We start from the raw sequence: 58,232 nt of genomic DNA on the forward strand, positions 1-58,232 counted from the left end.
TGAAGATTAAATGCATCTACTCAACGACCAATTAAGACACCCAATAACCATTGCAATCCCTCGAACAAGCTATAAATAAAACACCAATTGGAACAGGTGAAGATGTAATTGCCAGAACAGACAGCTTGGGTAGAGCCGAACACATCAGCACCACTGATGCTCTGCTGGCAGGATCACGCGCTAACACACACATTTATTTTCCTTTTACCTTTATTTAACTAGGGCTTTTTCTAAACCAGCTTCACCTGGAATGCTTTTCCAACAGTTTCGAAGGACTTCCCATATATGCTGAGCACATGTTGGATGCTTTTCCTTCGCTCTGCGGTCCAAAACCATCTCAATTGAGTTGAGGTCAGATCATCTGATGCAGCACTCCATCACTCTCCTTCTTGGTCAAATAGCCCTTGCAAAGCCTGGAGGTGTGTTGAATCATTATTTTTTTTACCTTTATTTAACTAGGCAAGTCAGTTAAGAACAAATTCTTATTTACAATGACGGCCTAGGAACAGTGGGTTAACTGCCTGTTCAGGTGCAGAACGACTGATTTGTACTTTGTCAGCTCGGGATTTTGAAATTGCAACCTTTCGGTTACTAGTCCAATGCTCTAACCACTAGGCTACCCTGCCGCCCCAACATTTTATCTTGAGGACAATAACTTTATAAAAAAGAAATCGCTTGAGTTATTCTAATAATTAACCTGGACATGTAGAAGTGAATCAGAGAAGACCCTCAGATCAGGAACCAGGATGGGCAACTCAGTCCCCTGGGGCCAGAATGTCAGCTGATTCTTTCAATGGCACACACCCACATTACACCTGGTATCCCATGTCTAAATCACACGGCGATTTGGAACAGGAACAAAAAACAACATACACTTCCGAGGACCACCAGAGTTGCCCATCTCTGCAACATACTATGAAAATGCACAACAAAATGCACAACAAACCAACTGGAATTGTGAAAACATTTTATTGATTTCCCCATCAGAACTGTCTAAGATCTGGGTCTCTCCTTCTTGCCTTTGTAGAGGGCCAGCAGGGAGACGTTAGCCACTTTGACCACCTTGAAACGTACACCAGGGATATCACCGACGGCGTGTCCCTTACGCCCGAATCCTGCCACAAGAACCTCGTCATTTTCCTGAAAGACCAAGGGAAACAAGCTGGATACACGACAAAATGCATGATTGAATATTATAAATATCATCCTACATCACATCATATATACACACACATATATAATTTTCTTTCTTAGATTATTCAGGGCTCTATGCTGATGTTATTTTTTTACAAGGAGCACGTGCGCTTAAATTGAGAAAAAAATGCACGTACAAAGTAATTTACAATAGGCTCATTAATCCCCCTCCTCTCCCCTGTAACTATTCCCCAGGTCGTTGCTGTAAATGAGAATGTGTTCTCAGTCAACTTACCGGGTGAAATAACGGATCAATTAAAAATTATTCAAAATATACAGGCTTCACATCAAATATTTAGGCTCATTTGATCTCACTGTAGACAGCCCTGTTATTTATGGGGAGTCTTGCATTTGTTAGTGGATATCAGGCACAGTTTATAGACACTAAACTGCATCCATCAGACCATTTACACAGTGGGTGTAAATAAAAATGTTAAAGTCATTGAATAATAAAAAATAAAAAAAAACACTACTTTGGAAAAATGCTTGGGTGCCAGGCTGACTAGTTAACTCTTACCTCGATGAAGTTCAAGCAACCATCATTGGGGACAAAGGCAGTGATCTTCTTGCCGTTCTTGATGAGCTGGACCCTGACACACTTCCTAATGGCGGAGTTGGGTTGCTTAGCTTCAACACCACTGTAAGACAGGGATAGAAACATTTGGAACTCGCATATTGGTTGACACGTCATTACACATTATTGATACTCAGAGAAGACATTGGGGCCTATATTAACGTGTCCCAGAGTAGCCGGTGCTGCTGAACTAAAATCTGTTTTGGCTTTCAGATTATGCTATAAATAAGATTAAATGGGGGGGGGGGGGGGGGGCTGAAACTAGATGTGCACTCCAAACAAGACAGTCTCTCAATACGGTCCCTGATTATTAGTGAGGATATTAGGGGTGTTGTGATGTACTTACACTTTCTCAAGTACAATTCCCTTGGCGTGGGAAGCGCCTCCGAAGGGGTTAGCCTTCAGGGCAGTGCCGAGATGGGCCTTTTTGTACTGTTTATCGTGCCATCTCTGCTCACGACGGTGGTTACGCAGCTTTCTGGCTGTACGCAGACCACGACACTTTCCTGAAGAGATACAAAGTAAATAGTTAAACATGCTAGCTTTTGACTTAATAATAATGTCCAACAAAACATTGTTTGACCAGTCAGCCAACTACCGGTTGCTACACAAGATATCCGGACATGAACACCGCATCAAATGCGGTTAACACTGGAGCAGCTGGCTAACAATTAAGTTCATTGGAAAATACTTTAGTTACATTTAACCAAATTGCTTATGTGCACATCCATTTCAACAACTTTGTAACCAAAACTCTGGTAACTGACTACATAAATGTTTGGTGACTGAAAAGGAAGCGCTGGCCAGCACTGACGGCATGTTATGGCCGTCTCCACGTTGCGGAGATCGCGCTAGTTGGCTGGTGGCAAATTTCAGAATATGTCTAGAAATACATCCTGTTCTGCCACGATAATAACGAAATGGGTAAGAATATATTCAAATTCCATGTCAATATAGAAAAGACACTGATATATTTTGTAACCATTCCGTTAAAAATATAAAATTATCGTACCCATGTCTGCAGATTACGAACCCAGGCTAGAAAGAAAGAAGACCAGAATCCTCCGCGGCAATGTCTCCTCGCAGGACCCCAGAGGTGAATACTAACATGCCTGTTTGGCAGAGTTTTCTCTCGGTAAATTCAGCGTATTTTAAATTTAGCTACATTTAAATAAACATTATTAAAAATACACGATTTAGGGAAATGGCCCATGTGCACTATTTGGATAGCTTTGTTATATGAAGTCTATATAATATTGAAATGTTTACGTGCCTGATTCAAAATGCGACAAATCATCAGTCAAAACGAGTCTGAAGAGACATTCTTCTTCTTCGATGGGATTTAACGGCGGTTGGCATCAAATGTTAATGGTGAATTACAGCCACCAGCTGGACCGGGTATTGAATAAGAAACAAACAAACACATTTCGGGAAAGGTGGAAAACAACATAATACAAAATAAAACATGTAAACAAAAAATAAATAAATATCACACTTCTTCAATCACATTCCACCCCAAAATACATCCCTACACAGGCTCAGGGGCCTGTGATGGGGCTACATTCACCAACAGTAAATCACAAAACCAAATAAACTTTCGGCGTTTATTCACAGTGATTCCAATTTTTGTAGACTTATTTTCCACTTGTGCTGTACAGTTTATGACCATTGCAATAAATAATACAACATCCACCTTTTTAGCATGTAGAATTTCACTATCCCTTGGTTGATGAGAAACCTTCCCTGGTTCTGGCTCCATTGCTTCTTCCCTGCCACTCGTTCCTTCTAATTTTCTCACTGCCTCCAGGTAGAAGACACACTGGACACTCCTTACCCTTACCACCTCATTCTCCTTCACCAGGGCACTTCAAGAATTCAGGCGCATGTTCACCTCCACAGTTGCAATATTTCCCTTCTTCTGGCGTTCAATATTCTTCCCTTCTGCACACAATTTACACATTACCAAATATTTTACATGTATGACACTGAAGGGGCTTATGCACAAAAGCTTTTACAGGGTATCTCATTAATCCTGACTTTATATGAGAAGGGAGAGACTCTTCATCAAAGAACAGTAGCATGGATGAAGTGAACTTATTTTCTCCGTCCACCATACAGGTCAGTCGACGTGCACCAACAACTCCATCGATGTCTTCAGTTATATTCTCTGTCTTTACTTCTTGCGCCACCCCAGAAATAACCAGCTTGATAGTTACCCTGCTACGAAAATCCATGCAGGAAACATTCCACTCCGATGTCTTTTTCAGTCTTAAAACACCCTTCTTCTGTTCCGCAGACACACAAAAAATGTAATAAGACCACTTTTTGTGACTCTCACCGACTCCTCACTTTCTTCCAACACATTCCACATTTTCCTGGAGACGTTAAATGGATTTCCCAAGTAGCATTGATCCAAAACGCTGACTCTGACCCAAAATAAGTCTAGTGGTTTCCTATTTTCCAACACAGCTTTACTTCTCTTGTTTCCCTTTATCTTCACCACTGTAACTCACTCATTCTCACTTTCTGTACTATTAGCTTCACTCGACTCACTAGCAGTTTCAAACAAATATATGTTTCCGCCATCTTCCATCCCACTCATTCCTCTAACCGGCCTTCCATCAAACTCATGAGCATCTCTCTTCCTGCCTGACAACTCAGCTCTGAAGAGACATTATATCTGCTTCAAGATGATATAATAGCCAGTAAATTATGCGAAAGAGTAGTGAGGTGAAATCCCTGCCTTTACTTGTCTAGCTAGGTACTACAACTACAACTTCCACCATTGGTGAAGAATTTGAGATTGTTTTATAAAGGCGAGGGTGTTTAGCAGTAGATGGCAGGGCAGTGGAAGGCAACTGAAAATGGTCCCAGTCTTCTCGGCTTCCCATCACTAGTAGACTCATTTGACTAGTCTTGCTTTATCACGTCTAATTTCATGTGACAAAGCAACTACAGAGACATAATTCAAGATGTCCTCTAATAATAATATACAGTGAGGTCCAAATGTATTTTGACAGTGACACATTTTTGTTGTTGTTTTGGCTCTGTGACCCAGCACTAGATTTGATACAAAGACTATGAGGTTAAAGTGCAGACTGTCAGCTTTAATTTGAGGGCATCTTCATCCATATCGGGTCATTAAACTATTTAGAAATTAAAGCACTTTTTGTACATAGTCCCTTCAATAAGGTAAGGTTTGGACACACCTACTAATTCAAGGGTTTTTCTTTCTTTTTACTATTTTTTACATTGTAGAATAATAGTGAAGACATCAAAACTATGAAACAACACATATTGTATCATATAGTAACCAAAGACGTGTTAAACAAATCCAAATATATTTGAGATTCTTCAAAGTAGTCATCCCTTTGCCTTGATGACAGCGTTGCACACTCTTGGCATTCGCTCAACCAGCTTCACCTGGAATGCTTTTCCAACAGTCTTGAAGGAGTTCCCACATATGCGGAGCACTTGCTGGCTGCTTTTCCTTAACTCTGCGGTCCAACTCATCCCAAACCATCTCAATTGGGTTGAGGTTGGGTGATTGTGGAGGCCAGGTCATCTGATGCAGCACTCCATAACTTTCCTTCTTGATCAAATAGCTCTTAGCCTGGAGGTGTGTTGGGTCATTGTCCTGTTGAAAGGCAAATGATAGTCCCACTAAGCGCAAGCCTGGTGGGATGGCGTATCGCTTCAGAATGCTTTGGTAGCCATGCTGGTTAAGTGTGCCTTGAATTCTAAAGAAACCATAGATGGTGTCACCAGCAATGCACCCCCACACCATCACACTTACTCTGTGTCTCACAAAGACAAGGCGGTTGGAAACAAAAATCTAAAATTTGGACTCATTAGACCAACGGACGCCAAAGCAAGTCTCTTCTTCTTATTGGTTGGTGTCCTTTAGTAGTGGTTTCTTTGCAGAAATTCTACTATGAAGGCCTGATTCACGCAGTCTCCTCTGAACAGTTGATATTGAGATGTGTCTGTTACTTGAACTCTGTGAAGCATTTATTTAGGCTGCAATTTCTGAGGCTCGTAACTCTAATGAACTTATCCTCTGCCGCAGAGGTAACTCTGGGTCTTCCTTTCCTGTGGCGGTCCTCATGAGAGCCAGTTTCATCATTGCGCTTGATGGTTTTTGCGACTACACTTGAAGAAACTTTCAAAGTTCTTGAAATTTTCTGGATTGACCGACCTTCATGTCTTAAAGTAATGATGGACTGTCGTTTCACTTTGCTTAGTTGAGCTGCTCTTGCCATAATATGGACTTGGTCTTTTACCAAATAGGGCTATCTTCTGTATACCACCCCTACCTTGTCACAACACAACCGATTGGCTCAAACGCATTAAGAAAGAAATAAATTCCACAAATTAACTTTTAACAAGGCACACCTGTTAATTGGTTGGCTTAGAGAATGCCAAGAATGTGCAAATTTGTCATCAAGGCAAAGGGATGACTACTTTGAAGGATCTCAAATCTCAAATATATTTTGATATGTTTAACACTTTTTTGGTTACTACATGATTCCATATTCAGTGGGGCAAAAAAAGTATTTAGTCAGCCACCAATTGTGCAAGTTCTCCCACTTAAAAAGATGAGAGAGGCCTGTAATTTTCATCATAGGTACACTTCAACTAAGACAATGTAGGATTTTTAATGAATTTATTTGCAAATTATGGTGGAAAATAAGTATTTGGTCAATAACAAAAGTTTATCTAAATACTTTGTTATATACCCTTTGTTGGCAATGACAGAGATCAAACGTTTTCTGTAAGTCTTCACAACGTTTTCACACACTGTTGCTGGTATTTTGGCCCATTCCTCCATGCAGATCTCCTCTAGAGCAGTGATGTTTTGGGGCTGTTGCTGGGCAACACGGACTTTCAACTCCTTCCAAAGATTTTCTATGGGGTTGAGATCTGGAGACTGGCTAGGCCACTCCAGGACCTTGAAATGCTTGTTACGAAGCCACTCCTTCGTTGCCCGGGCGGTGTGTTTGGGATCATTGTCATGCCAAAAGACCCAGCCATGTTTAATCTTCAATGCCCTTGCTGATGGAAGGAGGTTTTCACTCAAAATATCACGATACATGGCCCCATTCATTCTTTCCTTTACACGGATTAGTCGTCCTGGTCCCTTTGCAGAAAAACAGCCCCAAAGCATGATGTTTCCACCCCCATGCTTCACAGTAGGTATGGTGTTCTTTGGATAAACCTCAGCATTCTTTGTCCTCCAAACACGACGAGTTGAGTTTTTACCATTTTTTTTAATTTTGGTTTCATCTGACCATATGACATTCTCCCAATCTTCTTCTGGATCATCCAAATGCTCTCTAGCAAACTTCAGATGGGCCTGGACATGTACTGGCTTCAGCAGAGGGACACATCTGGCACTGCAGGTTTTGAGTCCCTGGCGACGTAGTGTGTTACTGATGGTAGGCTTTGTTACTTTGGTCCCAGCTCTCTGCAGGTCATTCACTAGGTCCCCCCGTGTGGTTCTGGGATTTTTGCTCACCGTTCTTGTGATCATTTTGACCCCACGGGGTGAGATCCTGCGTGGAGCCCCAGATCGAGGGAGATTATCAGTGGTCTTGTTTGTCTTCCATTTCCTAATAATTGCTGCCACAGTTGATTTCTTCAAACCAAACTGCTTACCTATTGCAGATTCAGTCTTCCCAGCCTGGTGCAGGTCTAAAATTGTGTTTCTGGTGTCCTTTGACAGCTCTTTGGTCTTGGCCATAGTGGAGTTTGGAGTGTGACTGTTTGAGGTTATGGACAGGTGTCTTTTATACTGATAACAAGTTCAAACAGGTGCCATTAATACAGGTAATGAGGACAGAGGAGCCTCTTAAAGAAGAAGTTACAGGTCTGTGAGAGCCAGAAATCTTGCTTTTTTTGTAGGTGACCAAATACTTATTTTCCACCATAATTTGCAAATAAATTCATTAAAAATCCTACAATGTGATTTTCAGGATTTTTTTTCTCATTTTGTCTGTCATAGTTGAAGTGTACCTATGATGAAAATTACAGGCCTCTCTCATCTTTTTAAGTGGGAGAACATGCATAATTGGTGGCTGACTAAATACTTTTTTGCCCCACTGTATGTTATTTCACAGTTTTGATGTCTTCACTATTATTCTACAATGTAGAAAAAGTAAAGATAAAGATAAACCCTTGAATGAGTAGGTGTGTCCAAACATTTGACTTGTACTGTACATTTGTATTAAAGTAATCAAAAGTAGTACTGGCAGCCTATTTGGTACCATATTTTTAGCATGCAATGACTACATCAAGTTTGTGACTCTACAAACTTGTTGGATGCATTTGCAGTTTGTTTAGGTTGTGTTTCAGATGATTTTGTGCCCAATGGAAATGAATGGTAAAAAATGTCATTCTGAGTCACTTTTATTGTAAATAAAAATATGATGTCTCTAAACAATTATACATTCATTTGGATGCTACCATGATCATGGGTCATCATTAATGAATCTTGACAAATGATAAGTGAGTTACAGAGGCACAAATAATTTGTCCAAATACATTTGGTTCCCTAAAATGGGGGAATACTATATACAAAAAGTGCTGTAATTTCTAAACGGTACCCGATATGGATGGAAATACCCTCAAATGTAAGGTGACAGTCTGCACTTTAACCTTTATAGTCATTGTATAATTTGAAATCAGAGACTCTACACACATCGACAACAGTCGCCCTCTAAACGTCGTTACCCATCGCCCCCACAAAAACCGCGGCCCTCGCAGAGCAGCCTAATTCCCCGCTTTATTGACTACGTTTCGATCGAAATGGATCTTCTTCGTCAGGTCAAACAGACTGTGCTCACACCCCAAAATATACACATTTCACCTTACATGACCGTTAAGCACATGATGCATGGTTGGTGTGGAAACAATTCAATTTACGTTTGCGCATAGTCAATCATAATTAATCACAGAGCTACATATGGTCATAAAGGATTACGTACATACAAATGGGTCCAAGTTCAAACCGAGGAAAACCTAGGTACAATATGCTACAATAAAAAAGTTTTAAAAAACAAACATAGGCTATCAATGGACTGATTCATATTGTAAATCATCTAAATAGTAATAAAATAGAGCCAAAACATCATAATATAATAGCAAATGCTCATGATATAATAGTTTTTATTTTAAATTAAGGGGTGGTAACACCAGTCTGTTGCCATAATAAAATTAGCGATAGGGGGTTGAAATACAGTGCCTGCTGCTGCAACTGGTGTGAAATGGTTGGCTAGTTAGCGGTGCGCGCCAGTGGCGTGTGCATCGGTGACGTCACACTCCGAAACCTCGTAGAAACTGTTTCATTTGCTCTGGTTGCTGAGGAGCGTCAACCGTGTGCGGGCCTGCCTGTTCTTTACAAGCATATTGTACAATCTCATCATTCATGGGTTTATGATGTACAGATAGAAGGGTGGACGAGTCTAGGAGACAGAACGGATTCCTCTATAGTCAGACAGCTATATTCCATTGATGAAAATGAGGATGTAATTCCAGTGGTTTAACATGCCTTATGTCATACTGCTTCATCAACCCATGATCGAATCGGACGCAGAGCTATTTTTCTTCTGAATTAGTTATTTGATTTATTTGACCCTTATTCTACCAGGTAAATTGACTGAGAACACGTTCTCATTTACAGCAACGACCTGGGGAGTTACAGAGTATAGGAGGGGGGGATGAATGAGCCAATTGGAAGCTGGGGATGATTAGGTGGCCATGATGATATGAGGTCTAGATAACTGGTTTATCCTTCAAATTAATTCCAATAGAGATAGCATCGTATCTAGGTCATTTAATCATGGGGGTGCCTTCCCTATCGAACAAAAATCCCTGACCTTGAACATATAAGTATCGGTTTATGAATCAGTTTTGTTGAGGACACCTCATGGGCTTTGTGGGCGTGTGTTCTGAGTGGGTGTGACCGTGACACATGATTACCCCTCCCTCTAGATGCCTATTGGCTGCTGCCCGTGTCCATCATTAGGTTCAGGCTTCGGCTCTTATCGAAGAACGTTATGAAGCAGTCGTCATCTGTGGCAGTCTCACCTGGCCGGCTCCATGGCAAAACAAGACTTATTTATGTATTTTAATTTATTTTCTGTCGTTTTTCTGCAGCTCTCTTTGTCCTTTGATCAAGTGTCTGCGGTTGTGGAAAAAAGGTAGGTGTGAAAGGAGCTATTTCAACTCTAGGCTGGAGTCAGGCAGGGCGATGGATGGATGCTGTGCAGACGGAGGGGGAGAACGAAGGTCTTTTATAGTGTGATGGAGACCGTTAGAAGGAGGAGAAAGATACAGTTTTAGAATGCGTTTGTGAATCTGTAAAAAGCATGATCTCGTATCATCTGTAACCATTGTGATAGTGATGTCCTTCTTGTACATTTACTGCACTGTTACTGTAGGTACGATACTGTAGTGTGCACATCTGCAATGCAAATGTATCTACTAGGGCTCTGTCAGTGAAATACAAGAGACAATCCATGGGTGTTGCACTGAAGGCATCAGTTTACCGGGCAAATCCACATATGCACTACAAATAAATAGGCAGGGATGAATGCTGCTACATCAGAGATGAGATGGAGTCAAATTATGTTCGCTGTATACTGCAGAGACAGCTTTCCTCTGAGAATTACACTATTTGAGTACATCTCCGTATGATGCTAGATGGAGGAATTCTCTTCTATTTTATTCTACGCTATTCACCTCAATATGTCTGGCACGGCTGCCACCCAAATAATAAAAATGTAATAACGATAATCACATAAAAAAACTTTAGTTATTTCTGTAACGCAGAAACGTTATTTTCTTTAGCTTTACAGTTGAATATATTGAATAGAATATGTTAACTATGACGAAAAGGGTACAGATTGGTATAGTAAATTAATGTATTTGGTTGTAGTATTCCATTGAACAGCAATTCATTGATTTTGGTTCTAGTGATTGACAATGGAATTATTGCAGTTCATTTTAAGAACATGGATATAATATCCCATGAATTGTATTTTGTATAACTTTAATGAATGCATTATTCTGGGGGAGCCGGATCCACCATATTTTGACTGAAATATGACATAGCAGATTGCCCGATAAATCCTGGTGCCTTGAATACCCCCCACCTTCTGAACCCTGCTGACTTCTTAATCATCCTGTTTTGGCATGTGGCATTTTGTCATAACCCTGATACTTGCCCCAGCTGCTGCTGCCTAGACTCCAGCAGCCTCCAGTCAACCTTTCTTGAATAGACAGCACAGGGGCTTTATATCTAAATATAAGATCAGATATTAAGCTAAAATGTTAGGCATTATTGTACACGTACTGTTTATACATTTCTTCATATCATATTTGATTGATATTTCAATTCAGATGCCTGTAAACATGCCCTGAATACAAAGCAGCAGCTTATAATGCTCCCTGTAGGGTAGTTATGTGATATTGTGATATTTAAGTAAGATACGTGAAGGGGTGTTGTATATGGCCAATATACCACGGCTAAGGTGTGTTCTTGTGCACGCCGAAATGCGGAGTGCCTGGATACAGCCTTTAGCCATGGTATATTGGCCACATACCACAAACCCTGCGATGCCTTATTGCTATTATAAACGGGTTACCAATGTAATTAGAGCAGTAAAAATACATGTTTTGTCATACCCATAGTATGCGGTCTGCTATACCATAGCTGTCAGCCAATCAGCATTCAGCGCTCAAACCACCCAGTTTATAATGTGATGAAAACATAGAATACAGTAAACAAAGTCACCTGATGATCCAAGGGGTAATGATCATTCCAAATGCAATAATCCTGAAACATAATCAATAAAAACACATTTTCAGGCTCATTTCACTTGTCAATGTGTCTTTTGTGCATTTAGGAACAAACTATACATGGACAATACTGCTAAACATGTTTGATCTTTAACTGAAAAGATCAACTCCCCCACACCCGACCTGTTTACCAAAGTAATTATTCTCCTCCCTGTCTCCCAACACCTTGGGCTCATCTATTAGGGAACATTTAACTTCATAAAAAACCCTAATGTAATTGGCAACATATTGCCTCAAGAGCATTGGTGGCAACATGTAGGGCAGTGCAGGCTTTAGTCTGAACACAGGAGGAAGTCTAAAAGCAGCCCCTCTTATCTTCAAACTTACCCTCACAGAATATATGACATGCCTGGCATTGTGAGGTGAGTGAGAGAGATGATCAGTGGATCATATTTATTATGTAATGGCTGGACCACAACATGCTATGTTGCAGCCAGTCAATGACAGCATCAGGGTAGACTACAGAGTGGATTTGTAAGCTGATGTGTAGGGTGGGGTGGGGACAGAGGTAGGAGAGGATTTTTCTATCCCCTGTAGATCATCACAATCGGTTCAGTTGTTTGAATGAAAGCTACATTTTTGCTTAGGTTAGTGGTTTTGATGAGGCCGTGTAGGTCTGTGTAGCAAATTCAGGTTGACGTTTGTGTTCAGATAAATGATTACTCAGTGTTTTGTCACTTTTTATTATGTAACAATGGCATCTGCTGGTGAACAAGAAGACAGAGCACTCACTCCTCCTCAACTCCCAAATGTATTGTTATATCACTGAACCAGGCCAACAGAGATACAGCCACAGATGGGTTTTCAATAACAAATGTCAGATAATTACACTTTTACACTGAGGTACACTGAATATGATCTATTCCTGTTATAGATAACATAGTATTACAGTAGTATATGCCTCTCTGCAATAGTGTTAAACAAATCGCCACACACAATGCAGTGCCTTACTGCAGGGTCTAGCCTTATGCCCTCATGCTTTATGAAGTGATGAACTAATCAGATAAGGAATTCTGATTCATGCAGAATATTTGTGTTCAATGTAATATAAATACTATTAAGCAGACGCTTTTATCTAAAGCGACTTACAGTCACTCTTGCATACATTTTACTTACTGGTGGTCCTGGGAATCAAACACACTATCCTGCGGTAGCAAGCGCCAGGCTCTGCATTGGATTATGACTGGGTAAACTATAGATGTGAACTACCCACTGGTCTAATAGACTAGTAATGGTCCAATGGAGAATTCTACTCGACACCCGAAGACGAAAGCTGTAGAAAATGTGCTTTGTACAATTACATTGCTGAAATCTGAATTGATATAAAAGTACAGAGACTTTTTTTTTTTAGACTACAGGCTAGTGCTAAAATTACACTGCTAATGTTTGTCAGTCGGGGTTAGAGTCAACTCCATTTCAATTCAGGAAGTTAACTGAAATCCCATTCAAATGAAGAACATTGGAATTTCAGTTTACTTCCTGAGGACTCCAACACTGCTGTCTGCCAGTCCAGGTTGCTTCCTCAGATCTGATGGGCAGACAGTCTACGCTAACCCCCCTTAGCCATAATAAGGATACCATGGTCTGGCTGCTAGCTCCCCTGATTCCCAGTAAGGGCACCACGGTCTGGGAAGACTTGTTGGTAAATTACCTTTTATTTTTAAAAGAAATTCTGAAAGAGATTGTTGTGGTTTTTTCCACTATCTGATCATGGCATGGGGTTGTTCAAACACAGACATTTATTTGTTTAAAATCTATCAGTTGATGGATTAATTTCAGAGGATCAAAAAAATAACGTTTTATTTGCAAAATGCTATATATCCGCCTCACTCACAGAGACATAAGTAGTACTGCTAGGTTTTAAATGTAACAACATAACTACATTCTAAATAAAGAACTGTACAAATTATACATTTGTGACATTAATATTAACATTGTGACATTAATATTAAATATTTCAATCTGTTATGTTCAATCTACCATTGTCTCTACATCTACAGTCCTAATAATACTATAAGGGATATTTACGTTGATGTTCACTGTCCAGTACCTTATAGACTACTTCTATATCATCTGAAATAATCATTTATTTTTGTATGTTTACAGTTTAGCGGGGCCCACATCCCAAGATATCAGGGTTCAAAACAGTGAGTTATTTTCCCTTATTGTCAATTGATTATGTAAATGTTTTGAATGATGTTTTTTTATAGTATGTGTATAAAAAATACACTATAATTCACTGGTAACACTTCACCTTATGTTGTTAATTTACCTGTGTAATAGTGACACTGGTGTAGTAGTGACACATTGTTAATATTCATTTGATAATTGCTTTATAAGTTCTAAATACACTGCTCAAAAAAATAAAGGGAACACTTAAACAACACAATGTAACTCCAAGTCAATCACACTCCTGTGAAATCAAACTGTCCACTTCGGAAGCAACACTGATTGACAATAAATTTCACATGCTGTTGTGCAAATGGAATAGACAACAGGTGGAAATTATAGGCAATTAGCAAGACACCCCCAATAAAGGAGTGGTTCTGTAGGTGGGGACCACAGACCACTTCTCAGTTCCTATGCTTACTGGCTGATGTTTTGGTCACTTTTGAATGCGGGCGGTGCTTTCACTCTAGTGGTAGCTCAGGTAATGCAGCTCATCCAGGATGACACATTAGAGCATTGGACTAGTAACCGAAAGGTTGCAAGTTCAAATCCCCGAGCTGACAAGGTACAAAATCTGTCGTTCTGCCCTTGAACAGGCAGTTAACCCACTGTTCCTAGGCCGTCATTGAAAATAAGAATTTGTTCTTAACTGACTTGCCTAGTAAAATAAAGGTTAAAAAAAATAAATAAATGCGAGCTGTGGCAAGAAGGTTTGCTGTATCTGTCAGCGTAGTGTCCAGAGCATGGAGGCGCTACTAGGAGACAGGCCAGTACATCAGGAGATGTGGAGGAGGCCGTAGGAGGGCAACAACCCAGCAGCAGGACCGCTACCTCCGCCTTTGTGCAAGGAGGAGCACTGCCAGAGCCCTGCAAAATTACCTCCAGCAGGCCACAAATGTGCATGTGTCTGGTCAGAAACAGACTCTATGAGGGTGGTATGAGGGCCCGACATCCACAGGTGGGGGTTGTGCTTACAGCCCAACACTGTGCAGGAAGTTTGGCATTTGCCAGAGAACACCAAGATTGGCAAATTCGCCACTGGCGCCCTGTGCTCTTCACAGATGAAAGCAGGTTCACACTGAGCACATGTGACAGACGTGACAGAGTCTGGAGACACCGTGGAGAACGTTCTGCTGCCTGCAACATCCTCCAGCATGACCGGTTTGGCGGTAGGTCAGTCATGGCGTGGGGTGGCATGTCTTTGGGGGGGGCCGCACAGCCCTCCATGTGCTCGCCAGAGGTAGCCTGACTGCCATTAGGTACCGAGATGAGATCCTCAGACCACTTGTGAGACCATATGCTGGTCCTGTTGGCCCTGGGTTCCTCCTAATGCAAGACAATGCTAGACCTCATGTGGCTGGAGTGTGTCAGCAGTTCCTGCAAGAGGAAGGCAATGATGCTATGGACTGGCCCGCCCGTTCCCCAGACCTGAATCCAATTGAGCACATCTGAGACATCATGTCTCGCTCCATCCACCAACGACACGTTGCACCACAGATTTTCCAGGAGTTGGCGGATGCTTTAGTCCAGGTCTGGGAGGAGATCCCTCAGGAGACCATCCGCCACCTCATCAGGAGCATGCCCAGGCGTTGTAGGGAGGTCATACAGGCACATGGAGGCCACACACACTACTGAGCCTCATTTGGACTTGTTTTAAGGACATTACATCAAAGTTGGATCAGCCTGTAGTGTGGTTTTCCACTTTAATTTTGAGTGTCACTCCAAATCCAGACCTCCATGGGTTGATACATTTGATTTCCATTGATACTTTTTGTGTGATTTTGTTGTCAGCACATTCAACTATGTAAAGAAAAAAGTATTTAATAAGAATATTTCATTCATATCTAGGATGTGTTATTTTAGTGTTCCCTTTTTATTTTTTTGAGCAGTGTATTTTATTTAAAAATATTTCTCTCTTTCTCCTTGTATACAGATGGGTTGGCTGCCCAGAGCCACAGTGCTGCTTCCGATGGGGAGAGTTCTTCGCTTATAGCAGAGGACCCTCTCAGGAGAGTCCTGCAGGTCCCAATTATTATCTTTCCTTCCTCCCGAAGTGTGTACTTGTTCACTTCACTTCACTTCACTGACTTGAAAGGAAATGACTAGTACAAAAAATATGGTGGAAACTCCCACTAGCCAATGCCTCCACCAGATTTGCAGAACATAGTGAATGAGTGCACACTTCAGAGAAGGGAGATGAAGACTACTGTGTGTGTGATCAGACACTAGAGACTGACGTTTCTAGGAATCCAATATGACATTGTTCATGAAAAAAGCTTTTATTCCCAGTCGTCTGAAACTAATCCCAGACAGAAGGCTTAGTCTCAGTGAGATAAACCATTGGATTCAATTTCAACAAAAAAATATAACTAGATTGGATTATTCCTAACAACAACACCTTTACACAAAGTCTTATTGGTCAATGAACGCCCACTGTAGCCCCCACAATGAGATGAAAAAGCTATCTTATCTCTTTCTACCTTTATTCTTTTCTCTGTCTTCCCCTCTGTCTCTTCTGCTCTCACTCTCCCTCTTTCACCCCTTCCTGTTTCATCCTCTCATTCCCACCATCAGCCTTATAAGTGGCAGCTGGACTCCCCACACAGAACCAAACGGAGGCTACTGCAGACATCCAGCATTCTTCCTTACTCTCCTCTGAGCGTGGTTTACAACAGCAAAACATGTATCCTGTTTAGGGCCAGGAAGCTTGCCATCAGGTTCAGGAACAGCACCTTAGTGGATCTCACAGAGAAGGCCTTCGGCCCCGATGCACCAGTGGACACCAAAGGCTCTATGTGCAGCAAAGACAAAGCTACGTATGTCTGCTTTGCGGCTGTAGATATTCCTCCTGCATTTCCCGATACATTACTCTTCCTCGCTATCCTCCATTTTTGAAGGATTAAGTAATGACAGAGAACTCTGGAAGAAGAATCATCACTAAATTATCAGAGGGAATTATTGTAATGTTTGTTTACGTGTCAATTAATCCCTTAAGGGATGGGTTGCCAACTGGCAATTTGACACAATTTTTTTTTAAATTAATTGATTAATTAATTCGACAGTACTATTGAACCTTATTTTTCCACCAGGCTTGTACTACGTTTCGGAGATGTGGAGGACTTGAGAGGACTTGCAATTAGGTTTGTCTCTTCATTCATTTTTATAGCCAGTGCTAGGCTATAAGGACCATTTTACAAATAATAGATAGGCCCATGGTTTTCCTGGTCAGGTCACATGTAGGTAAATAAAAACACTTGGTCTGAAGTATATTGTGCGGGGTCCATTTTGGTTGTGATATTTATTTATTGTACTGTACACTGACTGTAAGTCTCTCTTGATAAGAGCATCTGCTAAATTACTCAAATGTAATTGTGTAATCAATGTATGCACTGTTCCAACAGACTACAAATGTCCAACACATTCTATGAGTCGGCAGGGCAGAACTGGTTCACTCTGGACAGCGTACACATCCACTACAACTGGACCCATGAGGCAACGTTCAACGCCACCGATGTTTACGCTCCTAGTACCCACTCCTACCACTGTCAGCACGTCAGCAGTCTGCAGAAGTACGACACGCTGCTCGTACCCAGCTCCATCACAGACAACTCTGCAAACTGGCACATCACCTTCACAGACTTCCAGGTTGGCATGCATTGTTTTTACGGGGAGGCATCGTTTTATGGCAGGAGGGCGAGGCACGTTTTAATAGGGGAGCATGTTCTGAGGGTTCTGTTGGAACCCGGCAGCTACTCCTGATGAATTATAATGGATAACTGGATAACTTGTATTGTTTCTTAAAACCTTTTGGTAAAATAATAATGAAAGATCTGTAAACAGAACTGCATCTTGAGTGTGGCTTTATTCAACTGGTCATAACACAGGGCAGTTCCTAGTTATACCTCTAGATGGCACAATTTTTTTTATACCATAACAATACCTTGTTATTTATTGTATTGTTTTTTTTATTGTGTTTGTGTATGAACCCAGAAAGATTCATGTTTGGTTTTTTAAAGAAAAAATCCACCAGATTAAAAAAGTATATCATATCCTTTATATGCTGCGCTGAGACAACCATAAATTATCAGCATTGTCATCATACTGCAGGCCCGCCACAGACAACCCTCATTGACTCTTATTTTTAACCCATGTCCTCACTCGAGGCATAGACCCAATGGTTCTAGACAATCTTGTACCTATACCAATTCAAACCAATCCCATGGTATTTTCAAACAAGGGGTTACCTACTGATCATAGCATGCTTGTATTAGACTCCATCTGACCTGAAATCCGGCAGCTGCGGTCTAGGATTAGCTCATGTAAATTCCAGAACTTTGATTTCAAAGATTTATTTTATTTTAATTCTGGCTTCTCAATCCAATGTGGACATTCTGGTAATTTCTGAAATAATTCTGTGCAGGACTCTGATGTGTCTATCTGGTTATAATGATTACAGATGGGACAGAACAGGAAGAGGTGGGGGGGTTGCCATATTGACCATTCAAATGTTTTTGTAACTCTTGCTACATCTGTCCCTAAGCATTTTGATTGTGTTGTTCTTAATGTTGTCCTTGGTCCTAATAACCAGCTGTGCTTCCTCTGTCCCTAAGCATTTAGGTTATCTTGTTCTTAATGTGGGCCTTAGTCATAATGACCAGCTGAAACTAGTAGGAGTGTATCGCCCCTCTCGGCTTCATGTTCTCTTAACAATTTATCTGAATTGCTATCTAAGTATGGTAAATATGAACTATTCATTTTGGGAGATTCTAATATTGTCAGATACGCTAAAAGATATTTGCTCTGAGCTAAACCTGTCTCAGCAGATAACTGAGCCTACACAGCCCAATCCTAAAGCTGTCTCAGATGATAACTGAGCCTACACTGCCCAATCCTAAACATCCATCGAAATCTACCCTGATTGATCTTATTTTGACGAATACTCCAGATAAATATGTTGATAGTGGGGTTCTCTCACTGGATTTTAGTGACCGTTGGCCAGTTGTCTGTGTCAGAGATATGAGAATGCATAAATCTAAGCCTCGTGTCATCACTAAGAGGACATTTAAAAAAGCATTTTTTTTTTACATAATTGTTATTTTAGTGACTTTGATTGTATCTCAGCTATCCCTTAACCTGATTTAGCTTTAAGCTTTTTTGCAAATGTCTTCAATACTATTGTAGATAATCATGCCCCTTCAAAACTATGACAGTAAAGGTAGATCGAATGCCTGGTTCACTCCTGAATTATCCAAAGTCATTCACAAAACAAATGTTGCCTGGGTCAAGGCCAGGAACACAGGCTTAGGCCGAGATTGGCAATCTTTTAGTCAACTGAGGAATCAATGTGGAAGACTAATCAGAAAGGCTAAATCGGATTATTATGTAACCACTCTACGATTGTAAAGGGAATCTGGCAAAATTCTCGAACACTGTCATATCTCTAAAGGGTTGCACTTCCTACTCTCTGCCCCAGCAAATTAATTCTGGTCCCATTACGGACAAAAATGCCATCATTGATGCATTTAATTGCCATTTTATTTCAGCGGGCTATCTTTTTCAAAGAGCGTCTAACCCTACTATATCTAAGAGTGGGCTTAATGTTGATTCTGACATTTTGCAGATTAACTCAGAAAATGGTAGTCAAGTTATTGCATTTCGGCAATTCACAGAAAAATACATCCTTGATTCCATACTTCAAATCAAATCAAATGTTATTGGTCACAAACACATGGTTAGCAGATGTTATTGTGAGTGTAGCAAATTAATTATGCTTCTAGATCCGACAGTGCAGCAGTATCTGACTGGTAATATCTAAAATTCCACAACAAAACCAATACACACAATCAAGTAAAGGAATGTGATAAGAATATATAAGTATAAAATATATGGATGAGCAGTGACAGAGTGGCTAAGATGCAATAGATAGTAAAGAATAGATAGTGATGGATACAGTATACATTATACACATATGAGATGATTAATGCGAGATATATAAACATTCTTAAAATGGCATTATTAAAGTGGCCAATGATATCAAGTCTGTAGGTAGGCAGCCGCCTCTCTGTGCTAGTGGTGGCTGTTTAACAATCTGATGGCCTTAAGATAGAAGCTGTTTTTCAATCTCTCTGTCCCAGCTTTGATGCACCTGTACTGACCTCGCCTTCTGGATGGAAGTGCGGTGAACAGGCAGTGGCTCGGGTGGTTATTGTCCTTGATTATCTTTTTTGCCTTCCTGTGACATCGGGTGTTGTAGGTGTCCTGGAGGGCAGGTAGTTTGTCCCCGGTGATGCATTGTGATACAGCCCGACAGGATGCTCTCAATTGTGCACATGTAAAAGTTGGTGAGGGTTTTCAGGGACAAGCCACATTTTTCCAGCCTCCTGAGGTTGAAGAGGCACTGTTTCGCCTTCTTCACCACACTGTCTGTGTGTGTGGACCATTTCAGTTTGTCGGTGATGTGTACACTTAAAACTTTCCACCTTCTCCACTGCTGTCCCGTCGATGTGGATAGGAGGGTGCTCCCTTTACTGTTTCCTGAAGTCCACGATCATCTCTTTTGTTTTGCTGACAATGAGTGAGAGGTTATTTTCCTGACAAGCCTACCACTGTTGTGTCGTCTGCAAACTTGATGATGGAGTTGGAGGTGTGCATGGCCACACAGTCGTGGGTGAACAGGGAGTACAGGAGGGGGCTGAGAACACACCCTTGTGGGGCCCCAGTGTTGAGGATCAGTGGAGTGGAGAAGTTGTTTCCTACCTTCAGCACCTGGGGGCGACCCGTCAGGAAGTCCAGGACCCAGTTGCACGGGGCGGGGTCGAGACCCAGGGTCTCAAGCTTAATGATGAATTTGGAGGGTGTTGAATGTGTAGTCAATGAACAGCATTCATACATATGTATTCCTCTTGTCCAGATGGGATAGGGCAGTGTGCAGTGTGATGGCGACTGCATCATCTGTGGACCTATTGGGGCGGTAAGCAAATTGAAGTGGGTCTAGAGAGTGACAGGTACGGTGGAGGTGATATGATCCTTGACTAGTCTCTCAAAGCACTTCATAATGACAGAAGTGAGTGCTATGGGGCAATAGTCATTTAGTTCAGTTACCTTAGTTTTTTGGGAACAGGAACAATGGTGGCCATCTTGAAGCATGTGGGGACAGCATACTGGGATTGGGATTGATTGAACATGTCCGTAAACACACCAGCCAGCTGGTCTGCGCATGCTCTGAGGACGCGGCTAGGGATGCCGTCTGGGCCGGCAGCCTTGCGAGGGTTAACACGTTTAAATGTTTTACTCACGTCGGCCATGAGAAGGAGAGCCCACAGTCTTTGGTAGTGAACCTTGTCGGTGGCACTGTCCTCAAAGCGCGCAAAATAAGTTGTTTAATTTGTCTGGAAGCAAGACGCCGATGTCCGCGACGGGACTAGTTTTCTTTTTGTAGTCCGTGATTGTCTGTAGACTCTGCCACATACAGTGCCTTGCGAAAGTATTCGGCCCCCTTGAACTTTGCGACCTTTTGCCACATTTCAGGCTTCAAACATAAAGATATAAAACTGTATTTTTTTGTGAATAATCAACAAGTGGGACACAATCATGAAGTGGAACGACATTTATTGGATATTTCAAACTTTTTAACAAATCAAAAACTGAAAAATTGGGCGTGCAAAATTATTCAGCCCCTTTACTTTCAGTGCAGCAAACTCTCTCCAGAAGTTCAGAGAGGTCTCTGAATGATCCAATGTTGACCTAAATGACTAATGATGATAAATACAATCCACCTGTGTGTAATCACGTCTCCGTATAAATGCACCTGCACTGTGATAGTCTCAGAGGTCCGTTAAAAGCGCAGAGAGCATCATGGAGAACAAGGAACACACCAGGCAGGTCCGAGATACTGTTGTGAAGAAGTTTAAAGCCGGATTTGGATACAAAAATATTTCCCAAGCTTTAAACATCCCAAGGAGCACTGTGCAAGCGATAATATTGAAATGGAAGGAGTATCAGACCACTGCAAATCTACCAAGACCTGGCCGTCCCTCTAAACTTTCAGCTCATACAAGGAGAAGACTGATCAGAGATGCAGCCAAGAGGCCCATGATCACTCTGGATGAACTGCAGAGATCTACAGCTGAGGTGGGAGACTCTGTCCATAGGACAACAATCAGTCGTATATTGCACAAATCTGGCCTTTATGAAAGAGTGGCAAGAAGAAAGCCATTTCTTAAAGATATCCATAAAAAGTGTCTTTTAAAGTTTGCCACAAGCCACCTGGGAGACACACCAAACATGTGGAAGAAGGTGCTCTGGTCAGATGAAACCAAAATTGAACTTTTTGGCAACAATGCAAAACGTTATGTTTGGCGTAAAAGCAACACAGCTCATCACCCTGAACACACCATCCCCACTGTCAAACATGGTGGTGGCAGCATCATGGTTTGGGCCTGCTTTTCTTCAGCAGGGACAGGGAAGATGGTTAAAATTGATGGGAAAATGGATGGAGCCAAATACAGGACCATTCTGGAAGAAAACCTGATGGAGTCTGCAAAAGACCTGAGACTGGGACAGAGATTTGTCTTCCAACAAGACAATGATCCAAAACATAAAGCAAAATCTACAATGGAATGGTTCAAAAATAAACATATCCAGGTGTTAGAATGGCCAAGTCAAAGTCCAGACCTGGATCCAATCGAGAATCTGTGGAAAGAACTGAAAACTGCTGTTCACAAATGCTCTCCATCCAACCTCACTGAGCTCGAGCTGTTTTGCAAGGAGGAATGGGAAAAATGTTCAGTCTCTCGATGTGCAAAACTGATAGAGACATACCCCAAGCGACTTACAGCTGTAATCGCAGCAAAAGGTGGCGCTACAAAGTATTAACTTAAGGGGGCTGAATAATTTTGCACGTTAAATTTTTCAGTTTTTGATTTGTTAAAAAAGTTTGAAATATCCAATAAATGTCGTTCCACTTCATGATTGTGTCCCACTTGTTGTTGATTCTTCACAAAAAAATACAGTTTTATATCTTTATGTTTGAAGCCTGAAATGTGGCAAAAGGTCGCAAAGTTCAAGGGGGCCGAATACTTTCGCAAGGCACTGTGCATCTCATGTTTGAGCCATTGAATTGCGACTCCACATGGTCTCTATACTGACACTTTGATTGCGTTACAGAGGGAATAACTACACTGTAGTTCGGCCATATGTTCAGTCACCTTGTCATGATTAAATCCGGTGGTACGTGCTTTCAGTTTTGCACGAATGCTGCCATTAATCCACGGTTTCTGGTTAGGGAAGGCTTTATAAACTCGCTCACCGAGTCAGTGTATACGTCAATGTTATTATCTGAGGTTACCTGAAACATATCCCAGTCCACGTGATTGAAGCAATCTTGAAGCGTGGAATCCGATTGGTCAGACCAGCGTTGGATAAACCTAAGCATGGGCGCTTCCTGTTTTAGTTTCTGCCTTTAGGGGAGCAACAAGATGGAGTCACGGTCAGATTTGTCTAAAGGATTTCTTGCTATAGATAAAGAAATCCACAGGGGCTGACCAAATGGAACTGGATCTGCTCAAGTGAGCTGCCCCCCTCATTGCTGGCTCAGTAACCTATATCTTAAATCTAACATTATCAGGAAAAATTCCAAAAGTATGGAAAACAGTGCCGCCACTCCATAAGGGCAGAGATGATAGTGATCTTGATAATTATCATCCAATCTCCAGGCCTCCATGTCTGTCTAAGATTCTCAAATCTTTGGTAAAAAAGCAACTTCACTATTATTTATCTGAGCATGGTATTATGAATATAAATCAATCTGGGTTTAGGCCAGGGCATAGCACTGTCACCACATTAGTAGTTAATGATATTGTCAGTACTTTAGACGCTAAAATTAATTGTGTTGCCTTGTTTGTGGATCCTTCAGAAGCGTTTGATACTGTTGATCATGCTATTTTATTGAACAAGTTGTCCTCGATTGGTCTGGGCTCTGACTCCTGCTCATGGTTTCATGATTATCTTCGTGACAGAACTCAGGCCATCGTGATTGATGAGGTTAAGTCTGAATTTCTTAAGGTGTTCCACATGGGTCGATACTAGGCCCTGCTCTTTTCGCTATTTATATAAATGCTATTGATCAATCTGTTAAAATGTTTAAATGTAATCAATATGCAGGGGATAATATTATGTATGCAATTTCCCCTACTGCTGACCTGGCTGTGATAAGGCTATAGCCCGATTTTGCAGCTGTACAGGAAGCCCTTACTGATATAAAACTCATGCTTAAATACATGTTTTCAAATTCACGTAAGATTGGCTCATTGGATGGTTCTATAATCGAATGAGTCCCCTTGATCACAGGAGACTGCATTCTTTACCAAAAGGTTGGCTAAACCTTTTTGAAGTCACGTAGATCACATCATTACACTCGTTTCCAAAGCCCTGCTGCACAAGCTTCCGACTTACCTAACTTCACTGTTTAGATTCACACTTCCTTGCACCCCGTTTTAAAAAATCTCCAATATATTTTGGTTGGATGCTTTGATGATATGTTACATACAGCATGTTTTTTAAGGACCAAAAAGTTGTCTGCTTCTGATTTGCAATACTGATTTCGTTACAGCCCTACTTTGTTGCATCGTTTACTTTACTCAAACATCTCACCTTTATATTTCTCTTTGCTCGACAGATACAATCGTTTAATGTGCTGTCCAACAAGTTTGGCTCAGCCAGTGATTGCGCTACGTTCTTCACCCCAGCTATCCTCATGGGTCTGATCACCTCTCTAATCCTTCTCCTGGTCCTGGCCTACGCGCTGCACATGGTGGTGCACCTCAAACACATCGACACCTACGAAGAACACAAGACCACCGTCTACTTCCCCCGCAGCACAGAAACTGCAGAATGCACCGGCGCCACCAGCTCCGGCACTACCAGCTCCACTGCCACTGAGAAAAACAGCTTGTAGGACTCAGTTTCCCAGGATCCACCACTAGGAGTGTACTGTAAACTGTTTCTGTAGGTGTCAGATAGTGACTATGCAGGGCCTCTGACTGAATCCTCTGATGGCTGGCAGACCGACCGACCGACCGACTAAACTCAATAGATAAAGCAACCTCCCATACTGAAGGGACAGAAAGACATGGTGATAGTCTGAACCTGATATGGTTGTCCACTTTTGCGTCACTGGGCTCAGGCAGTGGTTGTTCAAGCCAGATGGATCTAATCATTTGTGGCTCAGCATCATCTGGTGGATTTGGATACAGCTTTGGAGGTGATCCGGAGACATTGACCAGTTATCGGGCATTGCCAAGCAAAAACTAATTATGTACTCTTGAATGAAATTCAAACTGATATAAGAACAAAAGTATTTAGCTCCTTGTCAGTACTATAAATGCTGGTATATATATATACACTGGATAAAGAAATTTCATTTTAATAACAAAACCATACCCTAAAGGGTACACACCGTAAAGGCAATGCAGTATATACTTATGTAATCAATCAATGTGTTACATTCTGGTGTTTCAGACCTATGTTTAAGAACATTGTTATTGCGAGCTTGTGAAAATAACTATGTACATTTCGGGCCATTATCCACAAAGCATCTGAGTAGAAAATTCTAAGAATAGAGACATTTGAATCCTCTTTAGTCATTAGTCCCACCTAGTTGACAGTAATTTAGGCGACCTCATGAGCTGTCCTAACCAGACAAGAGTTACCAGCGGGTGTCTTAATAATAGAAAAAGGTAGCGAGTCAGTCAGTGGTTCCTGCACCACATGGAATTGCTTTTGAGTTGTTAAAATCACAATTGTTTTTTCCCCATCATTTGCAGCAACGTCAATGAGCATCACAGTCTTTCCTTCACACTCAAAATGTTGTGATTACCAGCTGAGATAAATGTTTAAGAGTTGATTTTACTCCTGGCTATATGATCAATCCATAAAAGAATGTTTTGATATTTATATATGATCAACCCATAAATAATCTAGACCTACATGCAACAGTATCTCTTGCTTACTTGACAATGACTTCACAAGGCCAATGTCACGTTCATCATAACAAGGAGACCAAGGCGCAGCGTGATAAGAATACATTCTTCTTTAATGAAAGAAACACTGAACAAAGAACAGGGCATACTGGACCCTGAAGGCACACTGGAGGAAGAGTGCGAAGAGTAGGAACCGAACACACCGGGTTGTGAAGGTACACTGGAGACCTGGTGTGTATAGCCGGAATCAATTGTTCCGGAACTTTAACACGTTTCAGGATGAGTACAACATAGGTGGCATCGGACAGTTAACACGCTCAGGGCGAATGCCGTACATACTACGCCAAACCAACATGTCATGTGCCCCCCAAATGTTCTTGGGGTTTCTGTGGCCTACCTCCGACATTTTTGCTGTCCTCTCTTACTTCGCTGTTCCTCTTGCGCAGTTCCCACCTACCTCCATGGTAGGCGAGCCTCTCCTGCCAAAATCTCCTCCCACGTCCAGGATCCTTTACCATCCAGTATTTCGTCCCAGGTCCATTTTTCCACAAAGCTCTGTTCCTCCCTTTCATGCTGCTTGGTCCTGGTTTGGTGGGTTATTCTGTCACGTTCGTCATAACGTGGAGACCAAGGCGCAGCGTGATAAGAATACATTCTTCTTTAATGAAAGAGAAACACTGAACAAAGTATACAAAACGACTGTGAAGCTATAAGACACAAGTGCTGACAGGCAACTACACATAGACAATAACCCACAAAATACCCAAGGAATATGGCTACTTAAATATGGTCCCCAATCAGAGACAACGATAAACAGCTGCCTCTGATTGGGAACCAATCTTGGCAACCATAGACATATAAACACCTAGATATACAAAAACCCCTAGACATACAAAACCCCCTAGACAGTACAAAAACGACACATACCACCCTCATCACACCATGACCTAACCAAAATAACAAAGATAACTAAGGTCAGGGCGTGACAGCCTATTTCACATGATATGCCTAAATTCCACAAAGCACTAGGCTAAAAAATGAACTTTCATCTTTAATTATCTACATCATGTTATTTCAAGTTATACCTTTGGAGCACATTGTTAAAAAAGTATGCCTAAATTGGGCATGCCTGTAAATTGTCAATTGAATGCATCTTTATTTTATTTATTTATTTATTTTATTTAACCTTTATTTAACCAGGAAGGGCTCATTGAGATTTAAAATCTCTTTTTCAAGAGTGTCCTGGCCAAGATAGGCAGCACCAAGTCATTACAGAAATTACAGACAAACAACATGAAAAACTACAAGTAATCTAGTAAAAACCATAAAATTCACAAGAGTATAACAAAATCAAAAACAGCCAATTAAAAACATTGACAGGTCAGGGAATCAGTATCAAGATCATTCATCAGTGATTTAAAAATACCAACCGGGACAAGTTCTTCCAGTTTAATAAAAGTATTTTGTAAGGCGTTCCAAGACGATGGCGCAGAGTACATAAAAGCCCTTTTACCAAATTCAGTTCAGACATTTGGAACAGTTAGCAGGATAAAGTCCAGCGAACGAAGAGAGTACCCACCACATTTCTGAACAATAAAAATTCCCAAATAAATAGGTAGTAAACCCAAAATGGCTTTGTAAATAAAAGTATACCAGTGCCTGAGCCTACGAGTGACTAGAGAAGGCCAGCCAACCCTGGTATACAAGTGCAGTGGTGCATAAGGGTTTTGTAGTTTAAAATAAATCTCAAAGTGCCATAGTAAAGGGTGTCAATTGATCTCAAACACTGAGCGGAAGCATTCATATACAAAATATCCCCATAGTCTAGTAAAGGCATAAATATAGCTGATACTAGACTCCATCTGGCTACAAAAGAAAAACAAGCCTTGTTCCTAAAATAAAATCCCATTTTCAGCTTCAATTTTTTTGTAAGTTGTGGAATATGCAATTTAAAAGAGAGGACGTCATCAATTAAAATTCCAATATATTTATATGAGGTTACAACCTCAATCTCCTTGCCCTGACAGGTAGTAATAGGTAAAAGGTTCAGAGGTCTATTTCTTGCTTTAGAAAACACCATTAGTTTAGATTTGTCAGTATTGAGGATAAGCTTCAATTTACACAAGGTATGTTGAACAGTATAAAAAGCAGTTAGCAAGTTCTGGAAAGCTTTTGTAAGAGACGAGGCACAACAGTAAATAACAGTATCATCAGCATAAAAATGAAGTTGTGCATTTTGGACATTTTTGTCTAAATCATTTATATAAATAGTGAATAAGAGAGGACCAAGTACAGAGCCTTGGGGCACACCATTAAAGACAGACAATTTAACATGTGAATAATACAAGACAGTTCAGAAGAAAACCATGGATTATCCCGCCCTTTAACCCTGAACCTGCGGAATGGGGCATGTTTGTTTACTATTTGGAAAAAAACATAATGAAATAATTTCTAGGCAGTTTCCACATCAGGGATAAGCTCAATCTTACTCCAGTCAAAATAAAACAAATCATTAAAGAAAGCCTGCTCATTAAAACAAATTTAAAACAAATTTCTATTACGAATAAAACGTGGGTTTGTCTTAGGAACCTTAGTATTTCTAACAGCAACAACAGCACAATGGTCACTTAAATCATTACAAAAAACACCTACTATTTTAAAAATCAATAAATTTAATAATTTGGCAGAACCACATCAACAATTTATTGTTGTTTAGTGATATGCAGCATGCCCGTGGCTAGAAAATAAATTAGCATACAACAGTAGCTTACTCTGATGGATAGAATTGTGCAATTTGTCTTGGAACCTATCATTATGTACCTTTCATTGATCTGTAGGCTATATGTTTGGAAAATTAAATCCAAGTTGGCTCAACTGTGTTTATTGCGCTCTATGAAACTTAAAGATTAATGTGGAAGTTTAAGATAATTCAGATATTAATAAATGTTGTTTAATTCATGTAAAACAGGGATGGGTTGTAGAGATTTGAAGGACAATGAATGTAAGAAACTTTACTCAGCTAGCACATTTGGTTCCTTGGAAGTTGCTGGAGTGTATGATTTTGGTTTTCCATTGGTTCTGGGAACGTAGCCATAAGTTTCCTGACCGTTAAAATTGAATGTTTTTTAAACAAATGTAGCCTGTTCTGGGAACAGAATGCAGGGAGGTTCTGAGAAATATTTTGTTTGGTTCCCTAAAATTTTTCCTGGGAGGTTTTATTAACAATCTGAGAACAAGAATTATAGGTTATTCGAAGGCATTTTTCTATTGAACTTTTAATAACACTGCTAGCTTAGTTTGTGTTAACTGTTTTGAATTCAAAGCACAGATAGGACATATGTAAAATAGGCAAAAACGATCAATTGTTTTTATTGTGGCATTCGAAGGACAATCTTATACTTCCAGATTACTTCCACATTACTCTTCAAGTTTTGTAGATTGCAATTGACACATTTGAGCCAACTGCCATCCACCTCCTTCAAAGAGTGGGCTTGCCAAACTGCATTGCAGATGTGTTGGTAACTGTGAGTTAGCTGGTGAAAGCACCTGTCTTGTATACAGGAGACCCTGGGTATGAATCCCAGCAGTACCTGAGCTTATAACTGTTATCCCAATGACCTATATGTTACTTAGGGAACATCCTCCTGAATGCACAGGACGTACTTCGAACACCCGACAAGGTCAACATCCCCGTCATTGGCAAAAGAAAGAGATGCAGGTACAGAGGACACAGAGCGGGGTGCCTCATAAGGATCCGCAGAAGGCGAGTGGGAAAGCTGCCGTTACCGTCAATATCACTTGCCAACGTACAATCATTGGACAATAAATTAGACGAGGTACGATCACAAACATCCTACCAACGGGACATCAAAAACTGTAACATCTTATGTTTCACGGAATCGTGGCTGAACAATGACATGGATATTCAGCTAGCGGGATATACGCTGCTAGATAGAACAGCACACTCCGGTAAGGCAAGGGGGGGGGGGGGGGGGGGGGGCGATCTGTACATATTTGTAAACAACATCTGGTACACGAAATCTAAGTCTCTAGATTTTGCTCGCCTGAAGTTGAGTATCTTATGATGAACTGTAGACCACCCTATTTGCCAATAGAGTTTTCAGCTATACTTTTCGTGGCTGTTTATTTACCACCACAGACTAATGCTGGCACTAAGACCGCACTCAGTAAGCTGTATAAGGAAATAAGCAAACAGGAAACCGCTCACACAGAGGCGGCGCTCCTAGTGGCCGGGGACTTTAATGCAGGGAAACTTAAATCAGTTTCAACATGTTAAATGCGCAACCAGAGATTATTATTTTTTTGATCACCTGTACTCTACACACAGAGATGCGTACAAAGCTCTCTCTCGCCCTCCATTTGGTAAATCTGACCACAATTCTATCCTCCTGATTCCTGCTTACAAGCAAAAATGAAAGCAGGAAGCACCAGTGACTCGGCCTATAAAAAAGTGGTCAGATGAAACAGAGGCTAAACTACAGGACTGTTTTACTATCACAGACTGGAACATGTTCCGTGATTCTTCCGATGGCATCGAGGAGTACACCACATCAGTCACTGGCTTTATCAATAAGTGCATCGAGGGGGCCTCCCGGGTGGCTAAGGTGGTTAAGGGCGCTGTACTGCAGCGCCAGCTGTGCCACCAGAGACTCTGGGTTCGCGCTCAGTCTCTGTCGTAACCGGCTGTGACCGGGAGGTCCGTGGGGCGACGCACAATTGGTCTAGCGTCATCTGGGTTAGAGAGGGTTTGCCCGGTAGGGAAATCCTTGTCTCATCGTGCATCAGCGACTCCTATGGCGGGCCGGGCGCAGTGCGTGCTAACCAAGGTTGCCAGGTGCACGGTGTTTCCTCCGACACATTGGTGCGGCTGGCTTCAGGGTTGGATGGTTAAGAAGGTTGTGTATCGGAGGACGCATGACTTTCAACCTTCGTCTCTCCCGAGCCCGTACGGGAGTTGTAGAGATGATACAAGATAGTAGCTACTAAAACAATTGGATACCACGAAATTGGGGAGAAAAAGGGGCAAAATTCCAAAAAATAAGTGCATCGAGGACGTCGTCCCCACAGTACATACCCCAACCTGAAGCCATGGATTACAGGCAACATTTGCACTGAGCTAAAGGGTAGAGCTGCCGCTTTCAAGGTGTGGGTCTCTAACCCAGAAGCTTATAAGAAATCCTGCTATGCCTTCCGACGAACCATCAAACAGGCAAAGCACCAATACAGGGCTAAGATTGAATCGTACTACACCGGCTTCGACGCGCGTCTTATGTGGCGGGGCTTGCAAACTATTACAGACTACAAAGGGGAGCACAACCGTGAGCTTCCCAGTGACACGAGCCTACCAGACAAGCTAAATTTGCTTGCTTCAAGGCATGCATGAGAGCATCAGCTGTTCCGGACGATTGTGTGATCACGCTCTCCGTAGCCAACTTGAGTAAGACCTTTAAACAGGTCAACATTCACAAGGCCGCGGGGCCAGACAGATTACCAGGACGTTTGCTCCGGGCATGTGCTGACCAACTGGCAGATGTCTTCACTGATTTTTTAAACATGTACCTGTTTGAGTCTGTAATACCAACATGTTTCAACGAGTTCAAAGCAAGAAATCAGATCCTAGCAGGATTAGAGTCAAGTATTTTCTGGTGGTCCACTCTCAATAAGAATGTGGACTGGATCAATTATATTCAAATCAAATCAAATCAAATTTTATTTGTGGTTAGCAGATGTTAATGCGAGTGTAGCGAAATACTTGTGCTTCTAGTTCCGACAATGCAGTAATAACCAACAAGTAATCTAACTAACAATTCCAAAACTACTGTCTTATACACAGTGTAAGGGGATAAAGAATATGTACATAAGGATATATGAATGAGTGATGGTACAGAGCAGCATAGTCAAGATACAGTAGATGATATCAAGTACAGTATATACATATGAGATGAGTATGTAAACAAAGTGGCATAGTTAAAGTGGCTAGTGATACATGTATTACATAAGGATGCAGTCGATGATATAGAGTACAGTATATACGTATGCATATGAGATGAATAATGTAGGGTAAGTAAGGTAGCATTGTTTAAAGTGGCTAGTGATATATTTACATCATTTCCCATCAATTCCCATTATTAAAGTGGCTGGAGTTGAGTCAGTGTCATTGTCAGTGTGTTGGCAGCAGCCACTCAATGTTAGTGGTGGCTGTTTAACAGTCTGATGGCCTTGAGATAGAAGCTGTTTTTCAGTCTCTCGGTCCCAGCTTTGATGCACCTGTACTGACCTCGCCTTCTGGATGATAGCGGGGTGAACAGGCAGTGGCTCGGGTGGTTGATGTCCTTGATGATCTTTATGGCCTTCCTGTAACATCGGGTGGTGTAGGTGTCCTGGAGGGCAGGTAGTTTGCCCCCGGTGATGCGTTGTGCAGACCTCACTACCCTCTGGAGAGCCTTATGGTTGAGGGCGGAGCAGTTGCCGTACCAGGCGGTGATACAGCCCGCCAGGATGCTCTCGATTGTGCATCTGTAGAAGTTTGTGAGTGCTTTTGGTGACAAGCCGAATTTCTTCAGCCTCCTGAGGTTGAAGAGGCGCTGCTGCGCCTTCTTCACGATGCTGTCTGTGTGAGTGGACCAATTCAGTTTGTCTGTGATGTGTATGCCAAGGAACTTAAAACTTGCTACCCTCTCCACTACTGTTCCATCGATGTGGATAGGGGGGTGTTCCCTCTGCTGTTTCCTGAAGTCCACAATCATCTCCTTAGTTTTGTTGACGTTGAGTGTGAGGTTATTTTCCTGACACCACACTCCGAGGGCCCTCACCTCCTCCCTGTAGGCCGTATCGTCGTTGTTGGTAATCAAGCCTACCACTGTTGTGTCGTCCGCAAACTTGATGATTGAGTTGGAGGCGTGCGTGGCCACGCAGTCGTGGGTGAACAGGGAGTACAGGAGAGGGCTCAGAACGCACCCTTGTGGGGCCCCAGTGTTGAAGATCAGCGGGGAGGAGATGTTGTTGCCTACCCTCACCACCAGGGGGCGGCCCCTCAGGAAGTCCAGTACCCAGTTGCACAGGGCGGGGTCGAGACCCAGGGTCTCGAGCTTGATGACAAGCTTGTAGGGCACTATGGTGTTAAATGCCGAGCTGTAGTCGATGAACAGCATTCTCACATAGGTATTCCTCTTTTCAGATGGGTTAGGGCAGTGTGCAGTGTGGTTGAGATTGCATCGTCTGTGGACCTATTTGGGCGGTAAGCAAATTGGAGTGGGTCTAGGGTGTCAGGTAGGGTGGAGGTGATATGGTTTTAGGAACTGGAGAAAAGCCATTGAAAAATTCACAGCACATCAATCAACTCCCAAAACCCACCGCTAAATCACACTCAAGATGATTTGCTGGCAAAGCAGTGGATCACTAGGGCAGAATTATTTTAAAGTGTTGGATGGTGTGGAGGTTCAGTTTGGCGACCGTTTTGACCAGGACAGTCTAAATGTCCTGCAAAAGTTGAAAGAGCGCTTCTCACCGGGGACTTGGATGAGTCTCTAGAACAGTACCCTGAGCTGAACATAGATTCTCTTTCAGTGCAGTTGCCGCTCTTTTGCAACAAATACCCCTGTAGCAGCAGAGGTCCTCAGGAGGCTTCCAGTGGAGGTGCAGGGGTTGGTTGACCAAGTTGAGGTGCTGATCAGAATTTTGTTTGGGGTGCCTGTGTCTTCATGTGAGGCTGAGAGGAGTTTCAGTGCACTCCGCAGGTTAAAGACTTGGCTAGCATGGGCCAAGAGAGACTGAACGGCGTAGTTGTCTCAAATGTACATAAAGACAGGCTGGACAGTCTCGAGGGAAAATATCTGCTAACAATTTGTTGGATCCATTGAAACCCACAAACATATGTTTGTTTATTTTGTTCAGTAGTGTGTATAGCAGTGGTTCTCAACCTTTTTTGGGTACTGGAACCCCTGCATATTTTTAGGCATGGCGGGCAAGGTTTAGAGTTGTCCTCGGGGACCCCTACCCCCTCTATATTATATGTAAAGTTGCTGGAATCCTTGTGGCGCTGAATACGTTCATTACACTTTTTTTCATTTCACGGACCCCTTGCAATTACACCAGGGACCCCTGTTTGAGAACCCCTGCTGTATAGTATGATATTTGTTATTTTGATTAGTAGTTTTCAGTTTTTAGTACATGACAGTACACTTACTAATTGTTTATTTTGTAATTTTATTTAAAATGGCATACTTGTCCATAGCTGCTGTTTAAAGAGTTGAGACACTGACTGTACAATAAATACTTTTTTTTTTTGACAGATATTTTGGTTAGTCATTGAAGTAGTCCTTTCACTTTTAGAACTGTACTTATTTTGAGCATTTTGTTCTTGTAAAGATATTGGCCTTTTTAAAATGTACTAGGCAAGTCAGTTAAGAACTAATTCTTCTTTTCAATAATGGCTTAGGAACAGTGGGTTAACTGCCTTGATCAGGGGCAGAATAACAGATTTGTACCTTGTCAGCTCAAGGATTTGGACTTGCAACCTTTCAGTTACTAGGCCAATGCTCTAATCACTAGGCTACACTGCCACCCAAATTGCTGGTTGTAAATACAAATACCTGTATGCATACTGGACTGATAAGGAATTCTGCTATACTAATTATTATTCTTAGAAGTATTATGATGATTTAAACATTTGAAAAAGTTGGGACAACCCTTCAGTTAACTACTGTACCTATCAATTATCCAGTAGTAGTAATTCATGAAAATACATTTAACATATAACAACGTAGGCTATGTGTTACAGCACTACTTTTGGTGTCTCCCTCAGGAATTGCTCTTGAGAAATGTTCATGTAATTGTCCCCCCCAAAGTTGATGTCAGATTTTCATCCCTGCCCTCAAAGAGCCCCCGCATGTGACAAATAAACCTTGATTTGATTTGATATTGAGATGTGTCTGTTACTTGAACTCTGTGAAGCATTTATTTGGGCTGCAATTTCTGAGGCTGGTAACTCTAATTAACTTATCCTCTGCAGCAGGTAACTCTGGGTCTTCCTTTCCTGTGGCGGTCCTCATGAGAGCCAGTTCCATCATTGCGCTTGATGGTTTCTGCGACTGCACATGAAGAAACTTTCAAAGTTCTTGACATTTTCTGCATTGACTAACCTTCATGTCTTAAAGTAATGATGGACTGTCATTTCTCTTTGCTTATTTGAGCTGTTCTTGCCATAATATGGCAAGGGTCTTTTACAAAATAGGGCTATCTTCTGTATACCACCCCTACCTTGTCACAACACACCTGATTGTCTCAAACACATTAAGAAGGAAATAGAGAGAATTCCAAGAGTGTGCAAAACTGTCATCAAGGCAAAGGGAGGCTACTTTGAATAATCAAAATCAATAATATATTTGGATTTGTTTAACACTTTTTTGGTTACTACATGATTCCATATGTGTTATTTCATAGTTCTGATGTCTTCACTATTATTCTAAATTGTAGAAAATAATACAAATAAAGAAAACCCCTGGAATGATAACATCTGTCCAAACTTTTGACTGGTACTGTATATAATTTGATAACTGCTGTGCACTGTACAATTCTATATTTTTATCTCATAAAAGTATCAATTTGACATCAATTTATGTTGTAAGGTAAACCCAAATCATATATGGATGTGGCTGTAAATACTACATCATCATTCTCCATTAGCCAGTGTGCTTTAATAGGACAAAGTGGAGAGTCACTATGTACTACCATTATAGTGTAGTGCACTGCTGAAATACCTGGGTGTTGTGCATAAGAACAGCCCTTGGTTTATTGGACATATAACACAACCCCCCGAGGTGCCTTATTGCAATTATGAACTGCTTAATGTAATTAAAGCAGTAAAAAAAATGTTTTTGTCATACCCATGATACAGTTGAAGTCGGAAGTTTACATACACCTTAACCAAATACATTTAAACTCAATTTTCACAATTCCTGACATTTAAACCAAGTAAAAATTCCCTGTATTAGGTCAGTTAGGATCACCACTTCATTTTAAGAATGTGAAATGTCAGAATAATAGTAGAGAGAGTTATTTATTTCAGCTTTTATTTCTTTCCTCACATTCCCAGTTGGTCAGAAGTTTACATACACTCAATTAGTATTTGGTAGCATTGCCTTTAAATTGTTTAACTTGGGTCAAACGTTTGGGGTAGCCTTCTACAAGCTTCCCACAATAAGTTGGGTGAATTCTGGCCCGTTCCTACTGACAGAGCTGGGGTAACTGAGTCAGGTTTCTAGGCCTCCTTGCTCACACACACTTTTTCAGTTCTTCAAAAACATTTTCTAAAGGATTGAGGTCAGGGCATTGTGATGTCCACTCCAATACCTTGACTTTGTTGTCCTTAAGCCATTTTGACACAGCTTTGGAAGTATGCTTGGGGTCATTGTGCATTTGGAAGACCCATTTGCGACCAAGCTTTAACTTTCTGACTGATGTCTTGAGATGTTGCTCAATATATCCACATAATTTTCATTCCTCATGAGGCCATCTATTTTGTGAAGTGCGCCAGACCCTCCTGTAGCAAAGCACACCCACAACATGATGCTGCCACCCCCGTGCTTCACGGTTGGGATGGTGTTCTTTGGCTTGCAAGCCTCCCCCTTTGTCCTCCAAACATAACGATGGTCATTATGGCCAAACAGTTCTATTTTTGTTTCATCAGACCAGAGTACATTTCTCCAAAAAGTACGATATTTCTCCCCATGTGCAGTTGCAAACCGTAGTCTGGCTTTTTTTATGGTGGTTTTGGAGCAGTAGCTTCTTCCTTGCTGAGTGGCCTTTCAGGTTATGTCGATATAGGGCTTGTTTTACTGTGGATTTAGAAACTTTCATACCTGTTTCCTCCAGCATCTTCACAAGGTCCTTTGCTGTTGTTCTACGATTGATTTGCACTTTTCGCACCAAAGTACGTTCATCTCTAGTATACAGAACAAGTCTCCTTCCTGAGTGGTATGAAGTGAGACACAGAGTAGGTGAAAGGATGAAAGGAAAGGATGATCTCTCCATGTGAGGTTCACTCCTTGAAGCATGGAGGAGGAGGTGTGATGGTGTGGGGGTGCTTTGCTGGTGACACTCTGTGATTTATTTAGAATTCAAGGCACACTTAACCAGCATGGTTACCACAGCATTCTGCAGCGATACCCCATCCCATCTGGTTTGGGCTTAGTGGGACTATTCTTTTTTTTCAACAGGACAATGAGGCGGCAGGGTAGCCTAGTGGTTACAGTGTTGGACTAGTAACCGGAAGGTTGCAAGTTGAAATCCCCGAGCTGACAAGGTACAAATCTGTCGTTCTGCCCCTGAACAGGCAGTTAACCCACTGTTCCTAGGCCGTCATTGTAAATAAGAATTTGTTCTTAACTGACTTGCCTAGTTAAATAAAGGTAAAAAAATAAAAAAAATAATGATTCAACACACCTCCAGGCTTTGTAAGGGCTATTTGACCAAGAAGGAGAGTGATGGAGTGCTGCATCAGATGATCTGACCTCAACTCAATTGAGATGGTTTTGGACCGCAGAGCGAAGGAAAAGCATCCAACATGTGCTCAGCATATATGGGAAGTCCTTCGAAACTGTTGGAAAAGCATTCCAGGTGAAGCTGGTTTAGAAAAAGCCAAGAGTGTGCAAAGCTGTCATCAAGGCAAAGGGTGGCTACTTTGAAGAATCAAAAACATATTTGAATTTGTTAAACACTATTTTGGTTACTACATGATTCCACATGTGTTATTTTATAGTTTTGATGTCTTCACTAGTATTCTACAATGTAGAAAATAGTAAAAGTAAAGAAAAACCCTTGGAAGAGTAGATGTGTCCAAAATTTTGACTGGTACTGTACGTACATGCATATAAATACACACACACACACACACACACACACACACACACACACACACACACACACACACACACACACACACACACACACACACACACACACACACACACACACACACACACATATATATATATAAACGTTTGGGGTCACTTAGAAATGTTTTGTCCATTAAAATAACATCAAATTGATCAGAAATACAGTGTAGACATTGTTAATGTTGTAAATTACTATTGTAGCTGGAAACAGCTCACAAGTCCTCAACTGGCAGCTTCATTAACTTCTTGGATATAGTGGGCACTATTACATTTTTTGGATGAAAAACGTTCCCGTTTTAAACAAGATATTTTGTCACGAAAAGATGCTCGACTATGCATATAATTGACAGCTTTGGAAAGAAAACACTCTGACGTTTCCAAAACTGCAGAGATATTGTATGTGAGTGCCACAGAACTGATGTTATAGAAAAAAACCAGATAAAAATACAATCAGGAAGTGCCGCATTTTTTGAAACCGCCTCATGGCAATGACTCCTTATATGGCTGTGGAGGAGCTAGAAGTCAGCTTACCTTTTCCACGTTTTCCCCAAGGTGTCTGCAGCATTGTGACGTATTTGTAGGCATATCATTGGAAGATTGACCATAAGACACTACATCTACCAGGTGGTCGCTTGGTGTCCTCCGTCGCAATTATTGCGTAATTTCCAGCTGCGGTATTTTTCCGTTTGCCTCGGATGAGAAATCGACTGCCAGGAATGACTTTTCATCGAATAGAATTGTGAAAAACACCTTGAGGATTGATTCTAAACAACGTTTGCCATGTTTCTGTCGATATTATGGAGCTAATTTTGAAAAAAGTTTGGCGTTGTGTTGACTGCATTTTTTTTTTTGCATTTGCATTTCTCTTACACAAATAATCTTTTTTGGAAAAAATGAACATTTGCTATCTAACTGAGAGTCTCGTCATTGAAAATATCAGAAGTTCTTCAAAGGTAAATGTTGGAGGAAATTATAGTTGAAATTATTAATAATGTATACATTTCAATTAGAACCATTTATTCTAATACTATTATGTTATGGTATGAAATGTATGGGTTCTTGGTTAAGCTGTTACTGAAAATGTAAGTAAAATGAATTAATTGTCTGTACCTTGCGGGAAGTTTAAGGGAGAGGGATGATATATATTTTCTGACAGATAAGAATGGTCCTTGATATTCCATTAGTGGAGGAGAAGATATCTTTTAGACAGATTGGAATGTTTGGTTTATGAGGGGAGTAGAAGACATCTCCGGACCTGAAAACACTGCGCTATTGTGTGGATCGGAGAGGGTGTGGGAAACTGATGATGTCATTTTATGTTGTCTCTTTAAAATGTAAGGTTCTTTGTATTTTGCTTCAGTACTCTCTTGCAATAAACGCTGTTACCTGGCTTTTAAGACTGGTCTCGATCTACTTCATGCATAGTTAATGAATTTACAACTCATTAATGAACTAGAGAGAGTGCGAATTTGATTTTGGCTATAAAACATATAGGAATTTAGAATTCCTCTAACAGTAAATTATTTTATTTGAATGCTTTTCTTGTTTTTGTGAAAATGTTCCCTGCTGAATGCTAGGCTTAATGCTATACTAGCTATCAATACTCTTACACAAATGCTTGTGTAGCTATGGTTGAAAAGCATATTTAGAAAATCTGAGATGACAGTGTTGTTAACAAAAGGCTAAGCTTGTGAGCCAATATATTTATTTCATTTCATTTGCGATTTTCATGAATAGAAAAAGTTGCGTTATGCTAATGCTTTATAGTTGAAGTATTTTTCTGTCGATTTCTCAGCCAAGCAGGATGAACAAACGTGATGTTTTTCGCCTACAAAAATATTATTTTTGGAAAAAAGGAACATTTGCTATCTAACTGGGAGTCTCCTCATTGAAAGCATATGAAGTTCTTCAAAGGTAAATGATTTAATTGGGTTGCTTTTCTTATTTTTGTGAAAATGTTGCCTGCTGCCAGCACAGCCTAACATAGCATTATGCTATGCTAAACTTACACAAATGCTTGTCTAGCGTTGGCTGTAACGCATATTTAAAAAATCTGAGATGACAGTGTTGTTAACAAAAGGCTAAGCTTGTGTTTGAATATATTTATTTCATTTCATTTGCGATTTTCATGAATAGGAAACGTTGCGTTATGGTAATGTGCTTGAGGCTATGATTACGCCATATGGCAAATCCAATAGATGGCGAGGGCGCTCCATCATCATTTTTCATATTGCAAATGTAACACAAGTCAAGACCCAAGTCTTGTGAACTGTGTGAACATACTTTTGTCAAATTTTATTATAATAATATATATATATTTTTTTTACTTGTCCATAAGGCATATGTTTTGTCCATTTGCAATATGATTTCATAGAAAGTCAAAAGTCAAAAGTCGAAAATAGGAAAACATTTGAAAAAAACGTATCACTCCCTTAAAAAAGTGCTTTCTGGACCGTTTTCTGAAATTCTTTCGATTTTTTTTGTCAAGTACACATGTCTAAGAACTGTATTAACATACTTTAGTCATATTCTATTATCATCGTTTAAAAATTTTCTTTTAGTTGTGAACTGTGTGAACATACTTTTGTCAAATTTTATTATAATAATATATATATATTTTTTTTACTTGTCCATAAGGCATATGTTTTGTCCATTTGCAATATGATTTCATAGGAAGTCAAAAGTCACTTTTTTTGTTTGTTTTGCCAAATGCCATAAGAAATGTCCAAATGCAATATGAAAGATTTGAAAGTGCCAAATCAGGATGTTATGTCCATTTGCCACGTACGATCATAGGAAGTCGGTTTACAAACCCAAAAGTCAGTGAACCATGTCCAAAAGGCATTTATACTGCCCAAATGATATATAGCACTATGTTAAGCCATGAATCAACCTAGATAATCTATTTGTCATGTATGATCAGGGAGAAGTGGGACTCTGTTGTTTTTTAATGATTTTTTGGAAAAACGTCCAAAATGACAAGGATGGGCACGGGTGGGGGGTGCTCCCTAACCAACCGTGGACCCCTTGCTACCCCGTAATGGCATAACAAAACATTTTAATAATGTGCTCCTGGTAACCCGTCCCAATCACCAGGTGCACGGCTGTCCATTTGCAATATGTTTCAATGGGCATTTACCATCACGATTTTGACATGCTCAAAAATTCTGCAGAAATGCAAAATTGACTGTGCTGATGAACTCGGGATGGCCGGGAAGTGATAGTGGTTCCTCTCTATCACTCGTTGTGTTGATTTCATCATGTCCATTTGGTGATGTTTTTTCGCTGTTGAATCATATTGCAAATGTACTGTGCATTTGCAATATGTTTCAATGGGCATTTGCCATCACGAATTTGACACGCTCAAAACTCCTGCAGAAATGCAAAATTGACTGGGCCGATGAACTCGGGATGGCCGGGCAGTGCTAATGGTTCCTCTCCATCGCTTGATGGTGACATGAGAGAAGAGGGACTCTGAGGGACTTTTTTAATGTTTTTTGAAAAATGTCCAAAATGACCAGTGGCGTCACCTATTGGATTGGGCAACCCTACCGAACCGTGGACCACCTGCACACCCTTAAAGGCTTTTAAAACCATTATAAAAATGTTATCCTGGTAACCCGTTCCAATCACCAGGCGCACAGCTGTCCATTTGCAATATGTTTCAATGGGCATTTACCATCACAAATTTGACATGCTCAAAAAAAATTCAGGATTGCGAAATGGACTGGCCCGATGAACTCGGGCTGGCCGGGCAGTGATTATGGTTCCTCTCCATCGCTCGTTGGTGTTGATTTCAGAATGTCATTTTGGTGATGGTACCTCACTGTTTAAACATATTGCAAATGGACAAAGTCAGCCAGCAAGTCACCGTCCATCAGTCAATTAGATGTCATTCTGACACCAAACTGATACAAACTGACACCACGCCCACTTTTTCAATCTCGTTTAGAAGCCAACTATCGCATATTTCAGAGCAGGCCCAAAATTCACAGCACCTTCTGTTCAAACCATAATAAAAATATAAAACACGTAGTTACATTCTAGCTGTGGGTCCAGTTCTGACATTATGTGTAGGCCTAGCTGAGACGACCCTGAATCCCAAGTTTCAGCTCGATAGGTCGTTTGGAGCCTTAATTGGTGTTGAAAATCCACATTTTTCGGGCGTTGCTACGGGGTCCTTGAATGAGCTATCGGACAGAAACGTTAGGGTCCGTAATTTTCTTGATGTCAAAATGAATTGAAGTTATTGCAAATGTACGAGGCTGTTTCTCGGTCTGAGAACCTTCTAGAGCCACATAACTCACCGTGCACTATCGACTTGGGATGAATGACTGATTTACAGTCCATGAGGGTTGTCTAATAACACATATGAAGTTTTGGAAAGATCTGACTTTTTTAGCCCTTTGAAACAGCCCCTATGACACCAATTATGGCACTTCCGGTTGGCACAGGAAGCTAAAAGTAAACACATATCCTGATTGGGGTATGCTTTTACAGAATCCTACGTTTTAAATGTTTACGTTAAGAACTGACCGATTTACACAGCGTTGAATGCAATATTTATCACAAACTGGTTGGGGAATGGAAAACACTTTTAGGGTGATTTTAACCACTTCCGGTTGCTCCAGAAAGCTTAGAATCAACACAGGTAGACCTCATAGTGGCCTGATGAATTCAAATCAAATCAAATCAAATCAAATTTTATTTGTCACATACACATGGTTAGCAGATGTTAATGCGAGTGTAGCGAAATGCTTGTGCTTCTAGTTCCGACAATGCAGTAATAACCAACAAGTAATCTAACTAACAATTCCAAAACTACTGTCTTATACACAGTGTAAGGGGATAAAGAATATGTACATAAGGATATATGAATGAGTGATGGTACAGAGCAGCATAGGCAAGATACAGTAGATGGTATCGAGTACAGTATATACATATGAGATGAGTATGTAAACAAAGTGGCATAGTTAAAGTGGCTAGTGATACATGTATTACATAAGGATGCAGTCGATGATATAGACCTGTCATCAAAGACAGGTTCATAAGACATTCATAACTCACATAGGCTTCAGGTTGAATTTAGGGGTGCAGGCAATGTATTCCTATGGGGAGAGAAGTCATTGAAAACTGTTTGATGTAAACACCTTCTTTTAATTGTTAACCTCTTGAAATTAGGGGGCACTATTTTCATTTTTGGAAAAATAACATTCCCAAAGTAAACGGGCTATTTTTCAGGACCAGATAATAGAATATGCATACAATTGACAGCTTAGGATAGAAAACACTCTAAAGTTTCCAAAACTGTAAAAAAAATTGTCTGTGAGTATAACAGAACTGATATTGCAGGCGAAACCCAGAGACAAATCTAACCAGGAAGTGGCTTCTATTTAGAAAACTCCATGTTCCATAGCCTCCCATTGCTCCATTTAAAGGGATATCAACCAGATTCATTTTCCTATTGCTTCCTCAAGGTGTCAAAAGTCTTCAGACATAGTTTCAGGCCTTTATTTTGAAAAATGAGCCAGAACAATAACATCGCGTCAAGTGGTCACATGAGTTTTGCTCGCGCAACAGCATTTGGACAGCTATTGTTTTTCCCTCTCCTACTGTGAAAGACATTTGCAGTTGATATATTATTGATTATATATTTTAAAAACAACCTGAGGTTTGATTATAAAAAACGGTTGACATGTTTCTGTGGACATTACAGATTATTATTTGGAATTTGTCTGCATTGTCGTGACCGCTCTTTCCTGTGGATTTCTGGAAATAATTTGCCAAACAAACGCAGGTATTTTGGATATGAAAATTATCTTTATGGAACAATAGGAACATTTGTTGTGTAACTGGGAGTCTCGTGAGTGAAAATATCAGAAGATCATCAAAGGTAAATTATTAATTTGATTGCTTTTCGTGACCAAGCTACCTGATTCGAAGTATACTTAACGTTTCGTCATGTGATTGATACAAGATATTCTTTTCCATACCGGGAGTTGAACACAGTCCACCTGGGTGAAAACCAGTAATCCTAACCACTAGACCATATGGGAAGACACATACTTTAACAGCCAGAAGCACTGAAAGGTATACAGTATCATTCCCAGCTTGATTTCAATCGATTAAAAATGGAGCCAGCCAGGAGTCGAACCTAGAATCTTCTGATCCGTAGTCAGACATATTGTCCATTGCACCACTGGCCCCACGTCTAATCTGAAGTCAGGTCACAGCTAGATCAGTGTACACAGTCATTGCGTCTGTCAACAACAAGGTTCCTTGGTTTTCTGTTTCAGATGCATATCTTAATTTGATCCTCCTGTTGTTGTATGAATTTTACTGCAGAGCAAGAAAGGCAAACTTGAAGTGTATTCAATGTTTAAAAAGTATTGTAAATTATGAATCTACATAACATGTCACATTTACTGTTGCTGAGGGAATATTGTTGTGTTGTGTGATTCTGCTGCCAGTTAAATGAAGTATCTGTGGTTACACAAGTGAGTCCCAAACGACAAGATATTCATTCACATACCGGGTGTTGAACACTGGCCACCTGGGTGTAAACCAGGAATACTAACCGCTAGACCATATGGGAAGACACATACTTAAAATACACATCACAGACAAATCTTTAAATGTTGACATTATGCCTGTTGGATTTTAAAGCGACATCTTTTTTCTCAGAGATGATGGGGAATGTCCAGATGAAATCAGTCTAAAATCGGTTTGAAGTGAGAACAGCCAGAAGCATTGAAAGGTATACAGTATCATTCCCAGCTTGATTTCAATCATTAAAAATAAGTATCGAACCAGCCAGGAGTCGAACCTAGAATCTTCTGATCCGTAGTCAGACACGTTATCCATTGCGCCACTGGCCCCACGTCTAAGCTGAAGTCAGGTCACAGCTAGACCAGTGTACACAGTCATAGCGTCTGTCAACAACAAGGTTCCTTGGTGTTCTGTTTCAGATGCATATCTTAATTTGATCCTCCTGTTGTTGCATGAATTTTACTGCAGAGCAAGAAATGCAAACGTGAAGTGTATTCAATGTTTAAAAAGTCTTGTAAATTATGAATCTACAAAACATGTCAGATCTCCTGTTGCTGAGGGAATATTGTTGTGTTGTGTGATTCTGCTGCCATTTAAAATGTGGTATCTGTTCTTACACAAGTGCATCACAAATGACAAGATGTTCTTTCCCATACTGGGAGTGGTTGATGAATAGGTATATGAGAAACGAGACCAAGTCGAGACGCTGGACAAGGCGGATACGGTGTAGTAAAGGCCGTTTATTCAAGATTAATGATATCTGGCAATTACGTGCACGGCTCCTTTCGTCAAGTTCTCATGCGATCCATTGGAAAAAGAAAGAGGCCGGTCACAATCGTACAGTTAATTTTATACATTGAAATGACGTAGGTAGATTCTAGTAGTCCTGGCTTTCTGATAGGTTGTTTGCAGATGATAGACAGTCTCCTCCAGCCTGGTGTCAGTATCCCATTGGTTCTCGACGGAGTTCTTTGTCTTTGGAGCCCATCCAGAAGGGGAGGGGCTGCGTGTGTGTGCGTTCCTGTCTTGGCAAGTCTGTGTGTCTTTTCAGTGAGTGCGTGTGTGAGAGATTCTGTATGGCCCTTCCATGTTTTACTGTGAAAATACGTTGCTATGTGTTGTCACAGTTATAGCAATGCAATAGCAGTAAGCTGGTCATTTGCATAGGAAAATAGCACTTCATTACAAATCCCCCTTTTCACGTCTCCTAAGAGACGTGACATGAATTAAAAACAAGTAAAATTTATAGTCCCCTTCTTTACGTCTCGAAAGAGACGTGACAACTACTCATATGTGCATGTTTCAAACTCCACCAGAGGATCCTCCTGTTGTAGGAGGGGGTACATCAGTGCAGGGTCATTATTTGGTGGAATAGCAGAAGTAATAACACGAAAAAGCAGGGAGCGGGCACATGGGATGCAACAACAGCCACAGAGGGTTAATATAGCAACGAACACAGAGATAGAGACCAGAATAGTAGATACCAAGACCTTATATTTACCAAATGCATCCATCCAGGAGTCCCACATGCTGGTATCAACCCCAGAGTGGGATTTCATTTTACCATTAAGGGTACGCAGGCCTTCTAACGCCAAAGTGAGGCTGCCATCAGAGGCTGTGTTATTAGGGATAAATGTGCAACATTGCTCCCCAAACATAAAACATATCCCACCCTTCTCAGCCAGCAACATGTCAACGGCAATGCGATTTTGAAAAGCCATAAGTGAGGTGGCAGCCAGTTGACCATGTACGGCCTCAAAACCTTGTTGAGTCCAGTTACCTAATTTTTGGACATTGAAATGTATATAGTTAATGCGGTCAACATTTTTATTCACAGTGCACCACCAGCAGAGAGATGATTCAAAACCTGCGGCGACCTGGTCCACCAGCTTGTACTCATCAGGGACCCCCCTAGGAACCCCTATGGCATCAATATATGTGGGATCCCCACCAGTCGGGGCTGCTTCCCGCTTGGTTCTGGTAGGCAGAAACTGTGGGTCCACAGCCTGTATCCGGGTCACCAAATCACCCACACCTATAGGGTAAACAGAGATAGGCAGCAGAAGTGTTACAAGCGCACAAGTACCCGTGGCATTATTGGGAGTTCTGTCAAAAAGCCGAGGTCCCCCACACCACCACCAGATGTCAGCCCTGATCACTGGCTTAAAACCACCCACTACTATGATAGTATTTGTACACCAACCCACAGGGAGCAACCCTAACTGTAGTATACCCCCTGTCATGTTAATACAGGAGAATTTGGCCCTGGCAACATCAGAGGAAAATACTGGTGCCCTGACCGTAGCGGAGACCACAGGGTAAACTGCATCCCACAAGGAGCAATTACCCATGGGATCGGGGGGTGGTACACAGAACCAAATCTGTGTGTTATGTCAAATCGCTTCCACCTGTCTCAGGTGTTTGTTATTGAAATGTGAGCCAAATAGTCAAATTATAATTTTCTTTGGATGCCATACCTGGGTATTAGTTTGGTTTGTTAGCCACTTAACCTATCTATCATAATTAGGAGATAGCGTTTATCTTTAGAATACCTTGTCGGGGCCCATGTCGGTGTGGTCTATACTAATATCCTGAAAACATGCATTAGGTACTGAGTATGAGCCCATTGGTGTTTGATATGATTTCAATGGGTTGTGTCTGTCACAAACATTTCATTTGTCATAAAATAAATCATCGTCATATAAAGTAAAATCATTTAAACAATAAAAAAGAAATAAAAAAAGTCATATTTTCATGTGAGGGTGCCACCAGATGTGAGACACCTTCTGTAAAATCCTTAGTTTGCCTTCGTGTGTGTGGCTATGTGCTTCTCGTAAAAGTTCTGGGTCCATCAGTGTGGACTGCTCCATGGGCATAGGCTGAGTCTGTATAGATATTCACAGTCTTTCCTTTTCCTCTGATGAGGGCCTGCGTCAAATCCGATGATTTCACCTAATTTGGCAGGTGCTGGTTGAGGGATGATGGCTGATTCCAGGGTAACGTATGAGCCGTGTGGGCCTGCTGTCCCACTGCATAGTCCGCCACATCACCATTCTCTCCTTTGTAGCAGCAGCCACCTGTGTATAACCATAGGTCAGGTTTGGTCAGTGGTGTGTTTCCCAGGTCGGGTCTTAGTTTCAATTCTTTAGCAGCTGTTTCGGTGCAGCAGTCAGGTCCTTCTCTCGTGGTGATGATGGGCAGCTTCATTGCCAAGGTGGGTGTTCTCCTGACCTACCCTGGAACGGCGCCTGCTGTGGTGGGTAGGAGGCAAATGGCACTGGGTGGTTGTATGCAGGTTGTTCACTCTCAATTCTTGATTGCGGCTGTGGTTGTGGCTGAGGGGATGGCCTGTAGCCACCCCTCCCTCTAGGTGGGCCGTAGAAGGGCCTTCTTCCCCTGGGTGGGGACTGAGGTTGAGACAGTGGATATGGGCAGTCCCTTGAGTAGTGACCGGGCGTCCTACAGTTGTAGCAGACTCCCCCTTTAGGCAGTCCTGGAATCCATTGTGGCTGGAATGCAACCTGTGGTCCCCCCTCTTCTGCCATTGGCATTGGTGTTAAGTGCGCAGGGGCAGGAGCGGGTGTGGAGGTCTGCTGGACAGTTTGTTGCTGCATCATCTGGGTGACTGTTTTAGTGACTATATCGGCAATGTCTGTAGATGCCTCGGCCACCATCTGTTTCTTTGGTTTGTCTCCCCCCTGCGCTTCTTTCAGTTGAAGTTTCAGAAGTTGAATCTGTAGGGACTGGACTTGTGTATCCGCTCCACCCTTTTCCTTGTTGAATTGGGTGATGTGGTGATGTACATGGGAGTTAAACTGAGCTAAAGGTAGCGCCATCAACCCCACAGTCATGTTCCCTTTTAGCTGTCCTCCCTGCACCATAAAAACCGGGGCCTGTACGGCGGCTGGGGTGGTGTGGGTTTTAAACGGGTTGTGTGGGAGGTGTGTGAATGGATTTTGTGAATAGGGAGGTGGCACTGCAGTCTTCTCTTCCTGTGGCAGTGGTGGGTATAGAGAGGGCGGGGCTGATGGGGTGGTCACGGTGGGCGGTGGTGGTTTGGGGTTGTTGATTGTGCCTTCTCTGACGTCATCTGAGGCCCTGGCAAGCACGCCCATCATATCAGGTTTTTTGTGTGGGCGTGTCCTTTTTGTCTCTTGAATTGCCCACGTTCCTATTTTTAGCTCAGCTTCCGCACTCTTCCTATTCTTCGTCCCTTTATTTTTGCATCTAATTCTCTCTCCATAGCGACGAGCTGTTCCCTTGACGGGGCGACTCCACTAATGTAACCTGCTTGTGTCCATTTCAGCCTAATTCCCTCCCATACTTTCTTTATAGAATTATATTCCTTTTTTCCCCCTGATCTCTCCTGTATTCTCAGATCTAAATATTCGTTGAATTTGAGTTTGGGAATGGTGGTTGTGGCCATTCTGTCGTTTAACTATGTCTGGGTTTAATAACTATCTTCATACACTTAGCCCGTCACTTAGTCTAAACCAGCGATGTATTCACGGTGCTCACACAAATTTATCTCTTGTGTCTCACCCTCGTGCACAAAGAGTTTTGTAGAATTATTATACTATAATATCGATGGGGATATTCGCGAGATAATTATGCGTCTAGGATAGTTTATTGGAGTAGACTGTACTAAAATATTGAAAAGGGATATTCGCGAGATAATTATGCGTCTAGGATAGTTTATTGGAGTAGACTGTACTAAAATATTGAAAAGGGATATTCGCGAGATAATTATGCGTCTAGGATAGTTTATTGGAGTAGACTGTACTAAAATATTGAAAAGGGATATTCGCGAGATAATTATGCGTCTAGGATAGTTTATTGGAGTAGACTGTACTAAAATATTGAAAAGGGATATTCGCGAGATAATTATGCGTCTAGGATAGTTTATTGGAGTAGACTGTACTAAAATATTGAAAAGGGATATTCGCGAGATAATTATGCGTCTAAGGTTTTTTTTTTTTTTTTTTTTTGTAATTCTACAACTACCCACATTTCTACTGCCTGGCTAAATGTTAGTGTCCCTAACGCCTACTTTTGGGTCAGTGTCAATGTATTTAACTGCCTTCTATAATATTGGTCGAATTAATTCTAGGCAACACCAACAGCTCGAATTGGACAAAAATCAACTCGTTACACAACACGGCGGCCGCACCCCCCCCGCTCCACTTTTGACTCAGCGGTCAATTTTAGAGTCAGTGGTCAGTATTACTCGGTCTCATGAAACGGTCAATCAGTGACATTAATCTGGAGAGATCAGGTTTAATTCCTTCACTCCTAGTCCAATCTTAATCTATAACCGAGGCTCCTGGTGGGATGCCAGCTCCACCAGTCCCAGTCTTGGCTACACGTCTCGATCAATTAACAAAACATTTCATACATTTCATTTCACAGAGTTATCAAATCCTCACTGTACACCTAATACGATCGCCACATCGTCTAGTGTCAGACTATGTAGATAACATTTACCATATATCACAGAGTCATCAAATCTTCACTGTACACCTAATACGATCGTCACATCGTCTAGTGTCAGACTATGTAGATAAGATTTACCATATATCACAGAGTCATCAAATTCCTCACTGTACACCTGATTGATTCATATCAACCACTGTCAGGCTATTTGAATATGAAATGACAATTTATCACTCAGATATCATTACGGAATGCCTTTTGTTATCGGATAATTTTTTCCATAAATTTAACAGGAATTCATACCTACGCCTTTAGTACTTCTGATCAATAATTTGGATAATGACTATGATATAATATGCAGATTTTGATTTAACAGGTTTCTGCCTACCTTATATTGTCGAGCTCTTTAGATCAGTTTCCTAAGGCGAGTTGAATCCCCGATGGCTCCTAGTAAACAGGTCGCCCGTCCTTTGAATCAGTCGTCAACTTGTCTTTTCTCTCATCAACTCTCTATGGACCGAATTCATGGGTTTAAACCATCCATCTGCTACCAATTTGTTGATGAATAGGTATATGAGAAACGAGACCAAGTCGAGACGCTGGACAAGCCGGATACGGTATAGTAAAGGCCGTTTATTCAAGAGTAATGATATCTGGCAATTACGTGCACGGCTCCTTTCGTCAAGTTCTCATGCGAACCATTGGAAAAAGAAAGAGGCCGGTCACAATCGTACAGTTAATTTTATACATTGAAATGACGTAGGTAGATTCTAGTAGTCCTGGCTTTCTGATAGGTTGTTTGCAGATGATAGACAGTCTCCTCCAGCCTGGTGTCAGTATCCCATTGGTTCTCGACGGAGTTCTTTGTCTTTGGAGCCCATCCAGAAGGGGAGGGGCTGCGTGTGTGTGCGTTCCTGTCTTGGCAAGTCTGTGTGTCTTTTCAGTGAGTGCGTGTGTGAGAGATTCTGTTTGGCCCTTCCATGTTTTACTGTGAAAATACGTTGCTATGTGTTGTCACAGTTATAGCAATGCAATAGCAGTAAGCTGGTCATTTGCATAGGAAAATAGCACTTCATTACAGAGTTCAACCTGGGCGAAAACCAGGAATCCTAAATGCCAGACCATATGGGAAGACAGTTACTTAAAATATACATCACAGACAAATCTTTAAATGTTGACATTATGCCTGTTGGATTTCAAAGCTCCATCTTTTTTTCTCAGAGATGATGGGGAATGTCCAGATGAAATCGGTCTAAAATGTGTTTGAAGTGAGAACAGCCAGAAGCACTGAAAGGTATACAGTATCATTCCCAGCTTTATTTCAATCAATTAAATAAAGTATTGAGCCAGCCAGGAGTCAAACCTAGAATCTTCTGATCCGTAGTCAGACACGTTATCCATTGCGCCACTGGCCTCACGTCTAAGCTGAAGTCAGGTCACAGCTAGACCAGTGTACACAGACATAGCGTCTGTCAACAACAAGGTTCCTTGGTTTTCTGTTTCAGATGCATATCTTAATTTGATCCTCCTGTTGTTACATGAATTTTACTGCAGAGCAAGAAATGCAAACTTGAAGTGTATCAATGTTTAAAAAGTCTTGTCAATTATGAATCTACAAAACATGTCACATTTCCTGTTGCTTGGGGAATATTGTTGTGTTGTGTGATTCTGCTGCCATTTAAAATGTGGTATCTGTTCTTACACAAGTGCATCACAAATGACAAGATGTTCTTTCCCATACTGGGAGTTCAACCCGGGCGAAAACCAGGAATCCTAAACGCCAGACCATATGGGAAGACAGTTACTTAAAAAAAAAATCACAGACAAATCCATAAACATTGAAATGATGCTTGTTGTAATTACAAGCTCCATCTTTTTTCTCAGAGATGTTGGGGAAAAGTCCCATATAAAATCAGTCTAAAATGTGTTTGAATCGAGAACTGCCAGACACAATGAAAAGTATACAGTATTTTTCCCAGCTTCATTTTGGTCAAATAAATCTAGTTTTGAACCAAACAGGAGTCAAATATTCAATCTTCTGACCTGTTATCAGACACGTTATCCATTGTGCAACTGGCCACACGGCCAAGCTGAAGTCAGGTCACACCTAGGCCAGTATACACAGTCATAGTGTCTGTCAGCGACAAGGTTCCTTGGGATTTCTGTTACAGATGCATATCTTAATTTGATCCTCCTGTTGTTACATGCATTTTACTGCAGAGCAAGAAATGCAAACTTGAAGTGTATCAATGTTTAAAAAGTCTTGTAAATTATGAATCTACATAACATGTCACATTTCCTGTTGCTGAGGGAATATTGTTGTGTTGTGTGAAACTGCTGCCAGTTAAAATGAAGCATCCGTTGTTACACAACTGCATACCTAATGACAAGATATTCTTTCCCATACTGGGAGTTGAACCCGGGCCACCTGGGTGAAAACCAGGAATCCTAACCGCTAGACCATATGGCAAGACAAATACTTAAAATACACATCACAGACAAATCTTTAAATGTTGACATTATGCCTGTTGGATTTCAAAGCTCCATCTTTTTTCTCAGAGATGATGGGGAATGTCCAGATGAAATCCGTCTAAAATGTCTTTGAAGTGAGAACAGCCAGAAGCACTGAAAGGTATACAGTATCATTCCCAGCTTGATTTCAATCAATTAAAAAAATTATTGAGCCAGCCAGGAGTCGAACCTACAATCTTCTGATCCGTAGTCAGACACGTTATCCATTGCACCACTGGCCCCACATCAAAGCTTAAGTCAGGTCACAGCTAGACCAGTGTACACAGTCATAGCGTCTGTCAACAACAAGGTTCCTTGGTGTTCTGTTTCAGATGCATATCTTAATTTGATCCTCCTGTTGTTACATGAATTTTACTGCAGAGCAAGAAATGCAAACTTGAAGTGTATCAATGTTTAAAAAGTCTTGTAAATTATGAATCTACAAAACATGTCACATTTCCTGTTGCTTGGGGAATATTGTTGTGTTGTGTGATTCTGCTGCCATTTAAAATGTGGTATCTGTTCTTACACAAGTGCATCACAAATGACAAGATGTTCTTTCCCATACTGGGAGTTCAACCCGGGCGAAAACCAGGAATCCTAAACGCCAGACCATATGGGAAGACAGTTACTTAAAAAAAACATCACAGACAAATCCATAAACATTGAAATGATGCTTGTTGTAATAACAAGCTCCATCTTTTTTCTCAGAGATGTTGGGGAAAAGTCCCATATAAAATCAGTCTAAAATGTGTTTGAATCGAGAACTGCCAGACACAATGAAAAGTATACAGTATTTTTCCCAGCTTGATTTTGGTCAAATAAATCTAGTTTTGAACCAAACAGGAGTCAAATATTCAATCTTCTGACCTGTTATCAGACACGTTATCCATTGCACAACTGGCCGCACGGCCAAGCTGAAGTCAGGTCACACCTAGGCCAGTATACACAGTCATAGTGTCTGTCAGCGACAAGGTTCCTTGGTATTTCTGTTACAGATGCATATCTTAATTTGATCCTCCTGTTGTTACATGAATTTTACTGCAGAGCAAGAAATGCAGCCATGAAGTGTATTCAACATTTAAAAAGCCTTGTATAATTTGAATCTACATAACATGTCACATTTCCTGTTGCTGAGGGAATATTGTTGTGTTGTGTGAAACTGCTGCCAGTTAAAATGCAGCATCTGTTGTTACACAAGTGCGTACCTAACAACAAGATATTCTTTCCCATACCGGGAGTTGAACCCGGGCCACCTGGGTGAAAACCAGGAATCCTAACCGCTAGACCATATGGGAAGACACATACTTAAAATACACATCACAGACAAATCTTTAAATGTTGACATTATGCCTGTTGGATTTAAAAGCTCCATCTTTTTTCTCAGAGATGATGGGGAATGTCCAGATGAAATCCGTCTAAAATGTGTTTGAAGTGAGAACAGCCAGAAGCACTGAAAGGTATACAGTATCATTCCCAGCTTGATTTCAATCAATTAAATAAAGTATTGAGCCAGCCAGGAGTCGAACCTAGAATCTTCTGATCCGTAGTCAGACACGTTATCCATTGCGCCACTGGCCCCCCGTCTAATCTGAAGTCAGGTCACAGCTAGACCAGTGTACACAGTCATAGCGTCTGTCAACAACAAGGTTCCTTGGTTTTCTGTTTCAGATGCATATCTTAATTTGATCCTCCTGTTGTTACATGCATTTTACTGCAGAGCAAGAAATTCAAACTTGAAGTGTATCAATGTTTAAAAAGTCTTGTAAATTATGAATCTACAAAACATGTCACATTTCCTGTTGCTTGGGGAATATTGTTGTGTTGTGTGATTCTGCTGCCATTTAAAATGTGGTATCTGTTCTTACACAAGTGCATCACAAATGACAAGATGTTCTTTCCCATACTGGGAGTTCAACCCGGGCGAAAACCAGGAATCCTAAACGCCAGACCATATGGGAAGACAGTTACTTAAAAAAAACATCACAGACAAATCCATAAACATTGAAATGATGCTTGTTGTAATAACAAGCTCCATCTTTTTTCTCAGAGATGTTGGGGAAAAGTCCCATATAAAATCAGTCTAAAATGTGTTTGAATCGAGAACTGCCAGACACAATGAAAAGTATACAGTATTTTTCCCAGCTTGATTTTGGTCAAATAAATCTAGTTTTGAACCAAACAGGAGTCAAATATTCAATCTTCTGACCTGTTATCAGACACGTTATCCATTGCACAACTGGCCGCACGGCCAAGCTGAAGTCAGGTCACACCTAGGCCAGTATACACAGTCATAGTGTCTGTCAGCGACAAGGTTCCTTGGTATTTCTGTTACAGATGCATATCTTAATTTGATCCTCCTGTTGTTACATGAATTTTACTGCAGAGCAAGAAATGCAGCCATGAAGTGTATTCAACATTTAAAAAGCCTTGTATAATTTGAATCTACATAACATGTCACATTTCCTGTTGCTGAGGGAATATTGTTGTGTTGTGTGAAACTGCTGCCAGTTAAAATGCAGCATCTGTTGTTACACAAGTGCGTACCTAACAACAAGATATTCTTTCCCATACCGGGAGTTGAACCCGGGCCACCTGGGTGAAAACCAGGAATCCTAACCGCTAGACCATATGGGAAGACACATACTTAAAATACACATCACAGACAAATCTTTAAATGTTGACATTATGCCTGTTGGATTTAAAAGCTCCATCTTTTTTCTCAGAGATGATGGGGAATGTCCAGATGAAATCCGTCTAAAATGTGTTTGAAGTGAGAACAGCCAGAAGCACTGAAAGGTATACAGTATCATTCCCAGCTTGATTTCAATCAATTAAATAAAGTATTGAGCCAGCCAGGAGTCGAACCTAGAATCTTCTGATCCGTAGTCAGACACGTTATCCATTGCGCCACTGGCCCCCCGTCTAATCTGAAGTCAGGTCACAGCTAGACCAGTGTACACAGTCATAGCGTCTGTCAACAACAAGGTTCCTTGGTTTTCTGTTTCAGATGCATATCTTAATTTGATCCTCCTGTTGTTACATGCATTTTACTGCAGAGCAAGAAATTCAAACTTGAAGTGTATCAATGTTTAAAAAGTCTTGTAAATTATGAATCTACAAAACATGTCACATTTCCTGTTGCTTGGGGAATATTGTTGTGTTGTGTGATTCTGCTGCCATTTAAAATGTGGTATCTGTTCTTACACAAGTGCATCACAAATGACAAGATGTTCTTTCCCATACTGGGAGTTCAACCCGGGCGAAAACCAGGAATCCTAAACGCCAGACCATATGGGAAGACAGTTACTTAAAAAAAACATCACAGACAAATCCATAAACATTGAAATGATGCTTGTTGTAATAACAAGCTCCATCTTTTTTCTCAGAGATGTTGGGGAAAAGTCCCATATAAAATCAGTCTAAAATGTGTTTGAATCGAGAACTGCCAGACACAATGAAAAGTATACAGTATTTTTCCCAGCTTGATTTTGGTCAAATAAATCTAGTTTTGAACCAAACAGGAGTCAAATATTCAATCTTCTGACCTGTTATCAGACACGTTATCCATTGCACAACTGGCCGCACGGCCAAGCTGAAGTCAGGTCACACCTAGGCCAGTATACACAGTCATAGTGTCTGTCAGCGACAAGGTTCCTTGGTATTTCTGTTACAGATGCATATCTTAATTTGATCCTCCTGTTGTTACATGAATTTTACTGCAGAGCAAGAAATGCAGCCATGAAGTGTATTCAACATTTAAAAAGCCTTGTATAATTTGAATCTACATAACATGTCACATTTCCTGTTGCTGAGGGAATATTGTTGTGTTGTGTGAAACTGCTGCCAGTTAAAATGCAGCATCTGTTGTTACACAAGTGCGTACCTAACAACAAGATATTCTTTCCCATACCGGGAGTTGAACCCGGGCCACCTGGGTGAAAACCAGGAATCCTAACCGCTAGACCATATGGGAAGACACATACTTAAAATACACATCACAGACAAATCTTTAAATGTTGACATTATGCCTGTTGGATTTAAAAGCTCCATCTTTTTTCTCAGAGATGATGGGGAATGTCCAGATGAAATCCGTCTAAAATGTGTTTGAAGTGAGAACAGCCAGAAGCACTGAAAGGTATACAGTATCATTCCCAGCTTGATTTCAATCAATTAAATAAAGTATTGAGCCAGCCAGGAGTCGAACCTAGAATCTTCTGATCCGTAGTCAGACACGTTATCCATTGCGCCACTGGCCCCCCGTCTAATCTGAAGTCAGGTCACAGCTAGACCAGTGTACACAGTCATAGCGTCTGTCAACAACAAGGTTCCTTGGTTTTCTGTTTCAGATGCATATCTTAATTTGATCCTCCTGTTGTTACATGCATTTTACTGCAGAGCAAGAAATTCAAACTTGAAGTGTATCAATGTTTAAAAAGTCTTGTAAATTATGAATCTACAAAACATGTCACATTTCCTGTTGCTTGGGGAATATTGTTGTGTTGTGTGATTCTGCTGCCATTTAAAATGTGGTATCTGTTCTTACACAAGTGCATCACAAATGACAAGATGTTCTTTCCCATACTGGGAGTTCAACCTGGGCGAAAACCAGGAATCCTAAACGCCAGACCATATGGGAAGACAGTTACTTAAAAAAAACATCACAGACAAATCCATAAACATTGAAATGATGCTTGTTGTAATAACAAGCTCCATCTTTTTTCTCAGAGATGTTGGGGAAAAGTCCCATATAAAATCAGTCTAAAATGTGTTTGAATCGAGAACTGCCAGACACAATGAAAAGTATACAGTATTTTTCCCAGCTTGATTTTGGTCAAATAAATCTAGTTTTGAACCAAACAGGAGTCAAATATTCAATCTTCTGACCTGTTATCAGACACGTTATCCATTGCACAACTGGCCGCACGGCCAAGCTGAAGTCAGGTCACACCTAGGCCAGTATACACAGTCATAGTGTCTGTCAGCGACAAGGTTCCTTGGTATTTCTGTTACAGATGCATATCTTAATTTGATCCTCCTGTTGTTACATGAATTTTACTGCAGAGCAAGAAATGCAGCCATGAAGTGTATTCAACATTTAAAAAGCCTTGTATAATTTGAATCTACATAACATGTCACATTTCCTGTTGCTGAGGGAATATTGTTGTGTTGTGTGAAACTGCTGCCAGTTAAAATGCAGCATCTGTTGTTACACAAGTGCTTACCTAACAACAAGATATTCTTTCCCATACCGGGAGTTGAACCCGGGCCACCTGGGTGAAAACCAGGAATCCTAACCGCTAGACCATATGGGAAGACACATACTTAAAATACACATCACAGACAAATCTTTAAATGTTGACATTATGCCTGTTGGATTTAAAAGCTCCATCTTTTTTCTCAGAGATGATGGGGAATGTCCAGATGAAATCCGTCTAAAATGTGTTTGAAGTGAGAACAGCCAGAAGCACTGAAAGGTATACAGTATCATTCCCAGCTTGATTTCAATCAATTAAATAAAGTATTGAGCCAGCCAGGAGTCGAACCTAGAATCTTCTGATCCGTAGTCAGACACGTTATCCATTGCGCCACTGGCCCCCGTCTAATCTGAAGTCAGGTCACAGCTAGACCAGTGTACACAGTCATAGCGTCTGTCAACAATAAGGTTCCTTGGTTTTCTGTTTCAGATGCATATCTTAATTTGATCCTCCTGTTTTTACATACATTTTACTGCAGAGCAAGAAATTCAAACTTGAAGTGTATCAATGTTTAAAAAGTCTTGTAAATTATGAATCTACAAAACAGTCACATTCTGTTGCTGGTGGAATATTGTTGTGTTGTGTGATTCTGCTGCCATCTAAAATGTGATATCTGTTCTTCCACAAGTGCATCACAAATGACAAGATGTTCTTTCCCATACTGGGAGTTCAACCTGGGCGAAAACCAGGAATCCTAAACGCCAACCATATGGGAAGACAGTTTTACTTAAAAAAACATCACAGACAAAGCCATAAACATTGAAATGATGCTTGTTGTAATAACAAGCTC

The 58,232-nt window shown here is 41.0% G+C and overlaps 2 protein-coding genes and 11 non-coding genes across 13 annotated transcripts; 1 reads left to right on the forward strand and 12 right to left on the reverse strand.

Moving 5' to 3' along the window:
* Positions 1 to 950: 950 nt before the first annotated feature.
* On the reverse strand, positions 951 to 3,076 carry LOC109899461 (40S ribosomal protein S23). The gene is made up of 4 exons (XM_020494720.2): positions 2,781 to 3,076; positions 2,115 to 2,274; positions 1,712 to 1,832; positions 951 to 1,140 (listed from the first exon to the last, which is right to left on the reverse strand). The coding sequence occupies exons 1-4, from the start codon at positions 2,782 to 2,784 to the stop codon at positions 994 to 996; spliced, it is 432 nt and encodes a 143-aa protein (XP_020350309.1). The 5' UTR covers positions 2,785 to 3,076; the 3' UTR covers positions 951 to 993.
* Positions 3,077 to 9,813: 6,737 nt separating this feature from the next.
* On the forward strand, positions 9,814 to 25,552 carry LOC109866402 (V-type proton ATPase subunit S1-like protein). The gene is made up of 7 exons (XM_020455111.2): positions 9,814 to 9,969; positions 13,736 to 13,776; positions 15,732 to 15,820; positions 16,373 to 16,614; positions 16,888 to 16,938; positions 17,200 to 17,443; positions 24,474 to 25,552. The coding sequence occupies exons 1-7, from the start codon at positions 9,869 to 9,871 to the stop codon at positions 24,750 to 24,752; spliced, it is 1,047 nt and encodes a 348-aa protein (XP_020310700.1). The 5' UTR covers positions 9,814 to 9,868; the 3' UTR covers positions 24,753 to 25,552.
* Positions 25,553 to 44,496: 18,944 nt separating this feature from the next.
* On the reverse strand, positions 44,497 to 44,569 carry trnar-acg (transfer RNA arginine (anticodon ACG)). The gene has a single exon. It is a non-coding gene; the product is annotated as a tRNA-Arg (tRNA).
* A 7,502-nt stretch (positions 44,570 to 52,071) lies between these two features.
* Positions 52,072 to 52,143, reverse strand: trnae-uuc (transfer RNA glutamic acid (anticodon UUC)). Its single transcript has one exon. It is a non-coding gene; the product is annotated as a tRNA-Glu (tRNA).
* A 210-nt stretch (positions 52,144 to 52,353) lies between these two features.
* trnar-acg (transfer RNA arginine (anticodon ACG)) lies at positions 52,354 to 52,426 on the reverse strand. The gene has a single exon. It is a non-coding gene; the product is annotated as a tRNA-Arg (tRNA).
* Positions 52,427 to 53,410: 984 nt separating this feature from the next.
* On the reverse strand, positions 53,411 to 53,482 carry trnae-uuc (transfer RNA glutamic acid (anticodon UUC)). The gene has a single exon. It is a non-coding gene; the product is annotated as a tRNA-Glu (tRNA).
* A 210-nt stretch (positions 53,483 to 53,692) lies between these two features.
* Positions 53,693 to 53,765, reverse strand: trnar-acg (transfer RNA arginine (anticodon ACG)). Its single transcript has one exon. It is a non-coding gene; the product is annotated as a tRNA-Arg (tRNA).
* A 984-nt stretch (positions 53,766 to 54,749) lies between these two features.
* trnae-uuc (transfer RNA glutamic acid (anticodon UUC)) lies at positions 54,750 to 54,821 on the reverse strand. The gene has a single exon. It is a non-coding gene; the product is annotated as a tRNA-Glu (tRNA).
* Positions 54,822 to 55,031: 210 nt separating this feature from the next.
* trnar-acg (transfer RNA arginine (anticodon ACG)) lies at positions 55,032 to 55,104 on the reverse strand. Its single transcript has one exon. It is a non-coding gene; the product is annotated as a tRNA-Arg (tRNA).
* Positions 55,105 to 56,088: 984 nt separating this feature from the next.
* Positions 56,089 to 56,160, reverse strand: trnae-uuc (transfer RNA glutamic acid (anticodon UUC)). The gene has a single exon. It is a non-coding gene; the product is annotated as a tRNA-Glu (tRNA).
* A 210-nt stretch (positions 56,161 to 56,370) lies between these two features.
* On the reverse strand, positions 56,371 to 56,443 carry trnar-acg (transfer RNA arginine (anticodon ACG)). Its single transcript has one exon. It is a non-coding gene; the product is annotated as a tRNA-Arg (tRNA).
* A 984-nt stretch (positions 56,444 to 57,427) lies between these two features.
* On the reverse strand, positions 57,428 to 57,499 carry trnae-uuc (transfer RNA glutamic acid (anticodon UUC)). The gene has a single exon. It is a non-coding gene; the product is annotated as a tRNA-Glu (tRNA).
* A 210-nt stretch (positions 57,500 to 57,709) lies between these two features.
* trnar-acg (transfer RNA arginine (anticodon ACG)) lies at positions 57,710 to 57,782 on the reverse strand. The gene has a single exon. It is a non-coding gene; the product is annotated as a tRNA-Arg (tRNA).
* Positions 57,783 to 58,232: the final 450 nt, after the last annotated feature.

This window comes from Oncorhynchus kisutch, linkage group LG1 (genome assembly GCF_002021735.2).
Source record: "Oncorhynchus kisutch isolate 150728-3 linkage group LG1, Okis_V2, whole genome shotgun sequence".
NCBI lineage: Eukaryota > Metazoa > Chordata > Actinopteri > Salmoniformes > Salmonidae > Oncorhynchus > Oncorhynchus kisutch.

Excerpts from the sequence above, each read along its gene's own strand:
- LOC109899461 (XM_020494720.2), bottom strand. Across the intron at positions 1,833-2,114 it reads GGAATTGTACTTGAGAAAGT|TGGTGTTGAAGCTAAGCAAC; the intron begins GTAAGTACATCA and ends CCTGTCTTACAG. Across the intron at positions 1,141-1,711 it reads GTTGCTTGAACTTCATCGAG|GAAAATGACGAGGTTCTTGT; the intron begins GTAAGAGTTAAC and ends TTGGTCTTTCAG.
- LOC109866402 (XM_020455111.2), top strand. The coding sequence starts at position 9,869 with ATGGCAAAACAAGACTTATTTATGTATTTTAATTTATTTTCTGTCGTT. Across the intron at positions 15,821-16,372 it reads CTCTCAGGAGAGTCCTGCAG|CCTTATAAGTGGCAGCTGGA; the intron begins GTCCCAATTATT and ends TCCCACCATCAG. Across the intron at positions 16,615-16,887 it reads TGCAGCAAAGACAAAGCTAC|GCTTGTACTACGTTTCGGAG; the intron begins GTATGTCTGCTT and ends TTTTTCCACCAG.